At 36.1% G+C, this 72,089-nt stretch overlaps 1 protein-coding gene across 1 annotated transcript; it reads left to right on the forward strand.

The window, feature by feature from the left end:
* Positions 1 to 2,344: 2,344 nt before the first annotated feature.
* On the forward strand, positions 2,345 to 56,260 carry HNRNPLL (heterogeneous nuclear ribonucleoprotein L like). The gene is made up of 13 exons (XM_001364987.5): positions 2,345 to 2,655; positions 24,232 to 24,350; positions 31,970 to 32,207; positions 38,617 to 38,702; positions 41,316 to 41,412; positions 41,501 to 41,573; positions 45,237 to 45,308; positions 51,583 to 51,800; positions 53,076 to 53,197; positions 53,890 to 54,091; positions 54,677 to 54,734; positions 54,818 to 54,916; positions 55,506 to 56,260. Exons 1-13 carry the CDS (start codon positions 2,479 to 2,481, stop codon positions 55,559 to 55,561), a joined length of 1,617 nt encoding a protein of 538 aa, XP_001365024.2. The 5' UTR covers positions 2,345 to 2,478; the 3' UTR covers positions 55,562 to 56,260.
* The last annotated feature ends 15,829 nt before the right edge of the window (positions 56,261 to 72,089 follow it).

Raw genomic sequence — 72,089 nt, forward strand, 5'->3', positions numbered from 1 at the left:
AAATATACTATAGGCAATGACAATTATAAAGCACAGAACAATTTTATAGGAAGGCACCATTGACAGTTAAGGGAAATATTTTTTCAGTGGAAAGGAACTGCTTTGAAAAAGAAAAGGATAATTAGATGTGTGAGAAAATGCTTTAAAAACAGTCGAATTAGCTTGAGAAATAGGAACTTGAAACCCATATTTTAGGGGAGAAACTAAAACCTAATGACAGCAGAGGCCTGATAAGACTCATTTTTGTACCTGTAATATTTTCCTAGTCAAGGATTATTTCCTTTTTTTTTTTTGGCAGCCATAGTTCAAGAGCCAACACTGGGATTATAAATGTGTTTAATTAATGCTGTCCATCTTTTGTAGCAACTCTCTTATACTCCTGAGGTATAATTTTGCCCTTGGCTCTTGGGATATTTCTGTAGCTCCCATCATGTGCAAGGCACTGGACTAGGAGTTAAAAGGCATTCAGTGGACTCACTCCCAGTAGTTCATACTTTATAGAACTTGCCTAAATGACAGGCAAAATCAACTTCAATTAGTTATAAATACTTATTTACCATCTACTATGTGCCAGGCACTGTTTTAAGCACAAAAAATGAGCCAAAAATAATCTCTGCCCTCAACAAGTTTACAATCTAATGGATACATAAGATTCTTTTGGTATTCCAATAATTAAAAGTCTTTGGATAGATTCTAAAATGAATCTTCTTTGCTCCAAATTCTCCTTGAAAAGAGGGATCTTACTTCCTTTCAGTGATGCAGAAAAGTGGGAGGAAGTTAGGTGTATTTTGGAAATGTCAAACAGAATCTTAGATCTATCACTATTTTGGAAGATAATTCTAAGAAAGTTTCTCTAATACCAGAAGATTGGTAATTTCATTGGTCTGGGCAGCTTTTCTGGTCTTTGAACCACAGCGCCTGCACACTTTTGTAGTTCCTCTTCAAAAATTACTCCTGTCAAAGAGATCATCACTTTACCGATGGTCTGGTTTTAGTTAGGTGGTCTACTGTCAGCAGTTCATGCTTCAACTTTAAGTGACATCACCTTTAAGAACGTAGCCTTCCAAGAGAGGAGGCTATGAAAATGCTTGAAGCCAGTTGCTGATGAGTTGTGGCTAAAGGGATAGAGGCAAAGAACCACTAAATACCTGATATCTGGGACTCACCTGACCTGGAATGTCACCACAGACATTTACTATCCGTGTGATTGGCTAAGTCAACGTTCCTATCTGCCTCAGTTTCCTTGTTTGGAGAATGAGGATCATTAAAGCCTTTCCCTTCCAGAGATGTTATGAAGATCATACAAGTTAACACATGTAAACACGATTTGCAAACCTTAAAGACCTATGTACACTCTAGTATTCGCAATGAATTTGCTAATGGAAACATGTCAAAAGTAAAGAAAAATTAAATTTGGGCAGAAAGGAAGATGCTTCGTAAGCCCACGCAGGAGGCACGGTTGTGCAGAGGGGGGATGGTGATGGGAGGGAAATGGGAATGGGTGGAGGGAAGAGGGTCTGCCCCCGAGCACACAGAGGATGTGGCCACAAGAAAGGCGCATTTGGGCACCCTAAAAGAGGAGCCTTCCGTTTTAGGAATCCTGGGCATTGGGAGGAGCGAGAAAGGCGCTAAATGGGTTTTCCTTGCCTTCATTTGAAGGCAAAGGAGTCCTAAGAACCTTTATTTAAATAAGCGGGAGAGGCGGTTAACCGCCACCATCCTCGCTACTCTCTCCTCTCTTCACCTCGCTTCGCACGATAGGCGCAGCTCCGGTCCGCGGGGTTGGCGCCCGAGAAGGGCCCGAGACACGGGGACCCTGGACTCAGAACCAGGGCCAGCAATCCGGAGCCAAGGTCTCCGCGGCTAGCGAGAAGGATACGGGGGGGGGAATTGGGAGTGGAAGGTTTTGGATGAACATCCCCGCGAGCCAATAGAAGGGCAGTCTGTCACCGCCTCGACCAATAGGAGCAAGAATCCTAGAAGGCGTGGCCCGCAAGCCGTGGCTAGATTACAATCCCGGGCGGGCGGCTGCTGGGATTCAGACTCCCGAGGGCGGGGGAGGAGGGAAGACCGGAAACTGTCGTCCTTCTGTTCCCCACCCCCTACCCCCGCCGGTCCCGTCGCGTCCCCTCGGGTTGGGAGAGGAGGCCGCTCGGGTCCGTTGGCGCCGGTAACCAGGGGGAGCGGCCTTGCCAGAGGGAGACTCCTCCCGAGGCATCCTCCCTCTCTCCGCCCCCACTTCTCTACATCCTCGGGACACTCGCTAGCTTCCTCCGCCAGCTGCTCGCGTGCGGATCCCTTTGGGCTGCGCGCTCTGACTGCGCCCGAGGCGGCGGCAGCGGAGGCGGCGAGAGGCCAAAGCGGAGAAGCCCCGGGGGGGGGAGGGGGGGCGGCGGCGGCCTTGGCCTGCCCAGCCCGGCCCAGTCGGGCCCCTCGTCCCACCGCTGCACCCGCTTGGCCGGCCGGCCGGCCGCCGCCATGTCCTCGTCCTCCTCTCCTGGCGAGCCCTACGAGGAGCGAGAGTACGAGAGCCAGGCCAAGCGCCTCAAGACGGAGGAGGGCGAGATCGACTACTCGGCGGAGGAGGGCGAGAGCCGCCGGGAGCCAGCGTCCCGGGGCGGGGGCGAGGGAGGCGGCCGAAGCTACTCTCTGCCGGTAACAAAGCGCGGCTACTCCGACCCACCCATTTCGCTTCCCCTCCTCTTCTCCTTCCCTCCTCCGCCCCCCGAAACAGAGGCCTCTACCCCCAAACCCTCCCGGAGCTCCTCCTCTCTGCTGCAGGCGGGATCTCTGCCTTGAGCAAGGATGGGTGTCTATCTCCCCCTACCCCCTACTGGCCCAGGCTTTCTGGCTTCGGGATATGGATTTCATTGCCTTTATTTATTTATTTTTTGTGCAACCCAGTGGGGGAATGGGTGAGCCTGAGGGGGTGAAGCCTTTGTTATGCCCCTCCAGATCTTTTTGGCTTAACAAAAAGGAAGATGTTTGACTCCCTAATACCCATTTACCCGCGGGATTCGTTTTGGGGTTGGAGGATGCGTTTCGCACTTCAGCCTTGGCTAAGGTTGGAAAAAAATGGTTTGCATTTTGTTTTTGTTATTTGAGTGCCCGGTGGCCTAATTGCTTTGGTCTTTAGCTGAGGCCCGTATGGGTCTTGGGCTTGTACTCCTCCACTTTTGCTGAGAGGTTCTTATTTTCTTGCACGAATAGCATCCTTTACCTCAGTTTATTATTGCCTAATAGAGTCGCCCACTGTTTAGGGTTTGTTAAAGATTTTAGAGTATAATGGTAACAATAATGACTGGTGCTGGGTTTTTTAAGTACATCCTTCAAGTGCAAGGAGACTCAAAGGCATTAGTAACTAGTATTCATTGCTATAGCTATTATTATTGCCAGGTAGAGCCGCCCACTGTTTGGGGTTTGTTAAAGATTTTGGAACATAAGGATAAGCAGTAATAACTGGTGCTGGTGAAGGCTCGTTTTTTAAAGTGCGTCCTTACCTTAAAGTGAAAGGAGACTCGGGCATCCGAGTTTGGTTAGTTGCAAATTTTTGCATCATCGAAGAAGCTGAGTTTGATTTGGAGGGCAATGATGAGGGGTGCCTGTGGAAACTGGCCTTTATGCTATGTTCCATTTTTTTTCTTTGACAAAAAGCATATGTCAGTTATTAGAAGAGTGAATTAGAAAATGCTTTTGAGACAAATTTTTGTTTAGAATTTTATAGTATTTTGACAGATGTGTAAGAATGATATCTGTTAATAAAGGAACCAACTTCACCTCATTTTTTCATTGCCTTTTGCCATTTTTGTCTTAATAATTTATTTCAAAAACATTCAGCAACACATTTTAAAAAATTGTATTATTTAGCCTTATACTAACATGCTGGACATGCAGCCATAAAGTTCCTTTTATGTTATATTTACAATAGGAAATTGAAAATCTTTTAAAATTATTAGTATTTTTGTTTGGAAAACATTTCAGGTGATAGGCTAGACCACATCATCTCCTCCAGTTCTGTAGTTCACCAATAAAGTATATTAACATTTATCTGTTAAAGGCATTGCTGATTTAACCTGTTCTGTGCCCAGTTAAAACAAAACTTGTATTTTGTGCTGTAATTTTCCAAGTTAAATTCAGATATGAGTATGAGAGCATGAGAGGAAATTTATATTTTAAAATGTTACAACTTAAAGACAATGTTTTCTGTGTAGTGTTCTTTGTTTTCATAATCTTTTAGTTAGTTATTTAAGTATATTAGATTACCAATGTACCTTTTAGTAAAAGATTTACTTAGATTATGCTGTAGCAGAATGGAATTTTTTGGAGATGCCTTGTCAAAGAAGATACTTTAAGTGAACTTTTCTTGTAGTTAAAAAATTATAACCAGTTTCCTTTCAGAAACTGCTAGAAAAGAAAGGTGACCTTTTAAATTGTAAAGCATTATTTTAAATTGCCACTCATCTCCGTATATAAAGTAGCAAAGGGTGAGTGTAAGTATTCATTTAACTTTTTATTTTACTGCCTGTATGTTTTTGATATATATTTTTAAGGAGAAGGAAGACTGACTTTATTTTTGTGGGCAGGTAGACATTCTACTCCTAAAGCAGTTGTAGCAGAACCATATTCAATTAAACACATGATAATTAATGATTTTTCTTAGTACTATATTTAGCCCCCCCAAATTTCTTATATTTTTCCAGATTACATGTAAAAACAATTTCAACAATCATTTTCTGAGATCTGATCAATGTTTTCTCCTTCCTTTCCCTCCCTCTTTCCTGAAAAGGCAGATAATATGATATAGGAAATACATGTTATCATGCAATACATATTTCCATGTTCATCATATTGTGAAAGAAGACATATCACTTACATTAGTGAAAAATTAATGAAAGAAATAAAGTAAAGCATGGCATACTTCAGCTACCATTCAGACTCATTTATTGCATTCAGTTCTTCTAAGAAGGTAGATCGCTTTTTTCATCATAAGTCCCTTGGAGTTGTCTTGGATCCTTGTGTTGCTGGTAGAGTTGTCATTCAGATTGATCATTGTACTTTATTGCTGTTATTGTGTACAGTGTTCTCCTGATTCTGCTCGCTTCACTTTGCATCGCTTCATACAGATCTTAACAGGTTTTTTTGTTGATTGTCCTGTTCATCATTTCTTATGCACAATAGTATTTCATTATAATCATATACCATAACTTGTTCAACCATTCCCTAATTGAAGGACATCCCTTCCGTGTCCAATTCTTTGCCACCACAAAAACGAGTTGCTATAAACATTTTTATACAGGTAGACCCTTTCCCCCTATCTTTTATCTTTAGGATATTCTCTCCAGATTTCAGAAAAGATCAGAATGAAGTTAGAGCTGGGGAGAGTATGCAATAAAAATCTATTACTGCTATCTGAATTTCCTCTTGTTTTTTTAAGCTATTGCTTCATTAACCAAGATAGTTTCAGCTTAAAGAAAGTATGTGTGACAAATATTCAATAAAAGGAGACATTTTTTGTAGTAAAGCCTTTAAACACACATGAAAAATGCCTTCATGGTTAATTATAGTTTCCTATGAATTTTACAAGTTTAAAAATTTAGAAGGTGTAGGGTAAGATTTTGCATTTCTTAGTTCACTGATACTTATGAAACAAAAATACATTGCCCTCTTGAGAATTTAGTGAATTTTTATATTGCTATGCAAAATGTTCCATTTAGTAAATATTATTGGTGAATTGATTATTGTGTATGGTGGGGAAGGTTGAAAGTATGGTTGTAATATGTAACATGTAAGGACAATTATAGTATATGTGGGATTAATGATTGTCGCATGAGATGTAAGGTATGTTTCAAATTTGTGATGTATCTTTTGGCATCTATTCTGAAGTGTCAAAGATTGCTGGATTGTTTACTTTCACTTAGCTGTTATTCGCTATTGTTGCAAAAGTTTATGGTGCAGGAGTAAGATAGAGTTATAATCCTTGCTGCAAGATTCTGTTCTGGGGTAAAAAAGCTGAACTCAAATTTGATTTAAAATAAATTCAGATTTATAGTAAACAACTTAAAATAGAAATATGATTTTAGTTCATAACCTCTTAAGGAAGCTTTACAGATTTACTTTGAATTTAGGAACTAGCCCTCCAGTGTGGAGTCAGAGGAACTTTCCAGCTTTCAAGGGAAGAAAAACAAAGAGAGGAGACCAAGAAAGGGCACCATGTTGTCATAGTTTTTGTTTCCCAATGCCAGGGACTCGGATTGGGATCACAATGTGATTTACTGAAGGACCTTGGGAACCTCAGAAAAGGCTCAAAGGAATGCTAGCATAGCAGGTCTTCAATGGGCCAGATATTGGGTGAGTGAAAGCCCTGTTGGCTGTCCTCTTCTCTTCCTTTATATCTTGTGGGCATGAGGAGCATATCCAAAGCTGAAGGGGTGAAGTGAAGATGACTGACCATTTAGATGCTCACTGATCCCTGAATCCAGGGAGTTACAGACTGTTTCCCAAATTGTGATTGCAAAATAATCAGGAGAATGAATAGCACTTGTACGAAAGCAGTCTCATTAACAGCATGTTAATGCTTCACTGTTACAAATCTCTTGAGCATCCTAAATGGGTTAACGGGTTTCCCGTAAGAGATTTGAAAGTTTTTGACTTGGTATCAGAGAGAAGATTTAGAGAATAATTTTTCTCTTTCTCCAGTATCAGACAGTAAGCCAGAGAATCAATATAATTAATAGTTTATTAGTGTTATCAGCTTATAAGTATAAAAACTTATTTCTTTTTCAATTATTTATATGCATGTATACATACATGCATTTATATGTAAATGTGTAAACACATATACTTAAAAGAGAACTGACAATGTATATTCATAATTTTCAAATATGGGGATACACTTCATAGAGTCTATGTCACTGCTTCGGTTAAGAGTTTCTGGTACATTTGCATACCCTAGGTTGACATAGATATTTACTGATTGATTGCTGAAATAGTTGGTAAAGTACCCCAAAACATCTGGACGGGTATGGAATAGATTTTATTAGGGTTCATTTTATTAGTCCAGATCTTGCTGCAGAAGGCAAAGTTACAGCAACCCTTAACTATATTCCAGGGAATCCTCTTTAGTTTGAGGAGTAATTGTTCCTGAGTGCGGCCTGATCTGGTTGACAGGATTGGCAGCCTCAAGACTGAAATAGTGCTACTTTTCTATGGCTGAACTGCATTATTGATTGATGATAATATGAAATGGATAAGAGATGCTAGGTTATATAGTTTTGAAATCTAGGATATAGCCATTATTACAGATTGTTTACTGCTTTTTATGATGAAAATAATAAATATTTATTAAATACCCTATTTTTTTTTCTTTTTAGTTTTTGGACTATTTGGTGTCAAATATGCCTAAAGACCTTGGCCAAGAAATTGAGACTATGTTGTTGGAAACCATCTATTTTATCGTAGATCAGCTATACTGCTCTTTAAAAACAGTAGGCAGAATAGGATTTTGAGTGACTTTTAAACCTCTAGTTAAGAATACTTCATTCAGTTTAATAAATATAAGATTAATAACAAATGTTTGGATTTGTTTTGCCTGGTAATGCTTATAAATTTTAAAGATTGTGTTTTTCTTTTATTTAAAGGTAGAAGGAAAGCTAGCAATAGGGTTACCTCCCCAAAAATAAGAAAAGAAAGAAAAGAAGGCCTTTGAAGCATTAAAAAAAAAAACTATATAGGAGAACTGAAGGAAATTCAGAAGAAATAAGATAATCAGGATGGCTTTGAAGTAACATGTTGAACCTATATATTTTCAAAAAAAGAAAAACTATGCTGAGTTCACATTTTCACATACAAATCATCTTTTTCTGTTTTATCAGAATGTTCTTTTTCGTATGGAAATGTTCTTTTTTTCTGATATTTGTTAAATTTAGAATATTTAAAGAAACAAACAAATATAGTCTTACTCTATTAACTTTGTTCATTGGGACTAGAAAAAAACACTTTAAGGTGAAGTGTTTCATAGATAAAATGTCATAAATGGTGATGGACCAAATGATATATAGCAGGGTTTTTCAAGTCTTTCTTTCTTTCTTTCTTTCTTTCTTTCTTTCTTTCTTTCTTTCTTTCTTTCTTTCTTTCTTTCTTTCTTTCTTTCTTTCTTTCTTTCTTTCTTTCTTTCTTTCTTTCTTTCTTTCTTGTGAAATGTCCCATTACTTTATTATTTTTTTAAATTTATTTTTTTATTTGGTCAATTTCAAACATTCCTTGGTTATAATAATCATATTCTATTCTTCCCTCCCCTCCTCCTGCCCTTCCCATAGCTGATGCGCAATTCCACTGGATATTACATGTGTCCTTGATCAGAACCTATTTCCATGCTGTTGATGTTTGCACTAGGATGCTCATTTAGGATCTGTATCCTCAATCATATACCCCTTGGCCCATGTAATCAAGCAGTTGTTTTTCTTCCGTGTTTTTACTCTCAAGTTTCTTTTTATACTTAGAAGAGACAAAGTAAAGAATATACTCTTTCCTATATGATGGTAGCAATCGTTTGTTAGGTCAGAATTTTAATTCATATTCCATATTGCTGTAGCTGGTTAGCCCATGGCAGCCGAATGGATTGGGGACAGAGACCAGAGTTAATGTGAAATGACTAATATTCATAATTAAGGCAGGCTTTGGGAGAGTGGAGTGTTTAAAAGAGTGAGGAAGTTTGGGCCAAAGCTGATCCTAGAACCTATGGTCATGGGGCATCTAGGTAGCAAGTTGGACAGAGTGCCAGGCCTTGAGTTGGGAGAACCCGGGTTAAAATGTGACCTTGGGCAAGGCACTTAATCTTATTTGCCTAGCTCTTGCCTTTTTGTCTTAGAGCTGTTACTAAAACAGAAAGTAAAGGTTTATTCTGCCCTCCCCCCTCCCCCCAATCTGAGGGCATTGTTATATTACCAGTGATTCCCTTCTTTGCTATGTTATTATTACTATTCCCTTCACAGCTACTAATACCAAAGCATTCTTCAAAAAAATTGGAAAACAACTTTTATTTACCCCCCCCCCTTAAAAAGCATTTATTTTATTTCCGGCACACCCCCCCACCAACCTCCCCTCCCCAACAAGTGTGTCTTTTTCTCACTCCCCTCCCCCAGGGGAGAAAAAGAGAAAACAAAACCTCTGTAACAAATAGATCTGAATAGTCAAGCAAAACAAATTTACACGTTGAACATGTCAAAAATATTATCTTTTTTACCTTGAATACATTACTTCTCTGTCAGGAGGTGGGTAACATGCTTCATTATTTCGCTGAAGCATTCAAAATTAAGTAAATTAGTCTTGTTTAGAAAATCTATTCATTTTTGTGGCTTCCTTTTGCTGATTTTATCAAGCACCAGAAAAGTAGTTTCCTTAGATCCATGATTGCCCAAAGTACACATAGGAAAACAAATAGATGGAGTCCAGGCCATGATATATGAAATTGTACGGGCAACCCATCTGTCTTGAATAGGCATTGCAGATCAACAAAGAGCTAGGCATAGAATTAAATATAAAAAAGATAGTGAGTGGGTTAGATTTATGTGGGGAATAAGGCAGTAATTTCAATGATTCTAATCTGCTTTCTAACATAACCTTTTTCTTTTTTGTGTGTGTTAATGGTTTCCTCCTGTTTCAGGGACCTCAGATATACTTCATTTTTTAAAGGGAAAATTATTTTATTTTTTCCATTTGTATTTAAAATTTTTTGAATTCCAAATTCTCTTCCTTCCTCCCTTTTCCTTGAGTAGTCAAGCAGTTTGATATAGATTATCATGTGCAGGTGTGCAAAACATATTAGTCATGTATTGAAAGAAAACAGACCAAAAAAATTTTTTTTTTTTAAGTGTGCTTTGGTCCACATTCAGACTCAGTCAGTTTTTTCTTTGGAAGTAGATGGCATTTTTCATCATAAGTCCTTTGGAATTGTCTTGGATTATTGTGTTGCTTAGAATAGCTGTCATTGACAGTTGATCATCATGAAATATTGCTATTAATGTGTACAATGTTCTGGTTCTGTTCACTTCCCTCTGCTTCACGTCATATAAATCTTCCCAGGAGTAACCCATTTTTCAAATATCAATATTCTGTTGGTAATATTATATGACTATGAGTCTTGGAACATTCACAGTCTTTGAAAAATCAAAACTATTGGTGACCCAAAGGAAAATGGAGAGATAATGATAGGCATAAGTAATAATAATAATAATAGCTGGTATTTACTTAGTGATTTAGGGTTATATCACATTTGAGCCTCAGGATAATCCTGTGAATTAGTTCAGACAGGTTGATTTGTCTGTAGATAGGATCAGAGATGTGAGATCCACATCTTCCTGACTTCATATTGAACACACTATTTACGACACCATAGTGTTGTAGCATATTGCTAGGGATGAGTTGTGTGTTATATGACGTAAAAGGTATATGGGGAGTATATTTGATAAGACTCTAGTGTGTTGGGTAGATTTCCCTATGGAGGACACAGAATTACACTGGATGAGACAGTGTGTATAGATTTTAATTGGTACGGTAGGAGTAACCTCCCTTGAAGAAATATTAAAGGAAGTTTTATATAGCAAGTAGTAAGCTTCTGGAATTTCATACTTAAATAAGATTGTTACAAGTGAAAAATACTCTCAAGTTGAGAGAAATTGAGGAAGAATAGATTCATTGTGAGTTATTAAAGGAAGATGTGATATTTGGAGTTGTTACCTCTGTAACTTCTCAAGCTGGTATTAGAGAGGATAGCTATTCTGTCATACAAAAACATCCTTATTTACTAATGTCGGAAAATACTGGCTTAATGGATCATGGATCTAACTGAAAGAGGCATTTCTATTCAACTCTCAGTTCTTAATTTTCCCAGCTTAGACATATTGTCAACTTTTCCCTTTCTAGAAATCTAGTTTTAATGGAATAATCAGAAACCCAGCTTATTCTCTGAAACAAGAAGAGACATTTAATTGGTTCTGAAATTCATTTCACACTTTCTCTTATATGCATATGTTCTCATGTATCTATACTGTTTATAATATATATGGATGAATGTATAAAATATACACATAGGCAGCTTTATACTGTATGATTCTTGCCCATATCCTCCCATAAAGCCTCCCTAGGTGATCTTCACATCATGTTGGAATTATTTTACATACATTTCCTGAATAAATCTTTAATACTTTTTGCCCATAACCCATCCTTGACAACATGTTACAGTGTTGTGTCAGAAAAGGTAGTATGCTAAACTTGGAGTCAAGATGCGCTCCTTGCTTTGCCTCATGAAGCTCTGCATTTGTAAAATGTTTGACCCTTTAAATTTGGTTACAAACACATAGAGTTCATTGTAATTATAGTGGAGTACTTATTAATGTTTCTATGCATAAATTCTCATTTATACATTCAATTTCTACTTAGTATACCAAGGCTTAAATAAGTTGCAGTGAGAAAGGACAGGTATTATTTAAAGTTTTGTAACAAGTAACTTTTCTTTTTTAATTATAGGAGCTATTAATCAGTGTAAATAGTTTTTAAAAGTCTTAGAAGAAATGCCTGTCAGAATTATCATTTAGAAAGAACTTAGTTTCTTTGTATACTTTAAAATTTCATAAAGTGGTAGCCTTGGCTTTTTTTTTTTTTAAGGATTTGAAGCATTTGCTTCTGTTAAAATTTGATGTAATTTAATTCTGGATCTTTCTGTTCTCTTCGTTTGGCAATAGAGCCTATTGAATCTCTTAATTATATAGAGAATGAATTATACTAAATTGAATCATGTCCAGTTGAAAGGTTAGTAGATCATGGGATTATAGATTTAGAATTGGAAGAGACTTGTTCTGTCATTTCAGTCCTGTTTCAGATTTTCAGGATCCCATTTGTGGTTTTGTTGGCAAAGAAACTGGAGCAGTTTGCTATTTCCCTTTCCAGTTTGTTTTACAGATGAGAAAATTAAGGAAAAGAGTTAAATGATTTGCCCAGGGTTACATAATTACTGAGTATCTAAATCTGAATTTGAATCCAGATCTTCCTTATTTCCCACCTGGTACTCTAACCATTGTGAAACCTAGCTGCCCTGAAAGAGACTTTAGAGGTCCCCAAGTCCACCCCCACCCTAGTTTTATAGTGAGAAAATTGAAGTTCAGAGAGGTTCAGTGATCCTCAAGAATTATATGGTTTCTTATTAGAGGAAGACCAATAGAACCTAAAAATTGTTGTAGAAGAGACTTATACTTCAAATCAGAAAAGAATAAATAACTTATAGGGACTGGTTTACTGAATCCAGGAAGGATTTTCTATAGAACAGAAATGATTTAAGGGGTGAGTTCTTCCATATGCCTGGTAAGAAACTTAAGACAATATTCTGCATCTTCCTGAGACAAAGTTAAGAAAGTATTTTTTTTTCTTGTACACTAGTAGCTTTGAGGGGATAGGATACTCAGTCAAACAAAAAGCATTTATTTAGTTTTCACTGTGTACCTAGCATGTACTGAGTGTGGGGTAACAGGTTAGAACAAAAGACAAAAATTTCTACTCACAGAGAGCTTACAATTGAGTGGGGAAATAAGATAAGTGCAACAAATTCTGGGGAAAGGAATAATATGGGGAATGTGCTATATTGAGTGAAAATGACCAAGTGCCATGGGTACTAGATTTTCAGACATAGTAGGTTGGAAGGTTTCTTAGAATAGGGGACCAGGATGGAGAAAAGACAGGCGTATACTACATGAGGATCAGTTGAAGGAACTTGGATATGATTAACTGGGAGAAAAGACTTGTAGATTTCCTCAAAGTCTCTTGGAAGAGGAATTAAACTTATTCTACTTGATCCTAGTGTAGAGCTAGGAACAGTGGTTGGAAGTTGCAAATGCCATTTATACTTGATTTAAGAAGAAGAAAGAAACAACTTTCTATAAGAGCTATCCAAAAGTAATAGAGGTGATTCCTGGCTTATACAGGGAAGCATAGATTAGATGAACTGTTTGGAGTGTTTTAGAAAGACTTTTTGTACAGGTATGGATTAGAATAGATGATCTCTTAGGTCTGTCTAGTTCTTAGATTCTGTGACTAATGATAGTTAAAATGTAAGTGCTCTTTTCTATTGCCATCATTTCATTTTTATTCATGTTCTTAAAAAAAAACAATATTGCTATTTCCCTCAGACTCAGCTCTTATTTGAGTTATCCATTGTAACAAATAAATCATCACATTAGCTTATATTCAAAAATATATGAATTATTGTCCTCATTTAAAATACCCAAAATACCATCAGGGTAAGAGTTGATCTTCACAACCATTCTTCTGAATTAATGATGCTTCCCTGTGTTAGTAAAGAGTTCTGAAGTCATTTAGTATTATTTTTCTTTTATATCATTATGATCATCTTGTAAATTATTCTCTTAGTTCTGCTTATTTTACCTTTATATCATTGCATTCCTCTTCCCAAATTTATTGGAGTTCTTCATATCTATTGTTTTTTAAAAATAGTTCAATAATATTTTACTATATGTATATGCCATGATTTTTTAGTCATTACCTAGTTGATGAACATTCACTTTGTTTTCTTTCCGTTTTACATTGTTGACATGTACTAATTTTTTAAATAATGTTTTAAATTAGTTCATAAATCCATTTGGAATTTGTTGAGGTATGTGCTGCAAGATGTTAGTCTATACTTAATTGCTTTATTGTTTTACTCAATTCTTGTGAAATAAGTCTTTAATCTTATGACAGCTTTCTAGTTTGGTATTGTACTAAATCTCTGTATTATAAATGCTCTTCTGGGCTGAACTTTGTAGGCTTTTGTTTCCATTTTGAATGTGAACTACATACATGCAGTCTTGCTCCTGGTGTGAGCTTCAGTAGAGAGCTGTCTGCCTCAGCCCCTAACTTTAGGCCTTTCCCTTTTTTCATGGGCCTTGCTTCTAGCTAACCCCAGTTACAGGTTTCCATTCCATGGACAAGAAAGCCCCTCAGTGACCTCAAGCTGCAATCTAGAACTGGTCACTGTTTTGTGCCTAGGCCTGATGCATGGCCTATGAGACTTCTGTGTTGATTTTCCTGTATAGGTTTCTAGCCATCTCCTTGTGTTGATCTGGGCTGGAAAAAGACACTAGGGTATTTTCTCCTTGGGTTTCATTGTTACTAATTGATCTGCTGCTCCTTTACTCCTTATCAAGGTTTAACCTAAACTTGCAAGTGATACCATTCCATGTCAGTATCTTTCAACAGAGTACTTATCCACTCTTTCACTTATTTTCAATCTTTCCCTCCATTAGTTAATTTCCTCCTGCTTATGAACATGCTAACATCTCCCTCATTCTGAAAAAAATTTTCACTTTATCTTTCCATCCCTGATAAATATCTTTTTTTTTTTAAACCCATACCTTCTTGTCTTAGAATCACTACTGTATATTGGTTCTAAGGCAGAAGAGTAGTAAGGGCTAGGCAATGGGGATTAAGTGACTTGTCCAGGGTCACAAAGCTAGGAAGTGTCTGAGACCAGATTCGAATGTAGACCTCCCATCTCTAGGTCTAGCTTTCAAGTCACTGAGCAACCCACCTGCCCCCAGTCTATATCTCTTTTGCCTTTTGTAGGTAATGTAAAGATAATTTTTAGTTTTGACTTGAAATCTAAATAAGTGGTCACCATGGGAAATTCCCAAATATGAAAATACCCAAGTCAGCTGGGGATTTTATGGAGATTTTAATTAATAAAGAGAGAAGGAATTAAGGGAAGGGGAGAGAGAGAGAGAGAGAGAGAGAGAGAGAGAGAGAGAGAGAGAGAGAGAGAGAGAGAGAGAGAGAGCGCGAGCGTGAGCGCCAGCCTAAGGGAGAATGAATCAGTCTTATTACTCACCACAAGACCATCTCCAAGCAAGCTCCAGTCCTCCACTGAATCTCCTGAACTCCAATTATCCTGAACTGACTTTTAAGCCAAACTGAATTGCCTCAACTGACTTTTTACCCTTCCTTTTAAAGAAAATTTTCTCTCATGTCATCTCCCTTAACTTTTTATGTCTACCATTCACAGTAGATGCTTTTTTCCCAGGACTGCCCATTCTTAATTTTCACCACTCTTTAATTCACACCTTCTCTGGCTAGATTATATCTTCTGAGTACTTCACACCTCTTTGTTAAGCTTGCCTTTTGTAAGTTACTTGACCTTTTTGTGATTAATTTAACCTTTACAAGTACTTAACACATTTTTGTATTAGATCTAAAAATTGATTTAGATTATAAAGTATGAGTTAGGAACTTTCATTGTTCAATCAGGAGTTTACAACTTTATCATCCCCTAAGGCACTGTTTGAGTAGGGTGGAATAATTTTAAAAGTTACCAATACATTCCTGATTCTTGTTAGACCAAGTATCTCCATTGTTACAATAAGGGAATAGCTAGACCAAATCTTCTAAAGTAGAGTCTGAGTAGTTTTTAAGATTCACACTAAACTCCTGGAAAAAGTAATCTTTATAATAGATGATTTCAATTTCTCTCTTTTTACTCTCTTCTTAACCCTTTAAAACCAGACATCCTACCTGTTCTTCCACCAAAACGGCTCTTTCCAAAGTTATTAGTGATCTCTTAGTTGCCAAATTCATTGGCTTTTTTTCAGTAGTCATTTTCCTTGACCTCCTTGCAGCCTTTGACATAATTGGTCATTCTTTCCTCCTTGATAATTCTTTTCTCTGAGTTTTTGGGATATCATTTTATCCTTGTTCTCCTCTTATTTGTCTGACCATTCTTCTTTCTCCTTTGCTGGATCCTTCTCCAGGACACCTCTAACTGTAGGCGTCCCTCAGTATTCTGTCCTGGATCATGTCTTGTCTTCTCCCTCTTTACTACTTTATTTAATGATTTCATCAGCTCCCACAGATTTAATTACCATCTCTTTGCTGATGATTCTCAGATCTACCTTTGCTTCCTCAAACTCTGCTGACCTTCCATCTTATGCTCAGATTCTTTGAGATTTCTTAAACTTCACGACCAATAGACATCTTAAATTCAGTATGTCCCAAACAGAACTCATCTTTCCTCTTAAAGTTTGCCCATCTACCTATTACTGTAGAGGGCAGCAGCATCTTCCCAGTCCCCTTAGGTTCACAATCTAGAATCATCCTGGATTCCTCACTGTCTCTCCTCTCTCATATCCAACCTGTTGCTGAAGCCTACCAATTTTACTTTGCAACATTTCTTGAATATTTCTTGAATTTCTTGGTAGTTCTGCATGTCATGAGCCTTCCCCTCTCTGCCCATTCTTCATTCAGCCACTAAAGTGGTTTTCCTAAAAGGCAGTTTGGATCATGTCAATCCCACCATCCTCATTCCCCCAGTGGTTTTCAGGAGCAAAAATAAAATGCTTTGGTTTGTTTTCACAGCTTTTCATAACTTAGTCCCTTCCTACCATTTACAGTTTTCTTATATTCTACCCCTCCAACATGTTCTCTTTGATCCAGTAATACTGGCCTCTTGACTATTAAATGAACAAGGCACCTTTATATCTGGCATATTTTTTCCTTCATTTTCTTTTAAATAGTATCTTATTCCCCCCCCCCATTACATGTAAAAAATTTTTTAACATTAATTTTTTAAAGTTTTGAGTTGCAAATTCTCTCCCTCTTCTTGCCCTTTCCTCCTGCCCTCCCCCCTTTCTGAGATGGTAAGTAATCTGATATAGTTTTTACATGTGTAATTATGTAAAACGTTTTTTCCCTATTAGTCATTTTGTGAAAGAGGTCTTAAATGAGAAAAAAAAGAAAAAATGAAATAATGCATTATGTTTGTCTGCATTCAGACACCATCAGTTAATTTTCTGAGGGTAGATGGCATTTTTTCATCATGAATCTTAGGGATTGTTTTGTATCACTACATTGCTAAGAATAACTAGGTCATGCCCAGTTCATTAAGAAATATTGCTGTCACTGTGTACAATATTCTTCTGATTCTGCTTAATTCACTTTGCATCAGATCATGTAAGCCTTTCCATATTTTTCTGAAATTATCCTGCTTCTAATTTCTTATAGCACAATAGATCATATGCCACAATTTTTTTAACTATTCCCCAATTGATGGAGAATCCCATAATTTCCAATACTGTGTTACCACAAAAAGAGCTGCAAGAAATACTTTTTAAACAAATAGGCCCTTCCCCTTCTCTTTGGGATATAGACCTAATAATGGTATTGATGGGTCAAATGATATGCATAATTTTAGAGTCCTTTGAGCATAGTTCCAAATTTCTCTCAAGAATGGTTTGGTCAGATTACGGCTCTTCCAACAGTACATTAGTGTCCTAATTTTCCTCGTCTCCTCCAACATTTATCATTTTCCTTTTTTGTCATATTAGCCAAACTGATAAGTGTGAGGTAGTACTTCAAGAGCTATTTTAACTTGTATTTCTTTAATCAAGAATAATTTAGAGCATTTTTTCATAAGACTATATATGACTTTGTTTTCTTCACTTGAAAATTGCCTGTTCATATCCTTTAATCATTTATCAATTGGAGAATGACTTTTATTTTTATAAATTTGACTCAGTTCTCTCTATTTGATAAATAAGTCCTTTATCAGAGATATTTACTCTTTATCAAATACTAAATTACTATAGTCATTAATATTTTTATTTTTATTATTATATTATACAATAATATAATTTTATTGTAGTATTATCTATTAATACAATATATTAATATTATTACATATAATTATAATATGATATTAATACATTATATAAAATATCATTCTATGATAATATTATAATTAATATAATTAATAAACAATATTATTAATAATGTAATTGATATTAATAGGGTTTGTACCTTATCTATTTATTCTATTGATTCATCTCTATTTCTTAGCCAGTACCAGATTGTTTTGATGATTATTGCTTTGCAATACAGTTTATCTGGTTCTCCTAGGCTACCTTTCTTCACATTTTTTTTTCAATCTTTTCTCTTGATATTTTTGACCAAAACAGTTGAACCAATGCACAATTTTACCAGTATATTAGTTTTTGTGTCTTTCTAGTGTTCTTGATTTTCACATTGCCTTTCCACATTGATTATTTATCTTTAGTCTTGTTTGCCAGTTTGATGGCTATGAGCTGAAACCTAAAAGAGTTGTTTTAATTGTCATTTTTATTAGTGATTTGTAGCCATTTTAATATAGTCATTGATAGTTTTGAAATTTTTTTCATATCTTCTTACTACTACTTATTCACAAGGGAAGGAATTGTTGGTCTTCTATTTGTATCAATGTATATCTATGTGTATTCATACACATATACACACCAAACATGTTATTTTGGATATCAGCTTTTATCAATAATAAAAAGTGAGACCAAGTTATTTCTCCCATGCAACTTTACATTTCTTATCCTCTTGCGTTTGCACAGATTGTCCTGTCCTTCTCATAGAATCCTTAGCTCCTTTTATATATCAGCTAAAGTGACATGTTCCATGTAACCCTCCATTAGCTAGTACTTACCTGAAAATGCTTTGTATTTACTTCGTGCATATTTGTTTTTATTTATGTACCATATTGTTTGCCCTGATAGGATTTAAGCTTGTTGAGGACAAGGACTGTTTGGCATGTAGTCAGTGTGTTATTTACTGCTTTTGCTTCTGGTTCTTTTCAGTTTCACTGACTTACTATTTTTTAATCAGGACCAAGTTGTTTTGATGAATACTGATTTATAATACAGTTGAGATTTTTAGATTAAAGCCAAATGAGTGGTAAAGACTAACTTCTATATGAGTTCAGAGGAAGATCATTGAGAATTGAGTTGATTAGGAACAAATATCATTTAGAAGGTGAGGTGAGATAGGCCCATGAAAGACCTGGATTTAGGGTGTTCTAGTGAGGGGGAGGGGTGTGTGTTAACTGGCTAGAGCAGAAGGTTCTTGTAATGGAGTAGTTGGAGACATAGGAAGCTGATTTGATAATGTCTGTTTCCTGAGTGTTATATTTTCTTAGGGTCTTTCTCATGGTTTCATTAGAGCCATTTGTTTTTAAAATATTTCTCATAGATGAGATGCAGCATGGTTTGTATGTAAATGGAAAAAATGCTGGATTTAGAATTAAGGTTACCTGGGATCAAATTCAGCTGTGTAATGTTAATCAAGTCCTTTTTTTCTTTTAAACCTCTGAATTCTAATTTCCCAATCTGTAGAATGATTGATTGGACTACATTGCTAGTTAAGGTCTTTTCAAATTCCAGTTCCTATAATTCTTACATTCAGCATTTTTTGAGACTTCTTATTTACATTTAAATACAAACAACTCCAGTTTGTATTCAAAGATCCATTATATCTCCCTTAGGGGAAGGATTTATTTTCATAAAGGAATCAACAAGAATTTAAAGGCTTCATTACAATGATCAAATGAGCATTGGATTGAGAGTAAGAACCTGGGCCTGCTAATTTGTGTAGCCAGGAGCAAATAATTTATCCTGTTAAAGCTTAACTCCTTCCTGTTTTCTTTCTTTCCCCTCTAGACCTTAGTTTCCTTATCTATAAAATGAGGGTGCTATACTGCTCAAACATTTCATGATTCTCTTTTATAGACTAGCAGGTTTGAGTATTTAATACTCATTAGGGAAAGATAGAAATTTGAGAATATAAATTGTCTTACAAATTGGTACCTAAAGGAGATATTCCCAGAGTATAATAGGATCAGATTACTTCCTAGTTAATTGATTAATGATATAAATCCATTACTGCTATAGGGGAAAAACTACTGAAAGTAAGTCATCATCTTGAGTGGTACAGTGTTATTTATTTAGTTAATGCCATCCAGGACAAAAACAGGATTTTTGGTACTAAAAGTTAAAGTCTAAACCTCAAATCAATACCCTTATATACACGTGATAAGTGATGACATATGTTTTACTTTTGCTTTTCTACTCCCACAGTTCTTTCTCTCAATGTGGATAGCGTTCTTTCACATAAGTTCTTTAGGAGTGTCCTGGCTTGTTGCATTGCTACTAGTAGCAAAGTCCATTACATTGGATTGTTCCACAATGCTTTATTTTCTGTGTACAATGTTCTCTTGGTTCTGCTCATTTCACTCTGCATCAGTTCATTGAGGTTCTCCCAGTTCATATAGAAATCCTCCAGATCATCAATCCTTTTAGTATTATCCGTCACTATCATATACCATAATTTGTTCAGCCTTTTCCCAATCGAGGGACAAACCTCCATTTTCCAGTTTTTTGCCACCACAAAGTGCAGCTATGAATATTTTTGTACAAGTATTTTTCCTTATTATCTCTTTGGGGTTCAAACCTAGTAGTGGTATTGCTGGATCAAAGGGCATGCATTCTTTTAAAGCCCTTTGTGCATAACTCCATATTGCCTTCCAGAATGGCTAGATTAATTCACAACTCAACCAACAGTGCATTAGTGTCCCAATTTTGCTACAACCCCTCCAACATTTATTATTTTTTTTTTTTTTACTTTACTGCCATATTGGCCAATTTTCTAGGTGTGAGGTGGTACCTTAGCATTGTTTGATTTGCATTTCTCTAATTATGAGAGATTTGGAACATTTTTTCATGTGATTATTGATAGTTTTGATTTCTTTATCTGAAAACTGCTTGTTCATGTCCCTTGACCATTTGTCATTTGGGGAATGGCTTAATTTTTTGTACAATTGACTTAACTCCTTATAAATTTGAGAAATGAGACTTTTGTCAGAGGTTTTTGTTGTAAATTCTCCTCCCCTCAATTTGTTGCTTCCCTTCTAATTTTGGTTGCATTGGTTTGTACAGAAACTTTTAAATTTAATATAATCAAAATTATTCATTTTACATTTTATATTGTTCTCTATCTCCTGCTTGGTTTTAAATTACTTTGTTTCTCATAGATCTGACTGGTATACTATTCTATGTTCACCTAATTTGTTTATGATTTCCATTTTTATATTTAAGTCATTTACCTATTCTGAGTTAATCTTGCAAGATGTTGGTCTAAATCCAATTTCTCCCATACTGTTTTCCAATTCTCCCAGCAGTTTTTGTCAAAAAAGTGGATTCTTGTCCCAAAAGCTGGGATCTTTGGGTTTATCAAACACTATCTTGCTACTGTCATTTACCCCAAGTCTATTCCATTGATCCACCTTTCTATAGTTTTGACGATCACTGCTTAATAGTATAGTTTGAGATCTGGTAATGCAAGGCCCCCATCCTTCACGGGTTTTTTCCCCCATTATTTCCCTTGATATTTTTGATCTTTTGTTCTTCTAGGTAAACTTTTTAGTAATTTTTTTCTAATTCTAAGAAAAAATGTTTTGATAGTTTGATAGGTATAGTACTGAATAAGTAAATTAATTTAGGTAGGATTATCATTTTATTATATTAGCTTGTCCTACCCATGAGCAATTGATATTTTTCCAGATGTTTAGATCTAGTTTTATTTGTATGAAGAGCATTTTGTAGTTATGTTCATATAATTCCTGAATTTGTCTTGGCAAGTAGACTCCCAGGTATTTTATTTTGTTTAGAGTGATTTTAAATGGAGTTTCTCTAACTCTTGCTGCTGGGTTTTGTTGGAAACATGTAGGAATGCTGATGATTTATGTGGGTTTATTTTGTACCCTGCAACTTTGCTAAAGTTATGGATTATTTCTACTAGCTTTTTAGTTGCTATTCATGGATTCTCTGGGTATACCATCATGCCATCTGCAAAGAGTGAGTTTAGTTTCCTCATTGCCTACTTCAATCCTTTCAATTTCTTTTTTTTCTAATTGCTATTGCTAGCATTTCTAATACAATGTTAAATAGTAGTGGTGATAATGGGCATCCCTGCTTCACTCCTGATTTTATTGGGAAGGCATCTAACTTATTCTTGCAGATGATACTTGCTGATGGTTTTAAATAAATACTGTTTATTATTTTGAGGAAAGGCCCTTTCATTCCTATATTTTCTACTGTTTTCAATAGGAATGGCTGTTATATTTTATCAAAGGCTTTTTCTGCATCTATTGAGATAATTGTGATTTCTATTAGTTTTATTTTTCATATGGTCAATTATGCAGATAATTTTCCTAATATAAAACCATCCTTGCATTCCTGGTATAAATCCCATCTGGTCATAGTGAAAAATCCTTGTGATAACTTGCTATTATAAGCCTTTTAGCTAGTATTTTATTTAATATTTTTGCATCTATGTTCATTAAAGTCTGTAGTTTTCCTTCACTGTTTTTGGTCTTTAAAGCTTGGGAATCAGTACCATATTTGTATCATAAAAAGAATTTGTTAAGACTCCTTCTTTGCCTATTTTGTCAAATACTAGAGTATTGGAATTAATTGATCTTTAAATGTTTGATAGAATTCACTTGTGAATCCTTTTGGCCTCTGGTCATTTTTTCTTAGTTCTTTGATGGCTTGTTCAATTTCTTTTTCTGATATGGGATTATTTAAGTATTCTATTTACTCTTATGTTAATCTAGGCAATTTATATATTTGTAAACATCCATCCATTTCACCTAGATTTCCATATTTATTGTCATAATTGGGTGAAATAGCTCTTAATAATTGCTTTAATTTCCTCTTCATTAGAGGTGAGATCACACTTTTCATTTATGATACTCTTAATTTGGTTAATTTGGTTCTCCTTTCTTTTTCTTAATTAGATTAACCAATACCATATCTATTTTATTTGTCCTACCCCCCCCCCCAATACCAGATTCTAGATTTATTTATTAGTTCAATAGTTCTTTTACTTTCAATTTTATTAATTTCTTTTTTGGTTTTTAGGATTTCCAATTTGGTCTTTGTCTGAGGGTTTTTTGTTTGTTTATTTGTTTTTTTTTAATAAAAACTATTTCCTTCTGTCTTGGAACCAATACTCTGTATATTGGTTCCAAGGCAGAAGAGTGGTAAGGGCTAGGCAATGGGGGTTAAGTGACTTGCCCAGGGTCACACAGCTGGGAAGTGTCTGAGGTCAGATTTGAACCTAGGACCTCCCATCTCTAGGCCTGTCTCTCAATCCACTGAGCTACCCAGTTGTCCCCTGTCTAAGGGTTTTTAATTTGCTCTTTTTCTAATTTTTTTTAGTTGCATGCCCAACTCATTTAGTCTCTTCTTTCTCTTTTTTGTTAATATGGGCACTCAGGGATATAAATTTTCCCCTGAGCACTGCTTTTGCTGTATCCCCAAAATGTTGATATGTTGTTTCCTCATCGGCATTCTCTTCAATGAAATCAGTAATTGTTTCTATGATTTTTTTTAACCCACCAGTTTTAGAGAAAAATTTTATTTTTATTATTATGCAAAAAATACTTCCATATTGGTCAGTGTCACAAGGATACATCCATACATCCACATTCATCCAACTCCAATAGTTCTTTCTCTGGAAGGGAATAGCATTCCACGTAAGTCTTTCAGGATCATTGCTTTGCTTTGAGTAGCCAAGTTTTCATTGTGGATCATTGTTGTTCCTGTGTATATTGTTCTTCTGTTTCTTTGTATTTTGCTCTATAGCAGTTCCTTCAGACCTTTCCATTTTTATTCTGAAATCATTGCTTATCATTTGTTATAGTACAGTAATATTCCATGATCAATGTGTACCACAATTTGTTCAGCTATTCCACACTTGATGGACATCTCCTTAATTTCTAATTCTTTGCCACCACAAAAATCTGCTATAAATATTTTTGTACAAGTAGGTCCCTTCCCCTTTTTTATTATCTCTTTGGAATATAGATCTAGAAGTGGTATTACAGGATTAGAGGGTATATAGAGTTTTATGGCCCTTTGGGCATAGTTTCAAATTGCCCACCAGAATGGTTGGATCAGTTCACAACTCCAACAATGCAGTAGTGTCCAAATTTTGCCATATCCCCTTCCAACATTTATCACTGTCCTTTATTCTCATACTGGTCAATCTAATAGGTGTGAGGTGGTACATCATTATTGTTTTAATTTGCATTTCCCTAATCATTGGGGATTTAGAACTTTTTTCCATATGAGTATTGATGTTTTTGCTTTCTTCATCTGAAAATTGCTTGTTCACATCCTTTGACCATTTGTCAGTTGGGGAATAGCATGTTATTATTTGGGAACTTTTGTAAACCTAGCTGGTGTTTGCTTTTCTCTTAAGTAATTTTACTAATTCTTCAGTTGGGAGTATGATTTAAATTTTAGCAAAATTAAATAACAAAAATAAAGTATTTAGATTCTAAAAGATATAACCAGAAATTTATTTTTCTTTTGCTAGGAGTCAGGTGGAAGTCACCATAAAGTTTCTGTTTCTCCTGTCGTTCATGTCCGAGGGCTGTGTGAATCAGTTGTGGAAGCAGACCTCGTGGAAGCTCTTGAAAAATTTGGAACAATATGGTATGTACAATTGAGTAATTGAAAATTAGTTGAATTATTAGGAATTGTCTGTGCCCTAACAGTCTATAGATGATAAGTTTGAGTATGACTTAGTTTTAGAATTCTTTAAAGCAATGCTTGTGGGGTTTTGTGTGTACATTTTGTTTTCCTTCTCTAATGCAATTTACTATAGACATATTTCATCAGGGAACATAGATTTAGAGCTGGTAGGGATGTGAAAGGCCAAATAGCTACAAGATCTTAGAGATAGAAGGAACCCTCAAAGGCTATGAATCTTCTCAAAGTAGTCATCCAGCTTTTGCTTGAAGACCTACAGTGGCTTAAGAATAGGAACAGAATCAAGCTGGACAAAGCCCCATTCCACTCTTCAGAAGCTTTAATTGTTAGGAAATTTTATCTTAAATGAAGATATCATTTGTCTCTTTGCAATTTCCACTTCTTGTTCCCAGTTCCTAATTTTGGGGCAAAGGAGAACATATTAATTTGTCTTCCTCTGACAGCTCTTTAAAAACTTTAAGACCGCTGTTATGTTCCCTTTAAGTTTTCCAGAATAATTATCCTCAATTCCTTTATTTAATCCTCATATGATTTGAATTTGCCCTTTACTTTCCTGGTGGCCCTCTTCTGGAAACATTCCTAAAATGTTCCCAGAACTAAACTTCAGTTTTCATCTGACCAAAGGAGAATATAGCAATCCTCTTATTTGCCTTAGCCTAGACATTACATTTTTAAATGCAGCTTAAGATTTTATTAGATTTTTCCAAGTGTTAAGTCCAGCTGAATTTGCAGTTCACAAAAACTCTCCAAGATAAAATTTGGTCTAACCATGCCTTTTTCCCTTTGTACTTGTGAAGTTGGCTTTTTTGGAGCCAAATGTAGGATCTTTTCTGGGTGGAGGGAGAGCATATAATGATTAGATGTTGTTATCTTTTATCTCTTAAAAAATAACATTATAGAGGAAAGAAAAACTGAACTTTCATTAACAGGCTATGCTGATAACAATAAATAAAAACCATGTTGGTGAATTAATACAGTTTTCCTTAGGGCTTTTAAAGAAGAATGGAGAAAATAGTATTTATTTTTTCTAAATGTGAAATCCTACTTTAAGGCTTTTGTAGTTTTCTTCCCTGAGAAATGAATTTTGTTAGGAAAAGATGTTTGTATTTTTAAAAATCTATTAAAAACTGAAGTTCAATTCAGTTTCTAGTGCTATTGCTACTTCAGTGTGTTTTAGCTCTTTGGTCTTTTTTATGTTTTCATATACTCTATGTAGATCATTTAAAAAATTAAGCATTTTAAAAACCCTTTCCCTTAAAGGAAAAAAAAAACAAGCCTTTGTAACAAGTTGACATAATCAAGTAAAATAAATTCCTGCCTCAGTCGTATAAAGGTGTATTGTCTCATTCTGTGACTTGAATCCATCAGTCTCTCTGTCAGGAAGAGGGAGACATATCAGTCTTCTAGAATTGTGGTTGTTCATGACATTGATTAGCATTTTTAAGTCTTTCAAAATGGTTTGTCTTTGTATTGTTGCTGTATAAATTGTCCTCATTCTACTTACTTCATTTTGTGCTTGTTCATATATCTTCTCAGTTTCTATGAAATTATCCTTTTTATAATTTCTTATGGAATGGTAGTATTTGTTTGTTCCATTACGTTCATAGAATATTTGTTCAGTCATTCCCCATTTGATACATACCCCTGAGTTTCTAGTTCTTTGTCACCACAAAAAGAGATGCTACAAATATGTTTCCATATGTGGGTCTTTTTCTTCTCCCTTTGATGTCTTTGTGGGTATAGGCTTAGGTGGTGATATTGGTTGGGAAGCAAAGTTTGGTAACTTTTGGGTAATAGTTCCAAATGACTTTTCAGAATGATTGCATTCTATCAATCTATAGCTCTACTAGCAGAGCATTGATGTGCTTATTTTCCTACAATCACTCTAACATTTGTAATTTTTTTAGGTATAAGACTAACATTTATTTCTATTAAATTTCATCATAATCCAGTATTCTGGCCTTTCAAGATTTTTTGAATTCTGACCTAGTACAGTTTATTAACTATCTTTGCCAGCTTTTCATCATCTGCAAATATGGTAAGCATGTCATTTACGCCTTTATTCCACTTCTGGAAGTATAAAACAGCATCGGGCCAAGCACATACATATTCCTTGGCATTGGCAACAATATTCTAATTCTACATTGATCTGTTGATGATTATAATACTTTGAGTCTAGTCTTTGAACAGTTATGAATCGCCTAATTGTACTGTTACCTGACCCACATCTTTATCTTTCCACTAGAATATCACAAGAAAAGTTATCAAGTACTTTGTTAAAATGTAGACTTTATCTACACCAGGCTCCTGAGTTGATTACCTTGTCAAATAAAGAACGTGAGATTAGTTACTAACATAACTTCTTGATGAAGATAGTTGGCTCCTTAGATCACTACTTTGTTTTCTAAAAATGTTCTCTTAGCATTACCTTAAATAATCTGTTCCAGAAATTTTCTAGGTATTTTAGTGAATATAGTTTGCTAGCCTCTGGTTTATAGACCCCTTTTTTTCATTAAAAAAATACTTACCATCTGCCTTAGAATGGATACTAAATATCAGTTCTAAGGCAGAACAGTGGTAAGGGATAGGCAATAGGGGTTAAGTGACTTGCTCAGGGTCACACAGTATATGAGAAAAATATATAAGCCTAGAGTGAACCCAGGTCGTCCTGGTCACCTGACCTGATACTTTATCTACTGTGGTACCTAGCTGCCCTTATCTTTTCCATTTTTTGAAAAATGGGACATTGTACTTTCCTGTTCCCACTTTTCCACTTTTTAGCCCTGCACAATCTTTCAGTGACAATGACTAAGCAATCACATTTGCCAGTTTTTTCAGGATTCTAAAATATAGTTTATTTGGCCCAGAGACTTGAAAGATCATCTAGGCTAGGCCTCTCCTTTTATTGATGAGAGGTTTGAGGCCCAAAGATGTCAAGCAACTTGCCCCAAATCATAGAGTTATAAGTTGCAAAGATTATTGCTAATTTATGTAGATTTTTATATACATTAAAAATTGTCATGGCTTAAGAAAAAATGACCCACAAAGATTATTTGCTAGGAAGGTAGTAAAGATTAGGTTTGTAAGTTCATAACTATGATGATGAATTTAAGAATGTGAAAATATGTGAGTGACTTAAACATAAAGAAGGAAACCATAAGTAAATTGGGTAAACACGGAATAGTATACATGTCAGACCTTTGGGAGGGGAAAGGCTTTAAAACCAAGCAAGACATAGAAAGAATCACAAAATGTAAAATAAATAATTTTGACTACATCAAACTAAAAAGCTTTTGTACAAACAAAACCAATGTAACTAAAATCAGAAGGGAAACAACAAATTGGGAAAAAATCTTCATAGAAACCTCTGACAAAGGTTTAATTACTCATATTTATAAAGAGCTAAATCAATTGTACAAAAAATCAAGCCATTCTCCAATTGATAAATGGGCAAGGGACATGGATAGGCAGTTCTCAGATAAAGAAATCAAAACTATTAACAAGCACATGAAGAAGTGTTCTACATCTCTTATAATCAGAGAGATGCAAATCAAAACAACTCTGAGGTATCACCTCACACCTAGCAGATTGGCTAACATAACAGCAAAGGAAAGTAATGAATGCTGGAGGGGATGTGGCAAAGTAGGGACATTAATTCATTGCTGGTGGAGTTGTGAATTGATCCAACCATTCTGGAGGGCAATTTGGAACTATGCCCAAAGGGCGACAAAAGAATATCTACCCTTTGACCCAGCCATAGCACTGCTGGGTCTGTACCCCAAAGAGATAATGGACAAAAAGACTTGTACAAAAATATTCATAGCTGTGCTCTTTGTGGTGGCCAAAAACTGGAAAACGAGGGGATGCCCATCAATTGGGGAATGGCTGAGCAAATTGTGGTATATGTTGGTGATGGAATACTATTGTGCTAAAAGGAATAATAAAGTGGAGAAGTTCCATGGAGACTGGAACAACCTCCAGGAAGTGATGCAGAGCCAGAGGAGCAGAACCAGGAGAACATTGTACACAGAGACTAATACACTGTGGTATAATCGAACGTAATGGACTTCTCCATTAGTGGCGGTGTAATGTCCCTGAACAACTTGCAGGGATCTAGGAGAAAAAAAACACCATTCATAAGCAGAGGATAAACTGTGGGAGTAGAAACATCGAGGAAAAGCAACTGCCTGAATACAGAGGTTGAGGGGACATGACAGAGGAGAGACTCTAAATGAACACTCTAATGCAAATATTATCAACAAAGCAATGGGTTCAAATCAAGAAAACATGTAATGCCCAGTGGATTTACGCGTCGGCTATGGGGGGTGGGGGGGAGGAAAAGAAAATGATCTATGTCTTTAACGAATAATGCTTGGAAATGATCAAAAAAAATATATTTAAAAAAAAAAGAATGTGAAAATATTTGTGCCTGTTTGAAGCAGAGTAAAGTTCCAGATCATTAGAGTTGAGATTAATGAACTGGGAAAGGCTAAATGATACCCCAGACTCTCTCTAGTCTATCCCCTCTCATTTTTCAAATGAGTAAATTGAGGCTCAACAAGATTAAGTGACAATTCCTTAAAGTCACAGACCAGATTTGAACCCAGGTTCCCTGACTACATAAACAGTCTTCTTAACTGTGCTGGCCATGGATTAATTATCAATTAATTGATTAAGTATTAATAATCCATGTGTAGATTATATATAGCCACTTTTCAATCTCTTCTCCCTTTTGTAGTAGAAAGAATCTAGAGAGAGAACCAGGAGGTCTCTGGGAACCAGGTTCTAGTCTTGGCTTTATAAGTTAATAATTGTATAACTTCAGGGAAAACATTAGCCTCATTAAGTCTTATTTTCTGCATTTGTAGAATGGGGGCAATAACACTTTTTAATACTTCACAAAATTGTTTTGAGGAAAGTGTTTGTTAATTGTAAAGTACTATATAATGAATTATTAATTTAAAAAAGTTACAAAAATGAATCTTTTGCAAAAACATTTATCTCTTAGGCCTTAGTTTCTTCTGTAAAATGAGGAGATTGGACTAGATTCCTTCTAGGATTGCTTCTACTTTTAAATCCATTTTCCTATTTTCTATATTCCAAAACTGTAATAAATTATTTTAATAGCTACATGTTACTGTTCTAAATATGGTCACTTGAAAGTTGAGTTGATTATATATATACATATTTTTGACAAGACTAATATTTCCTACTTTGTAGGTATCTGTGATATAAGCCAAGTTGAAAATAATATCTGGTATTCATAATAGTCTATTAAGGTTCAGAAAACATTTGACATACATTGTCATTTGATCCTCTCTGAAAACTTGTTAAGATAAGTACTATTATTATCCCTGTTTTAGGGGTGATGAAAAATGCTGAGAGAGGGTTAGGCCTTAGGTTCACAGAAATGGGATATCTGAAGTATAATTCAGACTCTGGTTTTTCTGTTTTCAGGTTTCCTGCTCGTTAATGTGCCACATTGCTCTTCATAAAATGGCAGTTTAAATAGAAAACTTTCAGTGTAGTTTGTTCTTGTTGTTTTGAACAATAGAGGTTTCTGGGAAATCCCTAGACATTCAGAGTATGTTGACAGCATTAAAAACAGCTAATGAGTGCTCAGAAGATATCAATAATAGATTCCTCTTTGAAGTATGTGGCAAATTTGAACTAGGTTGAGCCTTCTATTATATAGTAATAGCACCCTGTGAAATGTGAATACCCGAGAAAATCTTAGTCCCTTCTCCTCTTCCAGAGTCTTAGCACTGGTGGTTCAGATTGAAACCAAGGGCAAGGGCAGTTTTATTATGTTTGGGATAGGTGCCAGGAAGTTGGTTCATACCCTTTTAGACCTTTTGGAGTTCAGAGTATATATCAGGGAGGAAGGATTGTTCCATGGTTGAAATAGCCATTTGTGGCTATTCTGAGAAGACTCTAGATCAAAGAAAATTTCTGGTCATAATGGCGAGAGTACAGTTGAATGCAAATAGAATGTAAATGTCCTTCCTAAAAGGCATTACCAAATTTTTTTCTTTTTATTGAAACCTTGTTGGCATTGAACTAATTGGGATTAGCTGGCCAATGTGTTGATGGTGTGTTCTCACCAAGCAGCAAAGAAGTAAATCGTGTTGCCCATTTCTATCATACTTAGGGTTTGCATCTCTCCTTTCAGCTGTTTGTGGCTAAGAAATGTTAGAGTTGTTATCCAAAAATAAGGTGTCAGGAAAATTAAATGTGAAAGCTTTGAAAACAAAAATCCAGTTTGATATTGGAAAGCTTGTAATATCCATGAAATGTAGAAACAATGGAAGAGCAGGCCCAGTTTTTATAGTTGTTGATTGCTAGGTAATTCTGGAGTCATTTTGGGAGTGGGGGGAGTATCCATCTGTTTTGTACAGAGCTAATTAAAGCAAATTCTTCCATCTGGACATCAGTCAGAATGTAGTTATTGAGTACTGATTTGAGTATTCTAAAGTTCTACTCTCAAGATCATTGTAGTCTTGGAAACAAGACACATATGAAACAGATTAAACCAGTATAGTAAAATGCCAAATGGTATGATACAGATAATGATATTCTTAAATAGTTATGATAACCCTGACAACAAAGAAGAAAGTTTGTTCTTTTTGCTTCCAAAAGCAAGTTTTGGATTTTAAAGTTGCTTATGCCAGTTTAAATCTATGTATCTTATATTTTGGTCACTTCTAGTCTAAGTAATAATTTTAATAAGGCCAGGTATATAATATGCCTATGAATAATTAATTACTTTATTTGACTCTATTGTCCAAAGAAGCAAAGGTTGTTTTTAGTATCTTATTATCTACATGGGAGGTAGGGGAAGAAGGTAATTTTCTTTATAATGATATCAGTCTTTTTTTCCTTGGCAGAGTTCTGACTCCAGGATGCTATATGAAGGCTTTACCTTTCTAGAAAATAATATTTTTATTTCTTTCCAAGATGTATTATTCCTTTATGATTAGTGACTTTTTAAATGTACTGCCTTTCTTCAGATTACATTGTCTTTTTAGTTTGAGAAGGCTAGTGTAAGGATAGAGCCTCATTCCTGGCATAGAGTTAAGTACTTAATAAATGCTATTATTGTTGGTGCAGTAGAAAGAATACTGGCTCTGGAGTCAGAAGATTTGGGTTCAAATTACATTCCTGACACTATTTCTGTGACCCTGGGCAAGCCATCAAACCTCCCTAGGCTTCAGTTTACTCATCTATAAATTGAGCACTTTCTTTATGATCATGACCGAATATGATTCTGACCCATGGAGGTAATGGGAAGCCCTTCTGGGAACAAGAGAACCAAGAGAAGGAAGTATAAAGATAAAAACTATAAAGTAAAATAATAAAAAAAGAAACCTTTAATTTTCAGTGGATGTGATGGATTCTGCAGTACATTAATGCTGAGTAAAGATGGTCAAGAAAGCTGATCTTGATGTTCTACTGAAAAAAAACAAAAAACGATTACTACTTATTGACTAATCAAAACCAGAAACTGCATATGAACTCATGCTTTTCTTTTCTTTTTTCTTCTTTTTTTTTTTTGAAACTAGCTATGTGATGATGATGCCATTTAAACGCCAGGCTCTAGTGGAATTTGAAAACATAGATAGTGCCAAAGAATGTGTTACCTTTGCTGCTGATGAACCAGTTTATATAGCTGGCCAACAAGCCTTTTTCAACTACTCAACAAGTAAAAGGATCACTCGGCCGGGGAATACTGATGATCCATCAGGGGGCAACAAAGTTCTTCTTTTATCCATTCAGAACCCTCTCTATCCAATCACAGTGGTATGTATATTTGTGCATATATATGTTTTGGCATTGCAAGTCTCACTGATCCATTCTGAATTTTTAAGCTCCCTTTGAAGTGAGGATACAAAGCTCTTTGGCTTGTTTATATGATTGTAAAATTAAAAAAATAATAATCTTAAGTAGTAATGGTATGTGCATGCAACAGACAGGAACAACTTAGGTAAATAAAACTATTTGGTAAATACTGTTGATCATCACTGTTGTCAACTCAGTTCCTGAGAATAAGGGAGAAAACCAAAAGGCAGACAAGTGTGAGGCAGACAATTTTTTAAAGGCTGGTAAGCTATCTCAAACATTACCTTATGAGGGAAGAGCCTCAGTTGAGCTGACAGGATATTTGCTTGGATCAAGTCACATAGTTTACTGTGTTGAAAACTTCAGAACTTAAAATATCTGGTTAAAATAATTTCAAAACTAATTTTAAAACATGAAATATTTTCTCATTTTCTTCTAATTCACTCAAGTTTTCATCAAAATCTAAGAAATAAGCTTTTCATATTTTGATCTTATATAAAATTACATAAAATTTTATAAGGATAGATATTATTTATTAATATTCTAACTAATGCTAGCATCAGTATAGCATTTGAAAATTTGTAAAATGCTTCATAAATACTTTCATTTTATTCTCAAAACCTTCCTGGGAGGGAGGTACTTTTATACCTGTTTTACAAATGAAGGAGCTGAGGCAGACAAAGGTTAATTAGTGATTTCCAAGATTTACATAACTAAAAAATGCCTAAGATAAAATTTGACTTCAAGTCTTCCTGACTCCAGGCCTAGTACTTACCTACTGTGCCCTCTGACTACCATTAGTGCATTAAATTGAAAAAGGAAATATTTAGAGATAAGCAAGTGAAAGGAATACTTGATTGTAAATAGACTAATACTAATATAGTAAGAGAAATCTAACTTAGTATAGCTCTCTACCTTAAATCTCAGGATTTGATGATAATTCAGTACACATTGACATTTCCTTAGTCTAATTTTATAACATTACACAATTTTTTTATTTGGCACTAGACTGTATAGTTAACTAAATTTACCTTTTTTTTCCCTTCACTAGATGGCAACTTGAAGTTTGTTTGGCAGTTGGAAAAATGACCAGGATCCAACTTGGCTATTTTCTGTGTGATAGCTTTGCATTTTGGGAAACAAATTTCAGAGAATCATAGTTATGCCACTTTCTTAATCAAACAACTATTTCTTGACTTAAATATTTATAAAATTATACATTATAGAGAATGTTTGAAAAATTCGTATTGATGCATTGTAATATAAAACTATATGTGGAATATGAAATATTATCTATTCAATTATTGTCTCTGCAGATGAATCTCACATCTGTTTTAGCCCTAACCTCTCTTCTAACATCTGGTCTCTAATCTCCAACTGCTTATTGGATATCTTAAGCTAAATGTCAGTGTCAGTGTATCTAAAACAATTCATCTATCTCCCTTCCTCACTTCCACTACACACACACCCTCTCCAAAAAAAACCCCTTACTTTTCTAACTTTACTGTTTCTCTTGAAAGCACCACAATCTCTACTTCAGGTCTTCCCCACAAAAATGAAAAATAAATACTGGGAAACAGTTATCTGAGCCAAACTGACATTTATTGTAGAAAGTTGTAAATTACAAAATGTCCCAGTCCAGGCCTGTCCCAGCTTGACCAAAGTTCCAGAGCCTACTTGTCAATTGGTATAAAAGAGAGTCAGATTACAGAACCCTGCCCCCTTTAAAAAGGGGAGTGGTCTTACGAATATCTCTTTTCAGAAGGGGTGACCAGAGAAAGTCTCTTTTTTTAAAGAAGGTATATTCTATGAAGTAATGATCCATTCCATATATGGTAAAAGCCAAGGTCATTCTTGTAGTAGTTTCAAAGCCAGTTGAGACCTTATAATTCTGGACACATTCCAGGATGCTGGTGGATGCATGTGCAGGATTCCTTGCTAAGAAATTTCAAAGGATTTTACTCATAAGATGATTATCAATAACTGATTCTCACACATTATTGTTCAATTAATAATTGGTATTATTCCTTATAACATCCCCAAAATACTGACTGTCTAGTAGGATTATATGCAGAGAATATATAGTTTTACAGAGGCATAAAATAGTGACTGTAAACTAAAGTTGCTTGATTAGATTCTGTTCCTCCAGTCCTTTTTCTCTTGGATACTTAGAATCCCAATTAGGCAGTCTACAAACTTATAGGTAGCCAGTAAAATCTTTCCTTTCTATTACCTTACTATTACTCTAAAGTGCTTTATTTCTCTTAATTAAAGTTATTCATTCTTTGATTCCGTAGTTGAATGCTTTCTATTTAACCTTCACAAGTAAAGAACTAAAATTTCTATTTTTTTTCCAGCTTTGACTAACAACCTACTACTTTCTTATGGCTTCTTTAGACCTTGTGACCCACATTTTCTCAATCTGTTTTTTTTTGGCCTTTTATCAATTGTTTTCAACAAGTATTTATTAAAGCATGTAAATACATGCTTACATTATTATTCCTAGCACTCTGCATGCTAGCCAAATTGATATATTTATTATATTCCATAAATGGCATTCCAGCTCCCACCTTTGACTTGTTTTTGTTTCCTATACAATTTACTTTTTTTTACCTCTGCCTCTTGGAACATCTATCCTCTCCTAGGAAGCACCTCTGCTGATTTCCCTAGTTAATAGTGGCACCCAATTATTTTTATTTTGTTTTTTATTTGCTTACATTCTGTTAGAATACAAACTCTTGGAGGATGAATCAAGAATGCCTCTTTTTTTCCTTTGCATCATCCTAAGCACTTAGCATAGTGCTTGACATTATATGCTCAAAGAATGCTTTATTGATTATAGAAATGGTAGTGTTCTGAATAGAAATAGGGGAGTTAAGAGAAGAGTGTGTTGAGGGGAGTATTTGATTTTGAGTTAGTTAAATTTGATATGCCTATGACATATCAAGGAGAGGCTGGTCAGCTGGCTGATGGTGGTATGGGATTATAACTCAGAAGAAAGATGCCTGAAATGTTCTTCTTCCTTACTTGTCACCTTTTTAGAATCCTTAGTTCCCTTCAAGGCTCAGCTTGGATGATATCTCCTACAAGATAGCCAGGGAAACCAAGGGGAGAGGTGGAGTGACTATAGATTGAGGTGAGGAGAGAAAATGGGTTTGGGGGGAAGTAGGGATCACAGTCTGGGGGAAATGAAAGGATTGGGAAAGCCCTGGTTAGATGTCAGATTAATTTGAACTGAAGATTTTGGATTCTGGAGGTGGGGTACCTGTGGTGATAATGAAGTCAAAGGTTTGATCACCCCTGTGAATGACTTGAGAAGAAGTGAAGATATAGACCATGAGAGTTGAGGAGGCTTGATGAACTGGGAAACAAAGATATTTGAAATGGGACATGAATATTAAAATTGCAATCATTAGATAGAAAAGGTAGTTAAGGTTGAAGAGATATTTTTTAGGTTCCATTTCAGTGTGTGGTAATGCTTCATTGAAGGTTTATTGTCTTTTATTTTTATAGTTTATTTTTATATTTATTATATTTAAGGTTTATTTTTATACCTCTTCAAGAATCTCTATTTCTGGAAACTATCAGTATTCATAAAAGTGTTAGATCCCAAGATCTAAGTAGTCATAAAAACTCATCTTATTATTTATGACTCTGAATTTCCCCCCAGAACAATGTAATCTGATTTTTACAATGGATTTTAAGGGACCAGCTGCATTAACTTGATAAGCAAATTCTGGAATAAAGGAGACAATCTTTTAACTGTCAGGGATATTATGGAAAGGATTCTTGTTCTGATGCAGGTTGTACTAGATGGCCTCTGGAGTTCTTCTAACTCTGAGATTCTGTGGAGAAGACTGTGAACCAGCTATTGAACTCCTTGAGAATGATCCTGAGGCCAGTAGATAACTGCCACCAGACACTGGATTACCAGGTTTAGATTATATCTGGATAGAGAGAGCCTCAAAGGAACCAAAGTGCTTGCTAAAGGGAAGATCCTCCTTCTAGCCCAGTTGTGGTCATCATCATCTATGATTATTTATTAAGAGTTATTATGTGCTAGGAATTGTGTAAAGTGCTGAGGATGCAAAGAAAGGCAAAAAATAGTTCTTGGGAGGGAGGACATGCAAACTGTGTAAATGGGAAGTGATCCCAGAGGGAAGGCCAGAACAGGAGTGGGAAGGTGGCAGCAGGAAGATGAGCTATGATCTATACAGTTGGCTGGGGACCTAGGGCCTACTGAGGAGGAGCCAGGTTTTCATGCTTGCAAGAAGGTGAAATGGTCAGAAGAGGAAGGTATCTAGTATGAAGGAAAATTTTTAAACAATAGAATTAAAGTTTGTCATAGGGCACAAGGGAAGGGCCAGGTTACAGCTTCTGTGGGTGAGCATTAGTCAGGGATGGTAGTAAGGGAAGGCAGGATAGTTTTTGATACATCCAGGGATTCAGAATGGAAGATTGTTTGCTGGCCACAGGAAAAACTGTCACACCGTTCACAGGAATAATGATTGTTGAACCTTGGGGCTAAGTCTAGAATTGATTTAATATTCTCTGATGGTATAGCTGGCTCTCTTCTTCAGGTACATCTGGAACAGGCGCTTTCTCCTAATGTCAGCTCTTCAGCTTTCCTCCTCTTCTTCTCCAATAAAATTTCCCAGAACTATTCAGATTGCTACATAGGAAGAGTAGGCGCTTGATTAAAAAGCAAGAGTTAAACATAATAATTTAATAGTTTAATAACTTTGGTACATTCATTATGTAGTTTTTCACAGACAGGAAAAAATCCCATCCGAAACTACTAGGATTTCTTGTAAAAAGATTTGCTAATTCTCCTAAAAGGATATACTTCTGAAAGTAAAGAGAAACTAGTGGGGAAAGAGAGTACTAGCTGAATGAAATTAGATTCTTTGCCAAGTTGCTTTAGAGTTAAGGGAAAGGATATTTAATGGTAGTTACTTTTTGGCCTTCTATAGCTTCAGACTTCTTGTTAGCCCTCATATAGGATATCCCATCTCTGCTTTTTGTCTCTGAGCAGGAGGCCTGAAATTCTTACCCTCCTCACAACTTTTGGAATCTCTGATTCCCTTCAATATGCAACAGAAGAACTCTTCTACAGGAGACCTTTCCAGAGCCTGTCCAGTTTTTAGTGGTCCACTTTACCCAGACACACACTCATTTGGGTACACATAAGCTTCTCAAAGGCAGAGATTGGTGGTTAGTGTTTTCTTTGTGTCCTCTAGTGCCCATCAAAGAGCCTGTTTAATATGTGCTCAATGAATGCAGGTTGGAATTGTTGAACCATGGGTTGTGGGGCATTTCATCTCTCATCACCAAGGAAGTGGTTTTGACTGCCAACTATTATCTCCCACAATGATGATTAAAGCTTTAACAGCTCTCAGGCATATAAAGGAGACTAAGAGAAGTAAGGTACTCTGCTTAACAGATTTACAAATCTATTGTAATAGAGTCCTGCTCTTCCATACCACACCCTTTGCTTACTTGCTTGCCTCTGGAGTATAGTTAGTAGATACCTTAAGCAATTGGGAGTTTGTAAAGATAAATATCACTGTGCACATCATATTAATTTAGTCCCAGAAACACTTGCATGTCCTTTTAAATTTGATGCTGGATACACACTATTATATTATCTGTCCTTTGTACATGATGACCCTGTTGCTATTCTATTACAGTATGTGTTTTTAAATTATTCCAGCAGCATTGGTAGATTTGTATTGTTCTGTCTGCCCTCAGCTCTCATTACAAAGGCCATAGATTATCTGGCCAGGATTATCAGGTCAGTCTCTAGTCAACAAACAAAACAAAGTGAACTTTTATCTGATGCTCAAACCAGGAATGTTATGAAATGTGGAAGTACCATGAATACAGCAGTTTCATCTGTCCTTATCTTGATAGTTATCATTTTAAAAAAAAGAAATAAATTGATAAAATGCATAGCATACTTGTTATTTTTTAAATTCAACATTTATTACTTGAATTTTGTTTGAAAGGAATACCTTTTTGGATCTCATCTCCTGAATAATTATGTATTTTTATTGCTTATACTTTGTTAATTTTCTTTTAACAGTATTTTTAGTTGGATATATTGTCATCTGAAAATATTTTGAATGACAACAAGCGTGGTTATATTTGTATTTAGGGACTTACCAGGTTCATGCACAAATTTTAAAATACTTTTGTAATTTAGAACATTGATGTTACAGTGTATTATCAGAAGAAATTTGTTTTTATTTTTAGGGTAGTCTAGGGATATACTAATTTCCTGTTAATGCAATAGCAACCTAACTAATTATAGCATGAATACTTTGATAAATCTAAACTTTTGCTAAACTTTCTCCTCCCCTTTGTTTAGGATGTTTTATATACAGTGTGTAATCCTGTTGGAAAAGTACAACGGATCGTCATATTTAAGAGGAATGGAATACAAGCAATGGTTGAATATCCTTCATTTAATAGTTGTACTCTGTAAACTTCACTCCTTTGAAGTCCACAATAAATTAACTTAATTTTAAGTGAAAATTTTAAGAAACTTGATTATGAAGCCTTTGGAAGCAGTAGAAAACAACCTACCAACCCCCAGTCATTCAGCACTAATTGTTGAGCAATTTACTTTATGGCAAGGGGAATTAAAGCAGGACTTCTTATTATCTTAAGGAATAAATGGTTTAGTAGAGAAAATAACAAGGATACAATTATAATACAAGGGAGAAAGATAAGTGCCATAAAAAAAGGGAACAGATTGCTATATGAATTCAATGAGAAAATAGGGATTAGGAAAAGCATTTAGTGACATTAGGTAACTCCAGGCTACTTGTCCCTTGTATAGGGTATCCCATCTCCTGTCTCTGTCTCTTTGAGCAGTCAATCTTTAAGGCCTGAAATTCTTACCCTTCCCACAACTTTTGGAAACTTGGTTACCTTCAAGGCTCGATGGAAGAGCTCCTTTCCAGGGCCTGTCCAGTTTTTATGCTTTTCTTCCCCTGAACACTCATTTTTATACTACTTGTTTCTAAGACTTAGTGGGTCTTTTGTGTGGCCATGACTTATTATACCTACCTTCTCGAAAAATTTTCAAAAAATCTAGTAATGCTCAATCTAATTTTGATCACCTCCACAGCAAATAATTTCTACTTAAATAGATAGCAATTAGCCATTGCATTCCTAGGAGTTATCTGTGCTAATACATTCCAGTTGAGATTTCTATGTGGTGGGGCTGGTAGTGAAGGGGGACATAGTTATGTTAGCATGTCATTCATATGTTGTCATCTTACGTTAAGCTTAATTATGAAGAACGACTATCCTAAATTTTCTTTATTTTCTTCAAACCCTGAACTCTGTCCCAACCTTATCCTAGCATATGACTGCCTTTAAAAAGATCAAAGCCTTCTGGCATGAACTCCTTCCACACGCCCCACTTACACCTCACAGTTCTCTGGACCTTTCTGTCAGTCTCTCTATTTAGGCCTTTAATCTTTTCTTGCATTTCCTTTTGCTTGAGACCTTGCTACATAAATCTCTGTTAGGAGCAAAATCTTGTCAGTTATATTGCCAGTGACTGTCACATTCACCACTTTTTCTGCTGTAGTGTGTGTGGTATAGGGGAAAGGGTAATGGACCTGGTGTCAGGGAAATTGGGGTCCAGATACCCCTGAGAGACTATGGGCTAGTCTCCGAACTTCTCTGAGATGTAATTTCCTTATCTTTAAAATGAGGAGAGTAATTCCTATAGTATCTATCTCATTAAGTTGTGATAATCTAGTTAGATGAGATATGTATCAAGTACTTCACAAATCTGAAAGCATTGTATCAGTGTTAATTACTCTTCTGGCCTTTATTAGTTCTTTTAGACTTTTAGAATAACCTTCTCTGCCTTTAGTCATTCCTCTCTAATAAATCTTTCACACCACTAGCTAGGTATTCTTAATGTATAGGTCTGACTATTGTTTACCTAGAAAAATGTAAGTTTTTTGTTTTGGAAATTCAAGACCCACCACAATTGTGATCTTTCTTAGCACCCTTATCTTAAATTATTTCCCTTTATATTATGGGACTGAGAGTCTTTTCAAAATCGCCTGCCAATTTCCTAATCACAGTTTGATCTGAGTCAGTTTTTGTTATCCTCTGTGTATCCTTCATGTCCAGAATGACCTTATCTTTCCCTCCTTCATCATAAAATCTGAAATTCTTCCCTTCCATAAAGGGCCAAGTCATGTATATCCTTAATTTTTCTCCTCTCCTCCAAATTAAGTGGTTGAATTTCTTAATACTACTTTGTTTAGCTCTTTTAAGTACTTGGATTATATTCATCTGTGCTTCATAAAATTTAGAATTGGAAAGACCTATCTCATCCTTTTTACTAGATATCAAGTTAAACAAAGGCAGTAATTGGGCATTGCTTGGTTTTTGTATCCTTAGTGCCCAGGTATTTAAAAAATTTTTTTTTCCATTTTAGTATTTTCTGCTGGAAACCACATTTCATTTACTTGAGTAAGATTTTAAGAACTTTAAATTAGTGTGTTTTTAATCTGTGTAATTCATCTTACATTATATCTCCCTACAATTCTATAAATCTGATGATGATTTTTTTGGTTGTTCTTTTAAATCAGAATGAGAAGAACAGATGGGAAATTTGATAGTCTCATTTGCATTTGGGGCTCCATACATTAAAAACAAAAAACAGGGTACAGCTCTGTGGCTCTGGATTGAGGGCTTGGGTACAAATCTGGCCTCAGATACTTCCTAGCTGTGTGACCCTGGACAAATCACTTAACCCTCATTACCTAGCCTGTACTGCTCTTCTGCCTTAGAACCAATACACAGTATTGATTCTAAGATGGAAGGTGAGGGTTAAAAAAACCAAACAAAACAAACAAAAAACCCAAACAACTCCCCTCCCCCCCACAAAAAACCTTTCTTTTAAATTTTCTCTAGCCTCTTTGCTTAGTAAAACATTCCCCATATATGTGAAAGATTTCTGATTTTGTTGTGCCTTTTTCCAGGAAAGGAGAAAAAATAAATATATTTTAAACAAATTTCCTTAACAAAACATATGTTTGAATCAGTTCTTTGTGCCCAGAAAGCTAAAGCAGCACTCAATGGAGCAGATATATATGCTGGATGTTGTACACTAAAAATTGAATATGCAAGGGTATGTATTTTTTAGTTATCATTTCTTCAAAGCAGTATTTGTATTTTAGCCCTTTTCTTTGGATTTAACTGTCATTTAATCTTAACAGCCAACTCGCCTAAATGTTATTAGGAACGACAATGACAGTTGGGACTACACTAAACCATACTTGGGAAGGCGAGGTAGGTGTTTGTGTATTATAAAATGTAAATGTATATGCTGGCATTTTTATATACAGTTAGTTTTCTTTTTCTTTCAATGAACTAGTTAGTTCAAAAGAGGTCTTTCTTGTGAATGCGTTGTTTCAAAAGGCCATCATGTAATCCTGGAGAAATTAACATTGAACATTAGCGCCCCCTCCTGGTGTGTACTGAGCTATCATGTAGTTCAACAAGGAGCCCCCACATGCAGGCATGCTCGCAGTTCCAGGACTTGCATTTCTCCAAGCAGCTCTCACTCTTTGGAGGAGAGGAAACTGATTCAGAATATTCCTTACAAACTACAAACTTGCACACTGCTTCTCTATGGAAAGGACTTTTCCCCCCAAGCTGGACAAGGCATTAAGAAGGATAGAGGACTCCAGCAGGCTGACTCTACACTTCATCATGCACCACATCGGCATCAGCAAAAAGCCCTCTGAAAAAACTCAGACTTGCAATTCACCTTGACTGCATACTGCATGCACCACCACCACCAGTTTTTAAAAGGAGGACACTTAACAATACTTCAGACTTGCATGGGATGAACACCATGATAGACTGTGCCCATTTATTCAATTGTATATGTATTGGTCTGATCTCCCATAAGGTTGCAGTTGCAGAACTTAACATTTCATTAAAGGAAAGTCTATAAAATGCAGAATTTATCTACAATGTTGTAAATAATTTTGCACATCACTGTAATTAGTTCTTTACAGTTTAGATTAAAATTGTTATGTAGTGAATCAGGATTAATTTACCCTAAGGCCTTGGGCTGGGAAGAGAGATGGATAATACTTAATGAGTCCACACAGGTATATTAAAGGTAAAAGGAATAGGAAGGTGTCCATTTGGTGCAATTAAGTTACTTTTAATGGTATATATTCTTAACTGTGGACATTGAACAGGGATTTAATCTTACAAAGTAATTAAAAATATGCATCATTTGTAAAAGAAAAAGACAACTTGCTGTGTAGATTGCTTTTTGTAAAGTGGCTGTTTATAAAAGTTGTCACTTTCTGTAATAATTCTTAGTAGATATTAAACAATGTATGATTTGTGTAATTTTTAGAAGTTTAAGAGGTGAAAACATGTCTATTCAAAGTAGAATATATTTAAACTATTGATAAATATGAAAACAAAAGCTTTAAATCATCTGAGATGCATATTCAGCTATTTTATAGAAATGCTGGATTTCATTAATATAGATTTGATTCATACAATTGTCAAATAACTGTGGTAATGCTGGAATATACAAATTTAAATGTGCATCTTGTAAAAGGCTAACAAGGGGGCTACAGTATTGGCTAGTTCTTACCTAGACTATCAGCATTTGAACTAGATTTTGAAATTTTATTTTAGTAAATAGAATTAAAAAGCATCATTTAATGATATCCTAGTTCTCTTGGGTAGTAGGTGCTAAACAGCATACTCTAGCAAAAAAAGACTAGGTGATTGTTTATTCATTTATACTTTTTGCTCCCTTGAATGACAATTGCCCATTCATTTTATCTGGAACTTAATTTGCACAATCCTGGGGTTACAGAGAGTTTTGTTACTCTGGTTTGGCTGAACTCCATGTTTTCCCTACCTACCTAGGGAAATTACTAAATATAGGTTTTGGCATGTGTGAATAAAACACTGAAAAATTCTTATTAATGCAAATATTGGGATGAATGGTTGATGAGAAACCTCTTATTTATGTCAGTTTTCAGGGTTTACCTGTGAATTATTACTCATTTAAGAGTGCAGATTTCCCAACCTTTCAGGATTAATAACTAAATAAAATCTTTTATTTGTATAGTTGCCTAAACTACCCATGATGAGATCATGGGATTCACTGAAGTTTTAGCATTAAGAATATTATTTATAAATGTGTGTATTTTTTTAACTGCTTGCCTCTCTCTAAGAAAGACTCGTTTATTCCAGTTTAATTGTTTAAATTTAAATAGTGCCCTGGTAATTTGGCTGAGGGGAACAGGGGAAAAAAGAATTGTAGTTATTCTTTGAAAAATACATTTTTTAATTTTTTATCTCTATATGGTTCATAAATAACATAACTTTTTCTTCATTGTTTTTAGCTTGTATAGTACAGAACCTATTGCTTAGTACTGGATGAAACTATTTTTAGCTGTTGCTATTTAAAAAAAACTTTATTTAAATTTCTCTGCAAAAAAAATGAGAACCCATTAATACCTGAGCTTGTTTCTTTTTTCTTTATTCTTTTAAATCCTTGCCAAGTTTTTAGGAAATTATTCATAGAATTTTTTTGCTCTATACGTTTCCAACTTTTGTCCTATTTTAAGTGTAGTATAATAATGTCTCAAATACAGAAAATCATAAAAAAGAAGGAACTATAGAAATCATCCAGTCTTAATTCCTCATTTTACAAATGAGGAAATAGAGGAATAGAGTGGTTAAGTAATTTGCTAAAGATTCCACAGCTTAATAGTCAGCTGGGATTAGGTTAATTCAGATTTATTAATTTCCAGCCCTCCACATTTCCTCTTTTGACTTTATCAGAATTGAACCATTCAGGTGCTAGCTATAATTTCTGTAAGAATTACTAATCAGTAATACTTTAAACTTTTACTAGATAAAGTGACTCTCCAAATTTGAAAATTTGAGTTTTTCTCATCTCCCATGGAACTCATTTGCTCAAGGTGTATTGAGGGCTTATTGGCAAAACCCTAAGATCCAATTAAAGTCTTAAATATTTAAGTTGAAACAGGCTGATCATTGTAGCTTTAGTTGGTCAGCAAATCTTCTGAGAATTGTATAATGAGGTTAAAAAAATCAAACTAACCAAATGTTCCTGAAAATTTTAGAATCAAATTTTGCTTTAATGACTCTTTAGGTTTGGGAAATCTGTTATAACTTCTTTGTAGTTGAGTAAAAATACTTTGAGAGTGTTTTATTGCTCTCATCCAATAATGTTGACCCCTTGGTTAGCTTTATCTTGGTATATTTAAACTGGGGGTTGTTCAAGGTACTGCCTGTTGTTAAGTCAGTAGAAACTGACTTTTGGTTATAGTTGAAATCCTAATCCATGATACCATATGGGCTAGGAATGTGCAATTTTCAGCATTCTCATAAATCAGTAGGTATTTGTAAATATGTATATGTACATATAAAATACTCTCTGTTTACTGATTGTGAAACCATGTAATACAGGTTGTTGTTGGCTTATGCTGAAACTTCTTGAAAGAAGCCCACTTTGAAAATGTGTTGCTGTTGAAGCTAATAGTATGATTCAGGTACTGTCTTTCAAAAGTCCTGCACTTACAGCTTGTTTTAAAGACATACATTGGTAAACCCTGTATGATGTTAACTTTTAGCATGGTGTACTTTGCACTTTCTGAAAATTATCCAGCCTTCTATTAAATTCTAAAGTGTTTGTATCTGCTATTGGCCAAAAGATATTTACAAGTTAAGTGGAATTTGTTAGGCAGAAAAAAATATTTATCTAAACTTTTGGTGTTAAACAGATATGATTTGTGTTTAAACTGGATATGAATGGTTTTTAAAAGTTAACCAAGAATCAAATTTCTTTCTTTGAATTGTAATACTATGTAATACTCCGGTATGAGAACGCTATCAAGTGCAGAGATCCAAATTGTTAAAATCACCTTTCTACTTCTGTGTTAGATAGAGGAAAGGGTCGTCAGAGGCAAGCCATTTTGGGAGAACATCCTTCGTCCTTTAGACATGATGGATATGGTAAGTTTATGAAGACAGAAGGAATGTAGTAGAAAAAAATTAGAACTTATTGTTATTTAAAAAGACTGTGCTAGATGAATCCACCATACTGTACTATTTCAGTGTATTTTCTTTATGCACACCATTTGTCATATGCTTGACAAAAAATCCAGGTATTCTGTGTCTATACCATTCCCCTGACTTACCAAACTTGTTAGCAAACCTGTTAAAAAACAATATTAGGTTAGTTTGGCATGATTTGTTCTAAGGTGAACTCATGCTATCTCTCCATTATTACTCTTTCTCTAAGTTTTCATGAACCATCTATTTAATAATCAAATCTAGAAATTTCCCAGTGATGAAGGTCAAGCTCTCCCTCCTTTTCCTTTTAGAAATTCACACATCTGCATTTTTAAAGTCCTATGGCATTTTTGTCCTTTTCTAAAACTCTTCAAAGATAAGTGACCCAGGTTTATAAGCCATATCTTGAAGTTATTTTAGTTCCTGTAATATAATTCATTTGGGACTGGGTTACTTTTCAGTCAGCAAGTATTTACTAATTCTGTTGCATTCTAAGTACTGTTCAAGGCAGCAATTGGGAGCCATGAATCTTGGAACTTTTACTATTTTAATAACTGTATTCATTATGATTTCTTTCCTTGTTAATTCCAAACAACATTCTGAAAAGGGGATCCCTACATTTCATCAGGTTACTTAAGTATCCATGACATAGAAATGGTTAAGAATACATGGTCTGAGGGGCAGCTAGGTGGCTCAGTGGATTGAGAACCAGGCCTAGAGACAGGAAGTCCTAGGTTAAAATCTGGTCTCAGATACTTATTAGTAGTGTGATCCTGGGTAAGTCACTTAACCTCCATTGCCTGGCCCTTACTACTCTTCTGCCTTGGAACCAATACACTATATTGATTCCAAGACAGAAAGTAAGGATTAAAAAAGAAAGAAAAGAATACATGGTCTGGAAATCTAGAGATAAAAATGAAACAATCCCTTCAGTAAGCTATCCTATTAAGAGAGACAAAATGTAAATACATAAATATATACAAGGTAATTGTGGTAGGTAGCTGGGAGGGATCAGTAAAGGTTTCCTCTAGAAGGTCATTCTTGGTCTTAGCTTGGAAGGAAATGAGGAGGGAGTGCATTCAGAGAAGGAGGGAAAGCCTAGACAAAGGCATGGAGAGAGAAGGTCATGTGGCATTAGAAAAACAGGAAGAGGCCAGTTTGCCTGGATTCTCCAGTGAGTGAAGGGAATAAAATGTGGGTATTAGGACAGGTTGGTTGGAGCCAACCTGAGAAGGACTGTAAGTGACAACACGGAGGCACTTGTACTTGATTCTAAAGGCAATGGAGAATTTCATGTGTTACTGAGCAGGAGAGTGACGAGGCTAGTCCTGGGCTTGAGGAAAATCATTTTGGCAGCTCTCTGATGGGGATGAAGGGGAGGGAAGAGACTAGATGGGAGAGCTATTAGAAGATAATTGCCTTCATCCAAATGACTAGCGGTGCTCAGTGAGGACAAGCTGCCAAGGATTCAGCAGATGTTCTGGAGGCAGAATCACCAGGCTTTGGCAGTGGATTGGGAATATGGGGGGAGGTAGGTAGCATGGAACCAAAGGTGTCAGGACTAAAGCTATGGCTCACCCACTTACCTGCCTAGCCTTATGCAGTATTGATTCTAAGATGGAAGGCAAGGGTTTAAAAAAAGATATCATTGATGATGACTTTGGAGAGATGAAAAGTTACATTTGAGTGAAGAGGCTGGGACCTGTATTGCAACAGGTTGAGAATTGAAAGAGGAAAGTCACAATTATAAATAGCTTTTTCTATTTTGCTATGAAAGGAGCTACTATAGGATGATAATTTGAGTGGGCAGAAGGGTCAAATGAGGATTTTTATGGGTACAGGAGACCCAAATATGTTTGTAGGCAGCAGAGAAGAAACCAGTAGTTGGGGAAAGATTAAAGTAATTTTATTATCTTCCTTCAGAAGGATCAAATGAGGATTTTTTATGGGTTCAGGAGACCCAAATATGTTTGTAGGCAGCAGAGAAGAAACCAGTAGTTGGGGAAAGATTAAAGTACTTTTATTATCTTCCTTTTTCCCCCTTGGGTTTCAGTTCACTCTTTAAAAAAAAACCCTTATCTTCCATCTTACAATCAATAATAAATCAATAATGTGTGTTGTTTACAAGACAGAAGAGCAGTAAAATCTGGGCAATGGGGGTTAAGTGACTTGCCCAGGGCCACACATCTGGGAAATGTCTGAAGCCAGATTTGAACTTTTCAAAAGCTCCCATCTCTGGACCTACCTCTCTCTACTGAACAAACTACCTGTCCCCTCAGTTCACTCTTAAGAAAAATATTTTTTTAATGAACAAAGATTTATTTTTGCTCACTTCTACCTCCTTGGATTAAAAAAAAAAAAGCCCATATAACATGCAGAATCAAATTAAATGCTTACAGTGTCTCATTCTGCATTATGGGTCCATATCTCTCACTCAGGAGACTGACCTAGCATGACAAGCATGCTTTATCATCACTCCTTTGGAAGTGGATTGGTCACCACATTGGTTGGAGTTCTAAAGTCTTTTAGAGTTCTTTGTCTTTGCATGTTGTTGCCATAGTTTAAGTTTTGGTTCTGCTCACTTTACCAGGTGACACTTTGTGTGTGTGAGTGTGTGTAAATGAAATGTTATTGCTAATCCATTCTCTCCCAATTCATGGGCTCCACCTTAGTTTCTAGTTATTTACCATTATAAAAGAGGTGGGTCCTTTTCCTCTTTCTTTGACTTTCTCAGAGTATAAGCTTAGTGGTGGTATTGTGCTGGGTCAAAGTGTATGCACAGTTTAATAGCTTTTTATGTATAGCTTCAAATGGCTCTCCAAAATGACCAAAACAATAACTGCACCAATGGTGCATTAATGTGTCTGTTTTTTTTATCAGTACCTCCTGCATTTGTTACTGTTCTTTTGTCAGTTTTGCCAATCTGGTAGATATGTGGTAGAGCTACAAAGTTGGTTTTATTTGTATTCATCTAATTATTAGTGATCTGAAGCATTTTCCCCCATATACTATTCATAGCTTGGGTTTCTTTAAAAAGCTGCCTGTTAATATTTTTTCATTATTTTGTCAGTTGAATCAGTTCTTTATATATCTTGGAAAGAAGACATTTTTCAAAGAAATTTGCTGCAAAGACCCCCCCCCCTCCATCCCCACCCCCACCCCACCCCCTGGCCCAGTTACCTGCCTTCCTTTTGAAGTTGTGATTATTTTTGTTTGTGCAAGACCTTTTTAATTTTATATAATCAGAATTGTGCATTTTATCTTCTGTGATCCTTTCTATTCTTTGCTTGTCCAAGAGCTCTTCTCCTATAGCTGTGAAAGGTGAATTTCTTGCTCCTATAATTTATGATGACACTCATCATGTTCAAATCTTGTATGCATTTGGAGGTCAGCTTGGTATATGGTATGAGAATTGGTCTGACCCTAATTTCTCCTGATTTCTATAAGACTGCTTTCCAGTTGAGTCCTTAGTTCTTTGGGTTGATCAAATACTAGACTCCTATGTTTGTTCGCATGTATATATTTATGCTCCAATCTATTACTTGAATTTCTTGGATTCTTAACCATTTTTTTTAATGGTTACTGCTCTGTAATACAATTGGAGATCTGGTACTGCTAGACCCTTTTCTTTCTCACTTTTCTCCATCATTTCTGATGAGATTCTTGCCCTTTTATTCCTCTAGATGAATTATGTGATTATTTTTTCTAGCTCTTTAAAGTAAATAGTCCTCTGGTAGTTTGGTATGACATTGAACAAGTAAATTGGGTAGTATTATCATTGTCATCATATTTTCTCAAATTACTTTTAATTTACTCTCAACCATTTTTGCTCTTTTCTTTTAAGTCTAAAGATTATTGACTGTTTTAGGGGGAAAAAAAGCATTTTATAACATTCATTAATTTAGCCTAATTAGTATCCTAACTAATAGGCATATAATTTCAGCACCAGAAGTTTTTTATTGCCCTGGAACATTTTTTCATAATCTGTACTAATTGTAGGGTTGACTTTATGTTTTTTTTTTTCCCTCATGGGACCATGTCCCTCTTATATTTCCATCCTTGGATTATGTGACCTATCTTTAGTAGATATCTATTCATCTGAGTTCATGGAGGGTACCCTTGCATAGCCACATCAGTTTCTTTAGACACTGAAGATCCCCTTTATGAACACTTTCATTTTATAGAGATAACAGATAATATATATATATATATATATATATATATATATATATATATATATATATATATAATATAGAGATAAACTTAGGACCCAAACAAGTTAAGTGACTTTGGATCACATAGCAAGTAGTAATAACAACATTGGGACCCAGATCTTCTTGGTTCAAATTCAGCAGCACTGTTTAATCATGCTTCCTTATGCTTTCCTACTGAGAAGCATCTAAACTCTATACCCTGGAATTTAGGGAACTTTGATTCCATTTCACTTTCCAGGCTAATTTCATTCTGCCTCCCTCTACATATGCCATATTCTATTTCCATGTCACCATTCAATTGTGATCCATGATTGCCTTCAATTCCTTCTGAAAGTTAAAATAAGTTGTAGGCCAAGCCAAAAATTTTTTATATTTCCTGATTTTAACAGAAGAAATTGCCAGAAGATGCCAGAAATTCTCTTTTCCTTTGTATGCTGGGGAAAGTAGACAGCGTGGAAACCTTAGGTCAACTGGTAGAAATAATGGTACTGGTAGTTCAGTACTTTTGAGCAGAACTCCAAGGATGCAGGAGTTATTGTAGGGAATTCCCAGTGTACCAACACAGATTGTAGTTTGTCTATATCTTTGTAGATAATCATTTGGGAGTTGCTTGAGGGTACAAGTTAAATGACTCCCTAGGGGTTGGTTACACAACTACTACCTACCATAGATGGAATTTGAACCTACATCTTTCTGACTCAAAAGGAAAGACTTTTTTTTCCCACAAAGCCATACTATCTTAAACAGCAATGAAACAGTGCTGAGTACAGAACTGTGTTTGCTTTGATTCCCAGAAGGTTTGTCTCTGTAAATTTCCAGTAAATGTTTAATATCTTCTTTAATTATAGTTATCAGACACGTTTTAAATTCAGAGATGAAAACTACTTTTAGGAAATTTATAGTAACTCATCACTTAACCTGTCATTTTCAGAGAACGAGTAATTCTACATAAGTGAATTTTCCAAATAACTAAAGTGTTATCTTTCTAAGCACTAATTTTATGAATTTGACACAGTTTCAATAGCATGAGCATTTTAGGCATGTCTTCAAGCACTAATGAAGGGAAAGTGCACTGACCAAGTTTCAGATCCCATCATCACTACCTGTTGGACCTTAGGCAAGTCACAATTTCCATGCATCTCAGTTTCCTTATCTGTAAAGTGAAATCATTCAATATAGTAGTATCTGAGGACACTTCCAGCTCTAGATCTGTGAAGTATATAATTGTTGAAAGGTTATTGCTTTTTTTCTAAATTGTCCTATGGCAATGTGTTTTAAGTTTTTGTGTCTGCTTTTTATAGCATTGTGTTTGTTCTGGCTGTTTTCATTAATTTCTACCTCTGATAGCTCCTTGATTCTCTTGCTTTTTTTACTGGGCTGGTGCTTATCTGTTCTGGGTGGGGTGATCAGAAAACAAAGTTCTTTAGAATGGTATCAACAATAGGAAGAAATAGACTTTTAGAAATAAAAACAAATATACATTGGTGTGGGCACCTTTTGGTCCTTTGTTTGACTACTTAGAAATTATAGTGTTTCTAGGGAGGACAGGCTGCCCAGACAAATAAAGAATCTGTAGGTTTCTTAGATTTCATATTAGTTATGGAATCCAAGAAAAAGTTCATTGCAGTGAATTCTACTCTAGGATATGGCTTATAGAGAATGAATTCCTCTAGTAGAGCACTAAGGTGACCAAAGGTCCTCATTAATGAGAAATTATTATTAAAAGATTCCTTGTATGATGTCAGATATCTTATAAAAATAAATATTTAATTTGTAGTTTAATTCATCCATGTCAGTGTAGGATAAATGAGTGAAATTTATGTTTAAAATACGTATATTTTAAAAACAAGCCAGAAATATGAGTTAATGAGTAATATATTTTCTTGGATAGATATTAAATTAATTCTAGGAAGTTACCTACTAATGAAGTACATCCATCAAAACTTTTACAAAATGAAATAAGTAATACATGCATTTTTCCCCCCCAACCATTTTTGTAGGTTCACATGGTCCATTATTGCCTTTACCAAGCCGTTACCGAATGGGCTCTCGAGATACTCCTGAACTTGTTGCATATCCCCTTCCACAGGCTTCTTCCTCCTATATGCATGGGGGAAATCCTTCTGGTTCAGTTGTTATGGTTAGTGGGTTACATCAACTGAAGATGAATTGTTCAAGGGTCTTCAATCTGTTCTGCTTGTATGGAAATATCGAAAAGGTAAACTTTGTGAAGTGACCATTTGTTGCTACACTATCTAATTAGAAGTTCTGAAACTAATCCAGATACACAGTGTTTTCTTAATTTATTCTTCCTGTTCATTCATATTAGGGCATTATTACAAAGAATCCAAAAACAAACAACTTTTAAAGACCACAATGGGTCTTTAGGTTAGGTTTTAAAATCTTCACTAAGGGCAACTAGGAGGCAAAGTGGATAGAAAGCTGGGCTTGGAGTCAGGAAGACCTGATTTCAGATTTGACCTCAGACACTTCTGTGTGACCCTGGGCAAATCATTTAACCTCTATTTGCCTTATTTTTGTCAAATGAGGTTAATAGCATCTACCTCACAGATTTGTTGTGAGTCTCAAATGAAACATTTGTATAAATAAATGCTTAACAGTGCCTGGCACATAGTAGGTGCAGTATATATGCTTATTCCCTTCCTTTCCCTTTCCCTAACTAAGGGAATCAAGCCCTAAGAATTGCATATTTGACAACTAAGTGACCTTCCAAAAAAACTCCAAAAAACAATCACAAAAACATGTTTCAAGAAGTCCTGGCCTGGTGATGGATTGTCTGTCTTTGGAAGACCAGCCCTTTAGCTAAGTTTGGAAAGGATGATTTTTTTTTTACCCAAGTAGCAAGTCATAGTGGTTTCTGATTTGGGTCAGGGGAAGGAGGACCCAACTCAACAAAATGACTGATCTTTGAAAAACTGAGGGAGGTGAAGTGAGTCCAGAAAGTTCAAGAGAAATAGATACATCATTACATTTCTTCACCTTTTTTTGGTTGTTGTTCAGACCTATGATTTTATTGATGGAGGGAATTCCAGCAAGGATATTTCCTCTACCAATACTGATTGGTGACTTCTGCAATCAAGAGTTTTCCAGTGTCCTGAGATGCTGTATAACTTGTCCGGGGTCATAGAACCAGTCTTTCTCAGAGGACCTAGGGCTTTTTGATTTCAAGGTTTTCTCTCTATCCACCACACCCTGCTTCTTCTCAATTATGCACTTTATTTTATTATTCTTTTAAGTTAGATGGACAAGAAGGGTAAATAGATTAAATGATTCATGTTGTTGCTAATTAATGGCTTTAGATTTTATTCTAACAGTATTCATGTTCTGGTAGAATTTGCATAAATCAAGCAAAAATGTCAGTGGCATGCCAAAATAGAGTGCAGGTGATCTTCATTCTTGGTCAACTCATAGTGTCTTCTAAAATTGATATAGAATAGTAGAATTAGTTACCTTTTTTCTTTTATATTGACAGGTAAAATTTATGAAAACCATTCCTGGTACAGCATTGGTAGAAATGGGTGATGAGTATGCTGTAGAGCGAGCTGTCACACATCTCAATAATGTCAAATTATTTGGAAAAAGACTTAATGTTTGGTAATTTATTTTAATGAATATGTATTAAAGTCCTCCTTTTATAGTCCTTGCTATTTCTGTTCTTATTTTTATTGGAATTGTTTAAATTTTAACTTAATTTATTTTAAGAATTCAAAGCATATCTTAAATGAATGTTTATTTGGGCATTTATAGTATTTGTGTTGGAAAACTCTTGTGCCGACCTTTTTGTCTTGCCAAAACAAGTTGCATTAAAACTTTTATTTAAATAAATATTTCTTTTAAAATACCATAATACTAATTAGTGCTAATCAGTATGTACATATACCTCTCTCCTTGAAAAGATAGTAAACTTCTGATGTCATGTCAGACTTGATTAATGTATTTGCTGGTTTTGCTGAACTCTTGTTTGCTTTTTTAAACTTTTGATTATAAGGGAGGAAGTTATGTTGGAAAGTGAAGGTCCCATAAAAATGGAGAAATTTTATTTAGATGATTAAAAAAGTATTCTAACATAAAAACATAAAAAACTATTCAGTAGATTTGTCCCTTTAGTTAATAAGTAAATAATAAGGATAATCACAATCTAAACTAATTACTCATTAGCTTAAATAGCTACATTTATCATTTGTTTTCCTTAAGATTGTTATAAACATTGTATGTAATATTTTGGGTTTGGTGACTGACCTTTATGTAATACTATGTGTTGTGTATGTTTTCTTTTTGATATTTAGTGTGTCTAAACAACATTCAGTAGTTCCTAGTCAAATATTTGAACTGGAAGATGGTACAAGCAGTTACAAGGATTTTGCCATGAGCAAAAATAATCGCTTTACAAGTGCTGGTCAGGCATCCAAGAACATAATCCAACCCCCTTCTTGTGTGCTACATTATTACAATGTTCCATTGTGTGTTACAGAAGACACCTTTGCAAAGGTAGGAACTAATTGGCTCCTAAAAATACAAATGTAAGCATAGAAATTCTTTAATTTGCATCCTCATATCCTGTATGGCTCAGCTGTTGTCTTTGTTCCTCTTTTCTGCTCAGTGTTTCTTTGGAATGTTATGACTATAGGAAATCTTAATGAGATGGCCTGCTCCAACCTCCTTGTTTTACCTTTCTGGGTTTCTGGCTAAATTTCTTGGGAGTAGACTGAAGTAAAATATGTAAGCTCTTATGCTAATAGAATAATTCATTTTCATCTACTTAAATTTGGGCTGACGCAAAATTGTGTCCATCCTGAGTTTAGGAATTGTTTTTAGAAATTACCTGATCTACAAATGGTGTGAGAGTGCATATTTAAATATTTATCTTTGTTTACTATTCAGTAAGATGGTTGGTTCAGTAAGCTAGTAAGTCAATTATTTACATTGTTTTTAGTCTTTTTACTTGATAATAAGTACTTAATTGTGAGATCCTAACCTACACTCCTTTAATATTATTTTCTTTCTGAAAAGAGGATGTACTTTTTTAGGCATAACTTTTCAGAAATTTTTTTTCTCTTTTTGTTTCCTTGGCAGTTATGTTTTGATCATGAAGTTCTCACATTTATTAAATACAAAGTGTTTGACGCAAAACGTAAGTGAATTTTGTCCTATCGCTTTAGTTTTTTCAGTCAGTTGATTATGACATGAAAACAACAATTACATTTTATCTTTTAGCTTCTGCCAAAACACTCTCTGGCCTATTAGAATGGGAATGCAAGACGGATGCAGTAGAAGCTCTTACTGCCCTTAATCACTACCAAATAAGAGTTCCAAGTAAGTCAGTTCTTACAAACTTTTATAATTTTGTGCCAGATTATCACGGTACTGTGGGATGGAGTTATTGAATATTGTTTTTAATGCAGAAGTATTTTTTCTGCGATGCCCTCAAGTGCCATTTGCAACTCAGAATTGACCAAGTGTCTAAGGATCATCTAGCTTGCTGGTTTTCTGAGATCAGTCTAAATCCTATTCTAGGACAGAGTGAATCAATTTGCACCCCTACTCTGACCTCAACCCCCACAGAATAGGGAAGAAACTGAGCCATTCAGGCATTTAGAGTGGGTGCTGCTCTCACTTTTTTTGCTAAGTGATATTTATGCAAAGTAAGCTCAGAGCATTGACAATCAGAAAACTAAAGCTGAGCTTCCATCTCATCATGGGTATTTCAAGGAAAAGAGCAAATACAATAGACTTCTCCCCTAATGTGGTTTTTTTTTTTACTTCTTTCCATTCCTGTTTCTATTCATTCCCTAGATAAGGGGATCAGGAAACTTGTACTGGGGATTCTAAAAGTTAAATTGCCAATTATTTAAGTAAAGCAGTTTCAAAATTAGCCACTAATCTTGATTTTTAATTTTTACAGATGGTTCTAATCCCTACACATTGAAGCTTTGCTTCTCCACTTCATCCCATTTATAAGAGGAGAAGAGGATAGCATGTTAGGAGCTACATTCATCTTTCTTTACAATTTTCAAACTACACTTCATTTTCAAAATCTAATGTGGTTGATCTAATGTTGCCTTGCTCTCTTTTAAGACCTTGTATCTTGTTTTATAATAAACAGATTTCTTTTGGCCTCAAGTGAATTTGTTGTAAGCTTAAATAACTGTTTTTGTTATAAATAGTATAACTACATAAAATGTAGACTTTCCACACCTGCATTGTAGATTATGCAGTTATATTGTTTCTAACATTTTCCCCCCATAGTTGGAAATGTATTTGCATTCTTAATGCCAAAGATTTGCAAATATCTTTTCATTGTGAATAAAATAAATTGGCAGGTGAACATGTTGCTTTTTAATATGGTAGAATCCAATGTTACCTGTTTAGTTATTTAGGTATGTCGCAGTTATCCATATGAAATGTAACTTGTATTTATAAAGTGTGTTCATCAGGCTTCAGGATAACATGACACATGATGATTTTTAAGTACTACAGATATATTTGATTTTATATTTCCAAGAGGCTAACAGACATATAGATACCCTTGTACAGTATTTACTCAAAATTATTTAAATTGGTGTATTTTTTTTAAGCCATTGTCCATTTGTATTGACATGCAGTACTATCTGTTGCTAGTTCCAGTTTGGGGATTTTATAATTAAAGTTTCAACATTGCGTTAGTGTGTTCATCTTCATTTGTTGCATGTGACTTAATCTTGCATATACTTTAATGCTTGTTAAAGAATTTAATGTAGAAAAAAACTGATGAGTTTTTTGAAGGAATCCTATAAGGCATTTATTTTATATGCCCTTTGCACTTTGAGTCTATGCTGCTGTGAATTTCAGATTGTGTGAGGTGTGCCTCTTTCCCATGCCCTCTCATCCCCACAGGTTAAAACATTATGTATTCAGAATTTGAAAGTGTAAAAGTTCTGTGGTGGATTTATTTCATTCAGTTATTTTTATTTTACTGAAGTAAAACTAATCATGATTGTCCAGTAATGACTGTTTCCAGCAGTTGGATTGTCTCTTCTTGGAATGAGTTTAAATGGTGGATACAAATTGGGTTGAACAAAGAATATGGGTTACTGGTCTTTTGGATAAAATGTGAGCTTTCCACATGTCTATAAGTTTTGTCCAACAACTAAAAAGTAAGGATTAGCATTGTTGTTTTAAGCTTGTTTGAAAGTAAACCTAAACAACTGTTTTTATTTGTTTTGTTTTAGAAAAAGAATACCAACTGTCATATAACTGTGCATAAATCTTTCATGGGAATTAATTTTTTTAAAGTACCTGATATATAGTTCATTAAAATGTGGTCCAAAGATTAAAGACCAAGTATTAGGAGACTAGCCAACTATTCTCAGGTTCATGGTGGTTGTATCTGAGAGAGTTAGACATATGTTGTTCATCTTTTTAAAGGGAAGAGAATATGTTATATGTCTGGGAAAGAAATACATGTCTTTAGTTGGCAGGAGCCATTGTATAATGACATTTTCTCTTAGATTCAGCTAGGCAAATGCAAACTCCATTTAGATCCCATGTAAGAACTATTTATTATGGTTACTATAATTAAAAGAAATGTCCTTACTAATGAGATTTCAAAACACTGGTCCTTTCTCAGTCCTTTAAGGACACTGAAAATCTCAGATTCATACTTAGTACCTCTCCTAAAAATGGGGAACAAACATGCTTTAGCCTGAGTGTAACTTTGGCTAGATCAATAACTAATAGGGTATTGAGTTGCCTAAAACATAGCCATTCATAACTGGATCAATATCCATTTATTTAATTTAAAATAAACTGTAACCCCACTAGAATAAAGTGTTTTTGTTTTTCTTCTCCATTAACTTATTACATAGTTATCTGTAAAATAAAATTAGTCTGGATTTTCTAAAGTGAACTGATGGATTTATCTTAACATTGTCTCCAATCATTTTTCCTTGGTATTCTTGCTTTCGATATCACCACAAATGCAGTCTACCAATAGTATTGTTCTGTTGTGCCTATGATGTTAGAAAACAAGACTGATGGAAATGGAAGGAATTCATTTAATACTAGGCTTGCTTTAAGTGGTGCCTGTGTTGAGTTATATTAGTAAGGTTCCTTACCTACTGAAGAGGCAAGTGAGACCTTGCCTCTATAGTGAGCCGAGTATAGGTGTTAGCACTAGACCAGCCACAGGAGCAAATGCCTTTTGAAGATTTCCTTGGAGGAGGATTACCCCTTCCTGAGTTGGTTCTGGGAAGAACTGGTTCTTTCCTTTAGATTTGACTGTAACATATTCCACCCTGATAGCTTGTTTCTGATATGGAATAGAAGCCTATATTAGCAGCAATCACTGCTGTTGGAACAAAGGGGGAATTATCTTCAAAACTACATTTTTAAAAGCCCTCCAAACGAGAAATCAGTCCTTTAATTGGGCATGGCTTGTTGTGGCAGATTAAAGGATGATGGCTGCCTTTCTCAATCTCTTTGTTGTGGCTGAATATATCAGCCAGTTATCAATGTTTACAAAAGCAGCAGTCATTAGACTGAGGATGGTTGATATGCTGCTTAACTATGACTAAATTAGTTCAAGGACAAGTACAGAAAGAAAGAAATGGGGTCAGCTGTGGCTAGTTGTCTTTACGTTGCTGTCTGTAGGGATAGAGGGTGCTAGGTAACCACTCAACTGTTTCGGAGTAGCTTTCAGATGAAATGAGCCCTTGTTTGGAGGAAAGAAAGGGGTTGTGGGTTTAGAACATTCTGCTGTAATTAGGAGCACAGAACACAGGGAGCTCTGCCTGACTTCAAATTCTACAGGTCATAAAGTTTTCACTAACAGACAAGCTGCCATAACGCCTTCACCCGATTGCTGATTGACTAAAGAGGTTTTCAATCCATGGAGGTACATCTCCATAATAGCACATATGTAGACTACAAAGCCCCTCTAGTCACTGTACCACCAACTTGTCCGTATTATGAAACCTATTTTACTGTGATGTTAAACTCAATAAATAAAAAATGCAATTAAAGACTTTCTCTTCATCTTTTATCTTTCCTTCTTCTACCCCTCCTCCTTCCTAAAGGATTTTGGCATATTCCCAGAGATTACTGAACGTGTACTTATTTATTACTAGTGAGGGCAAAGACGAAAGTATTTTGAGGCATTTCCTGCTTTGGTGTCATTTCTCATCCCTTTAATTTAGCCTAGGTTAGAATGCCTGCTAAGCCTAGAAATCGCTGGGGATTATTCATTCTCCTGGGCCTGTGCTCTTACCTGGGTTTCAGAGGCACACACTTTTAAGCAGGATGTTGCTTTTTAGTAACAAAGAGCATCTTTATTTAGAACCAGTTCTGTGGGAAGATACTGGTGTTCCTTTGCCCAGCCTTTCTCTGGCTGAAGGAGACTGTGAAGCAGCCTCGGAGATTCTGGAACAAGAGGACGAGTGGCTCTAATTTATACCTCAGACAGGAGTGATGCTTCTTGTGTTCTCTCTCCTGTGGCATCAGTCCTATGAAATGGCCCTTTGGTTACTCAAGGAGTTTGAGAACCTACCTTGCCTAGATCCAATGCTGTTGTGGGTTAAACTGGATAGATCAAAGAAGTCACCAGTCTGGAAATAAACTGGATTAATGATCAGGGCCCATCATTACAGTATCAGCCCTTCAGCAGTCACCAATCATTTGTTGAATTTGAGTATTAAGTGAAAATAAGAGGTGATGCCAACTGTGGATGGATGTCTTTCTCTGAAGGGTAAAGTCAAGCGTTCTAAATTATTGCCCATTCTTAAGGTGCCTGATCACGACACATTTAAGACTTGATCTATTTTATATTAAAATGTGAATGTAGGGAGCAACTGGATAGCTCAGTGGATTGAGAGCCAGGCCCAGTAGATAGGAGATTCAAATCTGGCCCTAGACACACTTCATAGCAGTGTGACCCTGGGCAAGTCACTTAACCCTATTAAGTTAACACTTAACTGATTGCCTAGCCCTTCTGCTTTGGAACCAATACACAGTATTGATTCTAAGGCCGAAGGTAAAGGTTTTTTCTAATGTAATAGATCATGTCTCATGATAGTGAATAAAGTTCATTATTAAGCCTCCTGCTTTTTGCTCAAATTTCAATGCTTGTTTAGAATTAGGTTCTAAACTACCTTCCATGCATTTGATGTTCTGTACAAAACCTAGTCCCTTTTGCACACTTAACAGAGCAACTAAGCTTGGCTGTGCTCTTCCTTACACACAGGACACTCCTAGGAATCCCTCGTTTCCTTTGAAACTCAACACAAATGACATCTTTTAAATGAGGCCTTTCCTTTCCCACTGACTTGTAAATCTAATTCACACACACCCTGTGATGCCACGGATCCTCTCCGAAAAACGAAGGAAGAACAACCATTTATTTTGTATATATGCTTACAGCGTGTCAGACCCAAGATCCTGGAGGGCAGGTTCTTTCAGTTCTTCCTTTGTAACCCTAGCACCATGCCTGGTGAAAGTGGTTGTCGGGTCATTGCATTGTGTCAGAATCTTCGGGGACCCCCTGGACCATAGTAGTCCCCACTTATGCCCCGTTGCTTCCACGACAGGCCCCTCTCCCCCTTTGCCACCCTCTTCTTTTGCCTAAAGGCTTTCTCAGCAGCAGAGCCTGGGAGTCCTTCCCATGACTGGCCAGAGTAGTGAAGCTTCTTCCTGATTGAAAGGACTGGAAATCTGAGCCGCTGGCCACTTGGGTGTCTTTTTTTTTTTTTTAGAATAGTAATAAAATGAAGGTAGGGTTGCAGACAAATTTCAGCCTCCTGGAGCTGGGTGGGACTTTAGAGGCTCCAGCCAACCGGTATTGGAACTAGCATCTTTGTAGCGCATCCTCACTAGGGGATATAACCATAACAACCTACATTTCCAGAGCGCCTACGATGGGCCAGACACTCCGCTAAGCCTTTTAGCAGCGTCAAAGAACGATATTCCTGAATTTGTCCATAAAGCAAGTGCTATTTCGTGCTTTTACGAAGTATCTACCCTATTTCTAAATAGGGGGAACATAAAGAAAAATAAAACCAGCCGCATTCGGTGGAGAAGAGCGGGGAATTCATAAAATCCAACCGTCGGAGGGGAGAGGTGTCTCTGAGCTCGTCCAGCCGTGTCCTTTTATAAATGGAGAAATGGACTTGGAGAAGAGAGTCACGGCTATGTCGTGTCCAACGAGAGCACAAGCTAGGGCTCATGACCTCCAGAGCCTCTTCTGGTTCCCGTGCCCCAAGAGACAGCCAAATCAAACTGATTTATTAAGAATAGCATTTATGTAGCTCATTGGGCTTTGCTCAGTGTTTTGTAACTATTTTATCTTCACAACAGCCCCGAGAGGTAGTGCTTCCCCTTCATTTAGAGGGGAAAAAACGAAGGCTGAGGAAGGTTAAAGGAAGTGAATTTCCGACGGTCACACAGCAAATGATTGTCGGGGGTAGGATTTGAACTCGTCTTCCTGACTTCGTCCATCTGGTGTTCTGCCCGGGGTCACCTAGTTCCCTATTTAAGCAGATTATTAAACGTCACTTCATATCATAATACAGGAATGCAAAGTAGCTCTGATTGTAACTTAAAAAGTGCATCCCCAAACCCGATAGATTACCTGAACGTGGCCCCCAAGTCATCGCGATGTTTTCAAATATCCTTTCTAGGCGGATAACAATCCGAATGTACAATCGCCTGCTCAAACCCAGTTTTTGAAAGTGTCTAGTTTTTAGGAATGCAAAGGTTTAGTTGGGGCCTGAGGAGGCTTCTCATCCCAGGACAGCCCAAGGGAGCTGGATTGATTGCTTTCCTAAATTCCACCCCAACCCAATATGCAAATATCGTCCCGTTTAGGAGTAATAGGGGCGGGCTCGGGTCTTTGCTTTGTTCAGCTACGCTAGTGAGTGGGTCGGGGCGGTGGGAGCCAATCGCGCCCCCTCTGAAGAGGGTCTGCCGGGATGCTCCCGAGCCTGCGGGCACCGGGCTCCATCCCTTCCTGGCAAACACAGGTTTTCAGATAAACATGCAAAGAAGCCACTCAAGTAAAAAGGACAAGTTGTTCAGTTTTAGGCCATTTGCCTTATTTCGTTGAGATCTTGACTCTTGCTCATTGAGTCACACTTCAAAGGCATGAAGTAGCAACCATTTTGCATGTAAAAATCATTAATCCCTCCAAAGGCTTTAGGCTTGAAATTACATTCCCTAAATTAAAAAAAAAAAAATCAGAAATGATAAGGAGGCTAAGTGGCTCCATGGAGAGTGTTGTCAGGAAGACCCGAGTTCATATCAGACCTCAGACACTACTGTGACTCTGGGCAAGTAACTAAACTCATGTCTGCTTCAGTTCCCTCATCTGTAAAATGGGAATAGTAATAGCATCTGATTGCCAGGGTGAAGGATAAAAACTGTCTCTGTCTCTCTCTTCTCTCCCCCCTCCCCCAGTCTCTCCCTCCCTTCCACCTCTCTTTTCTCTCTCCTCTCCTTTCCACCCTCTTCTCTCTCGCTCTCCCCCTTCCTCTTTCCTCTCTCTGTCTCTGTCTGTCTCTCTCTCCCCGTCTCCCTCCCTTCCCCCTCTTTTTCTCTCTTTCTTCTCCCTCTCCTCTCTCCTCTTTTCTCTCTTCTCTCCCTCCCTCTCTCTCTCTTGTCCTCTCCTTTCTCTTCTCTCCTTTCCTCCCTCTTTCTCCTCTTTCTCTTCTCTCTGACTTTCCTTCCCTCCCTCTTTGTCTCTGCCTCTCCCTGTCTCTGTCTCCCTCCCTCTCTCTTTCTCTTCTACCTTCTCCTTTCCTCTCTTCTTCTCCCTCCCTTCCCCTCTCTCCTCTCCTTCCTCCTCTTGCTGTCCTTCCCTTTCCCCTCTTGCCCTCTGTCCCTTTTCCTCCCTCCCTCACCCCCCTCTCCCTCTCTCCCTCTATTTCCTTCTCCCCATTCCCTCTTCCTCTCCCTTTCTCCACTCCTCTATATAAATATATATGCTACCCAATGTTTTTAAGGCTATTCTTATCCAAAGCAGTTAGCATTTTATGTGTTTGAAAATGATTTGGCAGAACCCAAAGGGCTGCCCAGTTGAAGCTGATTGATTAGAAGAATCAGTTCCAATCTCAATGCCTGTAGATCATAGTAGATTTTTTCCTTGCTAGGTGATGCTTTAACGTGACTTGTTACATACAGTTCTGTCACTTGTCACTAAAGCCTTCCCCTCAAGAGTCCTGTAGGACCATCATTTCCTGACCTCGGTTAATTTCAGTATTTTTCTCTGCAAGAGAATAACACTGAGAACTAAATTCTACTGTGGAATTGTGCCTTAATCACTTATTTGGGGCCAGGCATTGTGCTAAGTGTCTGGGCTACAAAGAAAGACAAAAGGCAAGCCTTGCAAACAACTTCACAGACAAGTTATAAACAAGATAAATTGGAGATAACCCCAGAAGAATGAGACTAGCACTAAAAGGGAAGGAGAAAGGCTTCTTGCTAAAGATGGGGCTATAGCTGAGATTTGAAAGTAGCAGATGATGGAGCCCTGTAGGGGAGAGAGATTTAGGGACAGAGAGATGGAGAGACAGAGACAGAAACTGGGAGCAAGAGAGGTATGGAGGGAGAAACACAGAAAAGAGACAGAGAAAGAGAAAGGGAGGAGGAAAGGGAGAGACAGAAAAGAGAAAGTGTGTGTGTATGTGTGTGTGTGTGAGAGAGAGAGACAGACAGACAGACAGACAGACAGAGTCAGGGAAGGAGAGAGAGACAGAAACAGAAAGAGAGGGAGGGAGGGAGAGGGAGAGATCATTGTTGGATGATAGAGGTGGTAGAAAAAGGGCGATGAGGACTGTATTGCTAATAATGAAATGAAAGAGCCTACTCTGTGGCAAGCCTTGGGAATACAAAGACAAAAATGAAACAATTCCTGTTCTTAGAGAGTTTACATTCTATCATAGCTATCAACACACATGTATGTATATGAAAATAAACACAAAGTCATTATACTGATTGAACTTTTGGGGAGAGAGAAAAACGAACAAATGAACTTGGCTCTTTGCAGTCTTGACTTCCTTTATCGGTGGTCCCCAAACTTTTTTGATATGTTAAAATCACCTAAAATGCTTCGAGCATGTACTCTCTTTGTGTATCTACATATGTATGTATATATGTATATATTACATATGTACAGTATATTACATATAATATATGTATACTATATAAGCCGTATAGTTACTATCAATTTTGTTCATTACAAAATTTACACCAAAATGTTTTTTTTTTTAAAGGATGAACTTAAAACGAAATAGCATTTCATCCTAGAAGCAATCGGGAGCCATTGGAATTATTGAGAAGGTCTGGGATGTGATCAGACCTGCACATTAGGAATATCAATTTGACATCATCAAATGTGAAATCCTCTGCTTGGCTTTCAAAGTACTTCTTTCTCCCTTTCCATTCTTACACCTATTTATGTCACACATTCTGTGAGCCAGGGTTTCTTGCAACAGCAACAAGACATTTGAACAAGACATTCCATTTCCCTACCTTGGGCACTTTCACTGGCTTCCCCCACTCCTACCTTTGCCAGGAATGTTTTCTCTTCTTATCTCCACCTCCTAGCTTCCTGCAAGTCCCAGCTAAAACCTCACTTTCTACAGGAAACCTCTCTGAATCCCTTTTAATTCGGGTGCTTTGCCTCTGCTAATTATTCCTGATATATCCTGTACATAATTGCTTACATATTATCTTCCTCATTAGGCTATAGAGCAAGGACTGTCCCTAACCTTTCCTTGTCTGGCACATCCTAAGTGTTTAAAAAATATTTATTGACTGCCTTTACAGTACTATTATTATATAAATGATTCTCATCAGTTCTGCTCATTTCATAATCAGTTTATGAAAGCTCTCAAAAATCATTCATTTTGGGGGGCAGCTGGGTAGCTCAGTGGATGGAGAGCCAGGCCTAGAGATGGGAGGTCCTAGGTTCAAATCTGGCCTCAGACACTTCCTAGCTGTGTGACCCTGGGCAAGTCACTTAACCCCCATTGCCTAGCCCTTACCACTCTTCTGCCTTGGAACCAATACACAGTATTGATTCCAATATGGAAGGTAAGGGTTTAAAAAAATATCATTCATTTTTATAATGTTGATACTAGAGTATAAATTGTTCTGGTTCTACTCTCTTCACTCTGCATCAGTTCATATAAATCTTTCCATGGCTTTTTGAAATAGTCCTTTTTTCTCTTTTCTTAGCACAATAATATTCTATCACATTCATATACCACATTCCTCAATTGATGGGCATCTGCTTAGTTTCTGCTCTTTTTTTTTTTTACCACTATCTAAAAGAACTGATATATATATATATATGTACAAAAAGGACTTTTTCATCTTTCTTTGATTTCTTAAATATAGACTAGTGGTGGTATAGCTATGGGGTACATATACTGCTGGGTAATTTTTTGTTTATAATTCTAAATTGTTTTCACCCATTCATGGGTCCAACTAATGGTGCATCAATGAGCTTGTTTCCCTATAACCCCTCCAATAAATCCAGTTTTCCTTTTTGTCATCTTTGCTATGTTTGTGAGGTAGAATCTCAGAATTGTTTTAATTTGCACATCTCTAGTAGTGATTTGGAGTAATATTTTCATATAGCTAGAAATAGCCTGGGTTTCTTATTTTGAAAATTGTCTGTTTGTACCCTAAGATTATTTATCAATTAGTGAATGGCTCTTTTTTCTTAAATTTGAACCAAGTTGGTGTCTGTGTGTGTGTGTGTGTGTGTGTGTGTATGAAGTAAGACCTTTATTAAAGAAACTTGTTGCAAATATTTCCTCTAGTTCTTTCCCTTTTATTTTTAGTCCTATTAATTTTATTTGTACAAAAATGTTTACATTTTAGGTAAAGAAAATATCCATTTTATCTTTTGTGATCATGAATTTTTCTCTGATCCAGATATCTTCCCCCCCAATTTTTGAAATTATATATTCAATGATCACCACCACCAGAAAATACGTTTAAATAAACAAATACATAAAAATTATATGCTAAACTGCAAACTCTACCTTGTTTGAAATTTGTCTAAAATGTTTTAATATGTTATTATAATATAAATTATAAAAATTATGTTTGTGTGCTAATATAAGCATCCTCTGTTTTTGAATTCCCTGTGGAATTGTTTTACTTGGATACTTTTTTCTCTTTTAGTTTTGTGGCTGTTAGCCACATGTCTAATAGGCAAGTTCTCGTCCTCCCCATGTTTCTCTGATTTATTTATAATATGACCTTTTTATCTAGGTCATGTACTCACTTGCAGTCTGTTCCTTGTATAAGGCGTGAGGTATTATTGGTCTGAATCCATTACAGATTTAGGGTGCAGGACAAGATGGTTATTTTTATATACAAAATATACATTGAGGGAATTTATTTTGTGACTATGCATAGTTGTTAATGAAATTTTTTTCCCAGTGGAGGTGGGAGAGAGAGAAAATAGATTTCTGTTAATATTTAAAAAGTAGAGAGAGGTAGGGGGTGCTGCAGATATGAAATGACCCTTTCAGAGGTCACTGTATAATTGGTTTTATTTAACTGTTTTTCTTCATTAGAAGGGACTTTTTACGAAGCCAAAATAATCTGTAAATGTTTGGGATATAACATCAATAAAACCTAAAAGCAAATGCCATTTTGGCCGAGTTGTCGAGTGTGTAAAAGGACCAATAAAGTTGTAAAAGCAAAGTGGGACCAGGTTGTGGAGGAAAAAAGAGACATTCAAGAGATGTAAGAAAGGCAATTAACACTTTACAACTAACTGGATATAGGGGCAAAAAAACAAAACAAAACAAAACAAAACAACTATGCCTTGTCTCATATTTCTAACAGATATCCTCATAGACCAAATTCATAAAGATACTAGAAAGATTAAAAAAAGGATGTGAGTCAAGTGGTAGCTGATCTCTTGATTGCTTTTTAAGGAAAAAGAAACCCACAAAACTTTTTCCCCCATTCTTTTAGACTATTCTCTTCTTTGAGATATCTTAAAAATAGAACCCCGAATGGTGTGTCCCCTGTCATTGACAACCCCCCCCCCCATATTTCTCTGGTCAGATTCAGCTGATCTTATGATGTCACTTTCTTTAATGACATTGCCACTTCTTGACATGGCACACCAGGGGCTGAGGCAGCAGAGTCCAAAGGCAGTATTTCTACTATTAATCATCAGCACAGACACCTCAAAACAGTAACAAATCTGTTTTGTTTTATCTTTATTTATTTTCCTCTTGCCAGTTTCCTCTGCAAATACTCTCAAGATGGTCTGGCTCAGCTAGGCTGCCCAAGTTCATTTTTTTCTTCCATTTTTCTTCATTCTTTTCTCCTTCGCTTATCATCATCCACTTGCTTTCTCTGCAATGTACCTTCTCCTCAACCTTCCATCTCCTGACTCCTCATATGGTCACTGGCTGTTTCCCATGCCTGGAACAATTGCCTACTCTGTTCTGGGCGCCATGTTTAATGCTGAGGTTACAAAGAGTTTCTGCTCTAGGGGAGCTCACGTATAATATATAGATTACTAGGTATCAACATAGCTGTATCTCCAATACAGGCTGTATCTCCAAGGCACCAAGGTATTTATTTAGTAACAAGACAATTCACCTTTCACTAATTCTTCTCCAGTGCCTCATCATGGCGGAGTACACAAGCCATGGCAGAGCCTAGCTAGCTGGAAAGATTGGTTAGGAACATGCTCTATTTTGCTCCTTTTTTTAGGTTCGAATTCATCCTCAGACACTAGTTGTGTGACCCTGGGCAAGTCATTTAAGCCTGTTTGCCTCAGTTTCTTCTTCTAGAAAATGAGCTGGAGAAGGAAATGGCAAACCATACCAGTATCTTTGCCCAGAAAACTCCAAAAAGGGATCAGGAAGAGTCAGACACAACTGAGATGACTCAGTAAGAGCAATATTATTATAGAATTCCAGTTCTTTTCTCAGGAACTGTCCAAGCTGGGTTTTATCTGGACTTTGGGAGTTTTGTTACTTTAAATAGAGAATTTTGTTTCCCCTTCTTGCCTTTAAAAAAATCCTTGACTCTTCTCTTTCTACAGTGTCTTAATTACTTGTCTAACTGTTACTATTATTTTTTAAAACTTTCCTTTGTGTTTTTTTGGGGGGGGCACCAAATAGCAGCAACCTACCAGCCCTTCTCATCCCACTCAGCCCTTTCTCCTAGCCTCTCAAAGAACTGAAATCCTGTGTTCCCAGAGGGATAAAAAAGCTCTTCAGTGAGCATCCGGAGGGAAATGATTAAAGAGCAGCTGAGGAAAGGGGGATCTTAGAACTAAGAGAGAAAGCTATGGGGGATTGAAGAGGGGAAAGTGGCATGAATACATTCACTTTGGAATCCTGTCTCTTTTCCTTAAGTCCCACTCGACAAAACAAATCCAAGGCTCAAAGCACCATTGCCAGACAGCTTAGAACAGTGATCCCATTCAGGAAGCCAACACTGGTATGGCTGAATTGCTTGTTAAGATATCACAATACTGCCACTGCCTAATGAAAGCCCTTTTCTGAAGAGAGCCAGAGTGTGTTCCATCATATACTAAATGGTTGTAGAAGCCACTTTCCTCATGAACTCCCTGAGCACAAAAGGAACAAGTATTTGTCTGTAGCCAGTTCTCTATGCCACAGACTCAGTAGGAAAGATTTAGTTAGCCCAGTTCTGCATAACTTATTACTAAGTCTCCTATAACAGTGAGACTTTTATTTTTGGTGTTCTACCCCTAAAAGGTCATAGAGATTGAAGTGTGGTACAAAATAGCCCAGGGGATGCACAAGATAATCCACTGGGAGTCCAAAAAGGAAATGTGTGCTTCTATAGCTATTACTTCTTTTTACTTAAAAAAGAAAGGCATTAAACTTGACTTAGATTGAATATATAGTTTGAGATGGTGTCTTCAGTCTGTATGTGAGATGGCCATGAGTCCCAGAAAACCTCAAAAGGAATCCTGAAGGGAAGAAAAGGAAGTCCATGATGCAGAGAAATAAAATGGGTATGAACATGGGTGGGTGGAGGTACCTGCCTCACAGGGTTATTTTAAGACTCAAATGAGGCAATAATGTAGAAAATGTTAAAGGGTGTATATGCCAAATGCTAGCTCTTATCCTTAGCATGCCCTCTGTGTCTTCTTTTGGAGGTCTGAATGTTTTGTTGGGTACCATAATTCTAGGAGAATGGATATTCTGTGTTATTGATTTCTTATTATTAATAATTATTAATTAATAACAACTATTGCCAACATCAATACCAATTAATTAATTAGCCCCAAATACTTAATTAAATAAATAATGATATTAATATTGATAATGTTATTAATTAAAATCTCAATTTTCTCTCAAAACTATAATAAAGTATAGATGACAAATGGCAAATATGATTTTTTTTTGCCAGAAATATTGCCATCCTTTGACACATGCTTGATTAGATCGGTGATCTCACTGATGCATCTATTTCCTCTAACAGTGACTACCACCTCTGTGATTCTTGTTTATGTCCTTCTATAAACCTCAGTGGGTTGGGGTCGTGTTTAAAGATTTCTTGACGTTGTGTGGATGCAAGTAGACTATAAAGACTGTCCACGAATGATTCTTTACTTTTGCTTCAGTTTTATACAGGACAACACGAATTAAATTCCATTTCTGCCTAGATTGGTGATATGGCATGTTCTGAATTAATTAGATTCCCCTTTCCCAAGCTCAGGAAGGATTTGGAGTCTTTTAGGTCATCAAGGCAAACCAATGATTTAGTAATCATCTACTAAGTGCTGGGCATGGTGCTAAGTGCTAGAGATATGAAGAAAGGCAAAAACAGTTTCTACATTTAAAATGCTCATGATATAATGGGGGAGAGGGGACATTGTGGAAATAATGATATGTAAATAAGTTATATACAGAATAAATTGGGGATTACCTTAGAGGGAAGGTGCTAGCATTAAAGGGAATGAGACAGGGCAGTTGGTGGCTCAGTGGATGGAGAAGGGAGATCCTGCGTTCAAATCTGGCATCAGACACTTCCTAGCTGGGTGACACTGGGCAAGTCATTTAACCCCCATTACCTAACCCTTACTGCTTTTCTGTAAGAAAAATTTCCTCATTCCCTTTTTTTAAAAAATCCCTACCTTCTTGATTCTAAGACAGAAGGTAAGAGTTAAAAAAAATGAGAATGGGATAAGTTTTCTTACAGAAGAGACTTGAAGAAAACCAGGGAATTCAGGAGTGGAAAATGGGAAAGGAGAGGATTCTAGGCATGAGGAAAAGCCAGTCCAAAGGCATGAAGTGAGGGGATAGAATATCTGGTGTGAAGAACAGAAAGAAGACCAGTGTTTTTGGATCTTTGAGTATGTTGAAGGGAATAAATTCAAGAAGTCTGGAAGTGCAGAAAGGGGCCAGGTTATATAGATCCAATTTATTATAACTAGATTCCTTTGCATCATGGAATTTTAGAATGTCAGAACTGGAAGTGACCTTAGAGGTTGTTTAGTCCAATCCTTATATGGCCTAGAGATGAAGAGAGATGAAATCACCTGCCTCATGTGATTTCCTGAGTTAGTAGTAAGATCAGAACTAGAACTCTGAACATCTCTTGATTTCTGCTCCATGGAGCTCGACAACCTCTTCCCAGATCTTTTATCTTGGGGAGATTGTGGAGTTCAGTGGGACCGCCAAGCTGTGGTGGGAGTAGGACCCCAAACTACCTGGTAGAAAGGCACGAAAATAGATAGGAAGTCCAAGCAGTTGTTCCCCTCAGGCTCAGATGAGCCCTTGATCCATGAGGAAAGAAAGGCATGGAGAAATTCCCATTATTGTTCTTCAGCTATTTTTGGTATAGCCAAAAACTTGTGTTTTCCTGTGGCTTGGGAGAGTGTGGTCTCAGGCAGGTCAGAAAGGCAAAGTCAGCCTACTTAGGACAAAGAATGCTCAATGGCTAAATAGCTCTGCCTTGATCCCTATGCCTATCTGATAACCTCGGTAGCAAGGATCAATATCTTTAATCACTTCTTCTGACCTTAATTAATCATCGATAACTATGGGATATGCTTCTTGAACTTTACCGCACAATAGAGAGAATTTGGGTGATAAAAAGAGGCTGAAAATCAAATTTGTATTTTTGGAATGTACTACAGACTACTTGGACAAAAAGGGGAAATATATGAGTTAGTGATTTTAAAAAGGAGGAAGTAGATAAATAGATTATAAGTCTGTCATGGAGATATTAATGATGAGAGGAAAATCATTTGGATATCTACTGGAACTCTGCCAATACTTTCTTGATTTATTTAAATGATAATTTTATCTTTTAGAAGGTAGAAGAATCAATGAGTGGAATTACTTTGTTGCTTGTGATTCTCAGTAACAAGATAGTTCTGGTTGTTAGAGCCAAAAGTTTCCAGACCAACCCTGTCCAATCCATTAAACATTTTCCAAATGCCTACCCTGGGCCAGGTACTATGTTAGGTCCTAGAGTAAAAATAAAAAATGAAAAATAATCTGCCCTCAAAGAACTTATGTGATACTGGAAACATCAAGGATTGAGCATGTTGCCCTCATAGCTGGAGGAGCGGCGGGGCACTGAATTCAAATCTGAACTTTATGTCTTCCACCATGATTATACTTTATTCATATGGGGAATGTCTGATGGGAAGGTGACTGGCTGCTTCTGAATCAGTTTCAATTGTATTTTCTTTCTAGAGGAATCCTAACTACAGAATGACAATGTAAATCTATGGCACTATGAATCTAGAAGACTAGATAGTTCTGGGAAGAGAAAATGAGACTCGAGGATTGCTTTCCTGGCAACCTCCATTCTTTTCCTTCTAGAGAAGACCCAGACTTTCAGAGAGGACCACAAGACAAGAAGTCGGTAGGTTCCTTGGACTTCACTGGACTATTCAGAGGTTGTCTCTCTAGAAATGTCAAGTTCTGAAATTTAGGGTGAAGCCATGAGTCTGTGGAACTCTATAGATCCTTGGAGTAATGGTGGGATTAACATGAAATAGGGGAGAATTGTATTTTGGCTGTTTATGGGCTTCTGTGAACCCTTTGTGTTAATGGAGCAAAACAAAATGTCCTATATTTTATATGTATTGTTATCTTGACTGCTTGCAAGGAAATTGTAATTATTCACACATATATAGAGATAGACAGCTAGCCAGATTAAATAGATAGATAGATGGATATATAGAAAGATAGATAGTTAGAGATACATACAAACATAGATGGATGGATAGATACATACATAGATGATGGATAGATAAATGGGCAGATGGATGGATAGATGGATGGATAGATAGATAGGAGACAGACAGATGGATAGATAGAAAGATGGATGGATATAGATAGAGAGATGGATAGTTAGATGGATGAATGGATGGATAGATAGGTAGATGAATGGATGGATGGATACATACATACATAGATGGATGTATAGATACATACATAGATGGATGGATGGATAGATAGATATAGAGAGATGGACAGATAGA

The sequence above is a fragment of the Monodelphis domestica genome, chromosome 1 (assembly GCF_027887165.1).
Source record: "Monodelphis domestica isolate mMonDom1 chromosome 1, mMonDom1.pri, whole genome shotgun sequence".
In the NCBI taxonomy this organism is placed as follows: Eukaryota; Metazoa; Chordata; class Mammalia; order Didelphimorphia; family Didelphidae; genus Monodelphis; species Monodelphis domestica.

Coding starts and splice junctions, on each gene's coding strand:
- HNRNPLL (XM_001364987.5), top strand. CDS start 2,479: ATGTCCTCGTCCTCCTCTCCTGGCGAGCCCTACGAGGAGCGAGAGTAC. Junction 38,703..41,315: donor GGAATACAAGCAATGGTTGA/ATATCCTTCATT, acceptor AACAAAACATAT/GTTTGAATCAGTTCTTTGTG. Junction 41,574..45,236: donor ACCATACTTGGGAAGGCGAG/GTAGGTGTTTGT, acceptor CTTCTGTGTTAG/ATAGAGGAAAGGGTCGTCAG.